Source organism: Aegilops tauschii, chromosome 6 (genome assembly GCF_002575655.3).
Source record: "Aegilops tauschii subsp. strangulata cultivar AL8/78 chromosome 6, Aet v6.0, whole genome shotgun sequence".
Classification (NCBI taxonomy): Eukaryota; Viridiplantae; Streptophyta; class Magnoliopsida; order Poales; family Poaceae; genus Aegilops; species Aegilops tauschii.
In genome coordinates, this window is record NC_053040.3 from 483553408 (window position 1) to 483623660 (window position 70253).

Consider the following 70253-nt stretch of genomic DNA (forward strand, 5'->3'; position numbering starts at 1 on the left):
TTCTTGATCCTATCTTGTAAGTCTATAGTCACCTATTATGTGTTATGATCCGACAACCCCGAAGTGACAATAATCGGGATACTTCTCGGTGATGACCGTAATTTGAGGAGTTCATGTATTCACTATGTGTTAATGCTTTGTTCCGGTTCTCTATTAAAAGGAGGCCTTAATATCCCTTAGTTTCCGCTAGGACCCCGCTGCCACGGGAGGGTAGGACAAAAGATGTCATGCAAGTTTTTTTTCCATAAGCATGTATGACTATTTACGGAATACATGCCTACATTACATTGATGAACTGGAGCTAGTTCTGTATCACCCTATGTTATAGCTATTACATGAGGAATCGCATCCGGCATAATTATCCATCACTGATCCAGTGCCTACGAGCTTTTCACATATTGTTCTTCACTTATTTACTTTTCCGTTGCTACTGTTACAATCATTACAAAACCCAAAAATATTACTTTTGCTATCGTTACCTTTATTTCCATATTACTTTGCTACTAAATACTTTGCTGCAGATACTAAGTTATCTAGGTGTGGTTGAATTAACAACTCAACTGCTAATACTCAAGAATATTCTTTGGCTCCCCTTGTGTCGAATCAATAAATTTGGGTTGAATACTTTACCCTCGAAAGCTGTTGCGATCCCCTACACTTGTGGGGTATCAATCACGCTCCCCGAGCTTCTTTGTCTCCGGGCATCTCAACGGCACGTCCTGGAACCTATCTACACACCACTGCTTCCCCAGAGCTTCTTCCCGCAGGCCATCGGAGACGAGGAGGAGCGGCAAGGTTGGTAGCGCAAGGACAGGAAATTTGGCGCTCCTCCTATTTTGCCCCCCCCCCACATTCTGCAAAGGGTTCGAGCGGAGAAGAGAAAAGGCACTTGTCAATGTGATATAGACATCTCCGTCAGACCATTTTATTTTATATTTTAATTTATATGTATATTTATTTAGTTTGTTATTCTTAATACGAGTCATACCAATTATTCATTCTTTTCTCATTAGTAACTCCATCATATTAAATTATTTATTAATTATTTTAGTTACTCCCTTCGGTCTAGAACATCGACGCCTGTTCTGGATCGAAGGGAGTAAAAATTGTATTCATATTGTACATATTACATAATTTTTAATTAAATTCATTTTACGTTTTTAGGTCATGGTCCATTTATCGGTCTTTTTTCACCGAGAAAATCTAGAAAATGCAATACTTGTCGAAAACCAAAACAACTTTGCATGATGGCATGAATTGGTGATGCAAGGTAATGAAAAAAAACGAGGTCATTTCACATATGTCAATAGAACAACATGCTCACAGACGGACCCTTCTAGCCTAGCCGAACACGCTCTATTGAACAAGGTCTTTTTTTTGACATGTGAGGAATGATATGAACTTTTGCCACAGGGCATATTCCCATGGTAGGCATCTATGTCTGGTTTGAATGACTTTCGACACCGTTTGCACGTTACGACACGTTCAACCATTTATCGGTCTTTTCCACCAATTAAATTCCATAAAATGCAAAACTTGTTGAAAAATAAATAAACTTTGCATGGTAGCATGAATTGGTGATACAAGGTGATGGAAAAAAATTGGGTCCATTTCACGGATGTCGAAAAATCTCGTGCTCACAAACGGACCCTTCTGGCCTACCCAAACACTCTCTCTTGAACAAGGTCATTTTTTCAACATGTGAGGAATGATCCCAACTTTTGCAACCAAGGGGCCATGCCCATGGTAGGCATCCATGTCTAGTTTGAACGATTTTCGACACCGTTTACACGTTGCGACACGTCTGTCCAGTTATTGCCCTTTTACACATATGATCTCGAGATAGACCAATCTGTATTCTGTCCCCCCTCCATGTACAACAAAGCAGGACGTAGGGTTACAATGCCTCTCTACCGCGTCAAGGCTAGCCACCATATCCAAAGGCCAGAAAAAATACAGATGGGCAGGTCACCTGGAGTTGAAGGACCCCCACCCCCACAGTGGCGTATGCGAGCCACAACAACCATCGTCTGTGAAGAGCCGGATTTTATCCCAAACCTTCTATTGGTCAGAGGCAACAACCATAGAGGTCACGCTCCCCGAGCTTCTCCGTCTCCGGGCCTAGGGACAACACCACTCCGCCTCGTTGAAGACGGTCAGGCCCTTCTGCCGCAAGCTAGTAGATGCGCGGCCAGCCATGGAACCTATCTACACACCAGTGCTTCCCAGGAGCTTTTTCCCGCAGCCCGAAGCCAAGGAGAATGTATCCTGTGCACCGATCCAATTTGTGCACCCAATGCACCAATAAATTCATGACCCTTAGATGAAAAAGAAGTGGATCAGATTTTGGTCAAAAGTTGGACTATACCCTTTTTGCAGAGACAGCCTCGCACAAACTAATCCGCACTCCACAGAACACACTCCCATAAAAAGTATGTACGTATATTTTTTTGCCCAAACACAAAATGGTTCATATATTTTGAACCAGATGTTTGATTCAAGATCCGTTTTGACTGTAATTTTTGTCTCGACAAGATCTTTGAAATAAGATCAATGTTGAATATGTTTCCAAAATTTATTATTTTTTGCTTCTTTGAAGCTTGACTCGGAATTTGATGTACTAGAAGAATGTGCACGTAGGACACACATGTGAGAAAGATGCAGATATTCCTCACAAAAAATTACAAAACATGTAAATGTTCTAGTCAAGTTCCGAGTTAAATTTCAAAGCAAAAAAAAGTATTGATTGTAAAAAATATACTCAATATTTTGACTCAAAGATCTCATCAAGTAAAGAAGGCAGTCAAAATGGTTCCAAACTCACACATTTAGTTTATAATATATGACCCCTTTTTGTTTGAATCAAAAAAAGTAAAACACGCAGATTTTTTTTATCGAAGTGTGTGCTGTGGAGTGCGGGTTATTTTGTACACACTGCAAGGTTGTCTCTGCCAAAAAGGTACAGCACTACTTTTGACCAAAATCGGGTCCATTACTTTTTCATCTAAGGGTCCTGAATCTACCGTTGCTTTGGGTGCACAGATTGGATCGGTGCACAGGATACATTCTCTGAGGCCAAGCAAGGCACCGGAGATGAGGAGGAGGAGCAAGGTCGGCGGCAGAAGGACATGAAATTTGGTGATTCTCCTATTTGCCCCTCGCATTCTGTAGAGGGTTCGAGAGGAGAAGAGAAAAAGGCAATTGTCAATTGGATATAGATATCTCCATGTGACGTTTTATTTTATATTTATATTTATATGTATTGATTATAGTTTGTTATTCTAAATACGACACCTTTAGTTACTCCTTTGTATCCAAAATAGGTATTCAAAACTGCGACACCTGTTTTGGATCGAAGGGAGTAAAACTTATATATAGATTGTAAATATTACATATTTTTTATTAAATTCAATTTATAGTTTTTGATCATGGTCTATTCATCGGTATTTTTTCACCGAGAAAACTCCAAAAAATGCAATACTTGTAGAAAATCAAAAAAAACATTGCATGATGGATAAATTGGCGATACAAGGTAATGGAAAATTTTGAGTCCATTTCACAGATGTAAAAAAACATGCTCACAAACTTTTTTAACATGAACACGCTCTATTGAACAAGGTCTTTTTGGACATGTGAGGAATGACCCCAACTTTTGCCACAAGGTTGGCATCCATGTCTGGTTTACGACTTTCGACGCCATTTGCTTGTTCCGACACATCCAGCCATTTATCGGCCTTTTCCACCGAGAAAACTCCAGAAAATGCAAAACTTGTCAAAAACTAAGTAAACCTGGCATGGTAGAATGAATTGGTGATACAAGCTGATGGAAAAAATGGGTCCATTTCATAGATGTCGAAAAATGACGTGCTCACAAACAGAACCTTCTGGCCTACCCTAATATCTGTTGAACAAGGTCTTTTTTTGGACATGTGAGGAATGACCCCAACTTTTGCAACCAAGGGGCCATGCCCATGGTAGGCACCCATGTCTGGTTTGAACAATTCTCAACACCACTTACAGGTTGTGACATGCTTAGCCATTTATTGCCCTTTTACCCGAGAAATCTCCAGAAAATGCAAAACTTGTTGAAAACCAAAACAACCTAGTATGGTGCCATGAATTGTTCATGGTAGCCCATGAAAAAAATTGTGGACATTTCATGGACGTCAAATAATTTAGTCTTTGTGACAATAGCTTAAAACAGTTATTTTAAAAGTTATTAACACAAATAATGAAGACAGTTATTTCAAAAGGAATATTTTAAGGAAAAAGTATTACAAACCATAATTTAAAACAGAAACTTAAAACTGCAATTTTAATTTATTAACATAAATTATAAAGAGAGAATCAAAATAAATAAAACAGTAAGTGAATTTTGTTTCGAAACCGAAATATGCCAACGGCCTCGTGACCAACCTCAGCATAGGCCACCGCACTGTAGTTTTCAGAACCATCGGATTGTCGCAGCATATTCTCTCTGTTCGTCGCGACCACCTTGTTGCACATTTTTTTGGGGGATAAACTTCCGATCTATTCATCTTCAAACATGGTAGTACAACGAACAAAAGAGATAATAACAATTACATCCAGATCCGTAGTCCACCTAGCGACGACTAAAAGCACTGAAGCGAGCCAAAGGCGCGCCGCTGTCATCGCCCCTCCCTCACCGGAGCCAGGCAAACTTTGATGTAGTAGACAGTCGGGAAGTCGTCGTGCTAAGACCCCATAGAACCAACGCACTAGAACAGGAACCGCCGCTGATGAAGAGTGTAGATAAGAAGGATCCAACCTGAAGACACACGAAGAAAGACGAACGACGAACAGATCCGAGCAAATCCATCAAAGGTAGATCCACCGGAGACACACCTCCACACGCCCATCGACGATGCTAGACGCATCACCGGAACGGGGGCTAGGCGAGGAGACCTTTATTCCATCTTCAGGGAGTTGCCGCCGTCTCGCCTTCCTGAGTAGGATACAAACCCTAACAAACCTCCAAAAAAGATCTAAAAACGGAGCCCTCCTACCGGCAAGGGCCGGGATCCACTCCACCCCCATGGCCCTAAGGCCACGGGAGGCGGGGCGGACCTGCGCCGGCGGAAGGCAGAGGAACCCTAGCTTTTTGTTTTTTGGGTAGGCGGCACCTTGTTGCACATATGATTAGAAAAATTTCACTAGTTCACTCTCGTTTGGTGTCGTGTAATGAGACCTGATTAAAAAAAATCGTAGTACGGAGGTGTATGCAGAGATTGTTTGCTCGATCGAAAACTGGTGCAGTCTTGTTTGGCAAATTTACAGCTTGACAGCATTTACGACTTTATGGTACGAATTTGCAGGTTATGTTGCAAATTCCTCCAATGAAGATGCGTCAAAACTTACTGTAATTTATTATCAAAGCATATAATGAAAGTAATAGGAGATTTGTTGTGCAATCCAGCAATGGTGACATCTCTGTTTGTCCTGAGGATGTTGGTGTCATGTCTACACTAGCAACCGTTGGAAATGACACAAAAAAATTATACCAACTCGTTTTCTCAATAAAAAATCTGGTCAAATACCATTAGATGGTTTGATCAAAAACATTATTGAAACTGGAACCTATGATGACGACTTTGTACGAAGGGGAGAGTATGCTGTGATACCGGAGTATAGGTGCTCCCATGATACGGACTTCTGGGCCATCGAATCTCAGATCCAATGGCATATGAGGAGCTGTTGTACCTGCTGTACTTGTGTGCATTTTTTAGATTCTACTACGAGGGCTATTTTACTAGTGATATATAACTTGCTTGTTTTATTTGTTCTCTTCAGTCGCGGGAATCCTCTGGATTTGGGAAGGTTCTGGAAACCGGTTATTTCCCGGTTCGTGGTCATTTCCGGGGCGGTTTTAATTTGGGCTTTCTCTTTTCTTTTTGTTCTTTTTCAAATTTCATTTTTGAATCATTTTTATATTTTACAAAAAAATTAAAGATTTTTTTAAAATTTATGAAGTTTTTTCATATTTGATGAAGTTTTTTCCAATTTGATAAACTTTTTATCAAATTTGATGCTTTTTTTTCTAATCTGATGAACTCTTTTTATAATTCGATGACTTTTTTCAAATTAGATGATCTTTTTTCAATTTTGATGAACTTTCTTCAGGTTTGATGATCTTTTTTTTCAAAATTGATTAACTTTTTTCAAATGGGATGAATTGTTTTTCATATCCAATTATCTTTTTCAGTTTCAATGAATTTTTCCAATTTTTTGAACTGTTTCAAATCCAATGACATTTTTTTTCAAATTTCATCGATTTGATAAAAGTTCATCGAAAAATGAAAAAAAGTTCATCGATTTGAAAAGAGTTCATGAATTAAAAAAAATCATATAAGGAAGAAAAAATGGAAGACAAAAATGGAAAAAAAAGAAAAAGGAAAGAAGAACTAAGAAAACAATGGAATGGTCGAGTCGTTAGCGCAGTGTAACACGACACAGGAGGTCACTGGTTCGATTCTCCTCATGTGTGCCATTTTTTTCTCTTATTTTCCTCTTGGGCCGGCCCAATAGCACGGCAGCGTGGGTGCCGAAACCCCTAGTTGGCGGCAAAGGCGCTGACTAGGGGGCCTCCTATATGCCACTTATTGCGGCACACAGTCGACGGTTCGCACAAGGGAAAGCTGATTGGTCCCGCCCATTGCGGTTGCGCGCGATGAAAAAACAACTAAAAGCGCAGTAGGTTAGAATCGAACCAACGCCCTGCAGCAGCCACGCTTAGGGCTGGGCGTTCGGTTTATATGGTTAATATGGTTCGGTTTATTCAGTTTTTTAAAATTTCGGTTTTAAAGAAATGGAAACCGAAACAAGCACACAAAGTTAAGAAACCGAACCATATTAACCATAATATATCGGTTTGGTTTTTTCGGTTAACCGAAAAACCGAAATACATACACTCGTCAGTGTAAGTGTAATGATTCATGAGCACTGATTTGCATTGTATAGAATGCATAAAATAGTTACAAGAGCTAGCAAACATCAGGCAATGCTTTATTCGGCCAAGCAAACTAGTGAACATAATTAAGTGGAAAATCACATGAAACGTTCCATGTATTATGTACGGAAGAACACGTGTGATGCCTCAAAACTGAGCAGCTCATGCACTAAATGATACACTAGTAGTTACTTGCACGGCCAAGAGGCATGCATACATACTTGATATACATGGACATTATTAGTTAGATTGGGAGATTAGAAACTCGTAAAAGTACATGTGATCTAGCCGCTAGCCGGATGTCCGCCACAACCAACAAGGATTTGCCGGTGATTGCTAGCTCGCCTGAGTCAGGGCGGATGTTTAGTTGTTTGCCAATGGCTGAACAGGCCGCCGTCTAATTTACTTTTTGGTGAGACTTTCGCCTGATGGAGTGAACATGGTATTTGCACGGCGCATCCTACATATCGGTTTGTTCAGTCTATTCGGTTTCTTGACACTGAAAACCGAACACAAACCAAACACCAAACAACCTTAAAATTTTCCACCAAACCACCAAATTAACCGACATATCGGTTAATATGGTTCGGTTCGGTTTGGTTTTTCGGTTTTCGGTTTAACCGTGCCCACCCCTAGCCACGCTACAACTCTTAGCCAATGCGACAGGGTTACTTTCGTGGAACTTTAACAGTGCGACTCTTAAAGAAAGAAACATTAGCGGAATACTTAAATAACAGCTCGCAAAAAAGTGTGCGCGAGTAGGACTGAACACACGACATAACAAGAGTGAACCACGTCCCTATGAACTGTAGTTCATGAATTTTGTTGACTAAATCTGGCAGCTCAGCTTATATAACCTATAGGCAGCGAAAGATTTGTAACCACGCACACTTTTTTGAATTTTCGAACTGAATTTTTCTTTTTAACAAGTCAATACTTTTTGAAAACCGAACAATATTTGTAAACACTCGAAGATTCTTTGGGAATGTCAAAAAAAGGAACAAACATGAAACCGAGTATATTTTTGGAAACTACGAACAATTATTTGAAAACACGAACATTTTCCCAAAAACAGGAACAAAATTGGAAAATGCGAACATTTTCCGAAATTATGAACAAGTTTTCAAAACGCAAACATTTTATGAAATTCCCGAAACGATTTCTAAATTCTTGAACATATTATGGGAACATGATCATTTTCGAATTTGTGAACAAATTTTGAAAGCAGAAACTTAAAAAATGGAAGCTTCTTTGGAATATTGTAAATTTTTGTAATTTTTCGGACATTTTTTGAGAATAAGTGAACATATTTGGGAATAATATTTTTTTTGAAATTTATGAACAAAATTTGATAACAGAAACATTTTTTTTGGAAAAATGAACAATTTTTTAATATTGCAAACGGTTTTAAAATTTCTGGCTATTTCTTGATAAAAGACAAATAAACTTGAAAAATAAAATGAAAGAAAAAAGGGGGAAAACAAAACCGAAAATATAAAAAAGGAGAGAAAATAAACAGGAAAAGAGAAAAAACAGGGGAACACAGCTTGGGAACCGCCTCGAAAGTTCCAAAACTGGAGAAAACTAACTGGGAACGACCCCAAAACCATCGCTCAAACCTTTAACGGGCCGGCCCATCCCGAACGATCGTCGATCTCCCTGTGCGTCGCAAGGAATCGTCGATCCACCCCAAAATTGAACTCCATCTTACTCTAAGTTCTAGCGAGAGGGGAGCTCCTATTGTGCGCTGCAAGCGCCGGCCAGCGCTCGTGGCGCTTGCACGCGGCGCGTAGTGGGCCGGCCCAATGAATATTTTTCCATATATATATATATATATATATATATATATATATATATATATATATATATATATATATATATATAATAAAGCACGGGTTGACTCTGTAGGTTCACCGTCACAATACGTTTTTTCCCGTGATTTTACGCTTTTTGTTTGAATTTAAAACATATTCGAGGTGGTACTAAATTTGTTTCGAGATAAAGGATTCGGCTGTTACACGCGTCACCCGTCTGGGCCTGGGCAGCGTCAATGCTAATGGGTAATGGGCCTTTAGAAACCTCCTCTCACGCCTTTTGTCCTTTTTCTCTTCCACGCGAGCAAGGAGCAACAACACTCGGGCTTCGGGGACGGCGCGAGAACTCGCGAGCGAGGAGGCTCCCGACGGAGCATGGCGGCGACTCCTGTAGAAGAACGCGGCAGCGGTCGGCGAGGTGGTTCAGGGCTCGGGCATCCATGGCGTTGGGGCTCCTGTAGAGAAGAAACGAGGGGGAGGGAGATGAGCAGAGAGGGGAGGAGGAAAAATAGAGAAGGGTCGGTACTCATCTGCTTACTCCAACGAACTGCGACTGGGGTCCATCCGTCCACGCGAGGAGCTCGGGCTCCTCCGTGGCTGCCTACTGCGTGCACCGGTTGGGCCACACCGTGCTGAGGCCGGCCTTCGTTGGGGGAGTGGAGGAAAAGAGGCAATGGAGGCGTCGGAGTTGGAGGCGGGGCAGAGAGCCAGCGGATGACAGAGGCACCATGGTCCACCGGCTGCAGGCAGGTGAGCGGGAGACGGGAGGCTCACTGGTGGACGCGCACGGCGGCGCGCGGTTGCGTGTGAGGCAGCCGGCTACAGGGGCATGCAGGCGGCGGTCGGGCACAGTGGTTCGGCGAGGCGTCGGGCAACATGATGGGCGTGGGCGGGGCACGCTGTCCGGGCGAGAGGATGGGCAGGAGGGAGGCGTGGAGGTGGAGGAGGTGGTCGTCGCCGGCGGCAGCGCCGCCCGTGGTCGACGCAGACGCAGCGGCCGTCCATGGCGGCTTAAGTCGATGTAGGAGGACGACGAGGAGCTTTGCGAGGGCCAGCGGTGCCGGCAGGTTCAAGCTCTTTGTATAGAGGAAAAGAGAGCGAGACGTGAGAGGGAGAAGAGGAGAGGAAGAAGAGTATGCACACTACATATCGTACGTGGATTTCATACATAGCTAGCAAACTCACGTATATGTATGCATGGTAAGTACGCACTCATGCAGTGATAAGAATTGTACTCCCTCTGTTTTTTTAGTCTGCATATAAGATTTGGTCAAAGTCAAACTTTGTAAAGTTTGACCAACTTTATTGAAAAAAATATCAACATCTACAATGCTAAAATTATATGGTATGAAAGTTAATTTCATGATGCATCTACCAATATTGATTTCATATTGTGAGTCTTTATATTTTTTTTATAAACTAGTTAAAGTTGGCAAAGTTTGACTTTGACCAAATCTTATATGCAGACGAAAAAAAACGAGAAAGTATATGACCGCCATCGAAGAGGAGCTGGTTCCGCCGGCCGCGGCAATGTCTTGACGCACGGCCGCTGTTGAAGAGTAGTCCTTTTTGAATGTCCGCGTGTTGGTGAGGAGCTGCCCCATTCTGAATTTTGCATGACAATTTCTGCAGCAACATGGGATTTCCTCATGACCATCAGAATACATGTTCAGGTACGGATTTCTACCGGACCATCAACACTCAAAACAATATATATGCATGCATGCAGAGAACAATTATACAAGGATGTATATTTGTTTATGGGTCATTTACAGTTCACAGGTTATTATGGTTTCTAGGTAAGCTTAATGTAATTTCACATGAGACAATCATCATGTACATACCAAAAGAATACTCCCTCCGTCCGAAAATACTTGTCATCAAAATGAATAGAAGGGGATGTATCTAGATGTATATTAGTTCAAGATACATCCCTTTTTATTTATTTTGATGACAAGTATTTTCGGACGGAGGGAGTATTTGTTTGCATGGGGATGAGATGACTGAATGCTTGTCACTGTATCAATTGTGAGATAAGATAAGCTATCTAAGAAACTTTCTGCATGGTCTGCTTGGAATATAGGAAGTGTGTATACCTTCTGTCTTATAAACCTACATTTATGAACCAAATATGTTCATTTCATTTTTTTGCTGCATATATGCTTAGGAAGACACAATATACATAGTTTAGTCTTGTTGTTGTTCGGTTCTATTTAACATATGTAGACCAACTCACAAGTTCAAATTATTTCACTGACACTTTTCTATTAAGAATTGTTTGCCATTAATTTTCTCATGTTGATTTAATTTCTCCTTATCATCCATCACCCATCATTGTCCCGTGATGTGACTCTCTTTCCCAAATGCACAAACAAAGAAATGCCTTGCATGCACTGCAAAATTTAGTTCCGTTCAATGCCAGCACATGATCTTCTTACAGTATGTGAACAACAACTAGAATTTTATTCCTTGGGTTCAGATGTGGCATTTGCTCATTTTATTTTGGGTTAAATTTGCGAGCGAGCTACTTTAGTTAGAATGCCAAGAGGTTAGTGTGGAATGAAATTTACTAAGGAATGTAGTGCAAAAGAATTTGTCGAATTTTTTTCTATAGGATTAATTCACTCATACAATAAAGCGCCTAGAAAAAAATCATATGGATTCAACCCTTGAATTTTCAATGAAAAGATTTTGGATCAAAAATACCCTAAGGTGGAATAGAAAGACCACCATGGCCACAATTATTACCGAAAATGGTTGATGTTTGTTATGACAATTTTGACTACAAATAATAGAAAATATGCCAAATATTTACTAGATTCCCTAATGGGGCACACAATGGCGTTGTAGTAGGCAAACGCCAGAGTAGATGGGACACATTGACCCGCTTATATATATTGTTTTTCTCCCGTTGCAACGCACGGGCATATTTGTTAGTCAGTGTAAAAAATGCAAAACGCACAGGGAAAAAAGCTGACGCTAATTCGGCCACATCATGAATCAATCTCTGCACGTGAAAGCTAACTGCTTCAAGCATTTACCACTATACAAGGCTAAGTTTGTTGCCTATTATCAGGAAATAAATCTATTTGAGCTCTCCCTTAGTACAGACATTAACATATATGTTCACGTTGATTAATATAAAAAACAAATAATTCGCCAAAAACAGAAACGTTTACGAATTAAAAAATGTCATGGATTTTGAACAAAAAATTACGAAATTTTCAAAAAAAGGTTCACCGAAGTTGAAAATAGTTCATAAAATTTGAAAAAAATTCATCGATTCTTAAAAAAGTTCATTGGGTTTGAAAAGAGTTCATCAATTTTTTGGAAAAAGTTCACCAAACTTTAAGAAAGTTCATCAAATCTTAAAAAAGTTCATCGAATTTAAAAAAAATTCATCAATTTTCAAAAATAGTTTATCCAAAAATGGGAAAAAGTTCATTGATTTTAGAAAAGAGTTCATCGAAATTTCGAAAAAGTTCATCGAAAAATGAAAAATTTCACGAATTGAAAAACTGCGCATTTAAAAAAATAAATAATGGAAAAGAAAAAGAACAAAAAAACTGACAAACGAATAAAAGAGTAAAACGAAGATACATGCATAAGTTGGTTGGTGGCGTGTTGTTTGTGCCTTGTTTTTTTTTGAAGGAGGTCCTGGGTTCGATTCCTTGGTATTGCTATTAATTTTTTTGGATTAAAACACAGGAAGGAAAAACACTGGACGGGCCGGCCCAGCAAGGGAGCGCTGCAGGCGCCAGTTAACAAAATGCACGTTAACGGGCGCCTGCAGCGCCAAATAGGATTTTCCTCTAGCGAGGCTTCTCGCCAAAAAAAAAAACGTTCTAGCGAGGCTAGCCATCCAAGCTAGCGACTACGAACAGCCACAACGCAGCGCTAAATTTAAAGTATAAAATACAGCGGCAGATACTTTTTTTCAGAAAATAAACATTTCTTGGAAAAATGTGAAAAGTTCTTCAATAGTGCGAATAATATTTGAAAATCGTGAGAAAATTTCGAATCTGGTTTTTGGAAACATGAATTTTTTAAAAATTGAACAAAATTTGAAAACGTAAACAATGTTTTTCAATATAGTGAACAAATTTCGAAATCTGAATTTTTTCGAACTGTGAACATTTTTTTAAAAAGTGAAGTTAAAAAACACTTAGTGTTTGGTGAACATTATTTAAATACATACATAACATTTTAAAAAATATACGACGAACTTTTTTCAATGCACGCTGAACAAAATTTCTACACACAAATGAACATTTTTTTGTACATAGTGAACATTTTTGAATGTGCGCTGAACATTTTTCTTCAACACAATGAACTTTTTTTTAAAACGTGAACAATTTTTGAAAAATGAAGAAAATTATAATTTTGGACTTCTTTGGAATTTGAAACTCTGATGTTTTTGAAAATTTTAAAACATTTACACAATTTGGAATTTCTGGAATTTCCGGTTTCCTTCATGAAAATTTTAAAACATTTGTACACAATTTTAAAACATTAAAATTTCAAAAACCATTAAAATTTAATAAAATATTTGTACACAATTTGGAATTTCGGAAATTTCCGGTTTTCTTCATGAAAAATTTAGAAACATAAAAATTTCTGAAAATGTGTACACAATTTTGAATTTGAAACATTCTTTTAAGATTTAAACAAACTTTAAATAACATGAACAATTTTTAAAATTATGAGCAGAAAATAAAAAGAAAACATAAGAAAAGCAAAAAGTGAACAACGAAAAGAAGCAGAAAAAGAAATCAAGAAACATGAAGATAACCGGGAAATCGGTTAAAAGAAATAAACATGAACCGGTTGCTCCTCGAGGTGGGCCGGCCCCTGTGTTGTCTATTGTTGGCTTCGCTTTAGCGAAGCAGCGACTCGTTGACGCACACGCGTGTCAAATAGGATTCACCCGAAATCACTAACTAAGGAGTACTCCTTCCAAAGATCAGTCTCACCTTCCCAGGTTGCGATCACAACCTGGGAGTTTTTCCATTTTTCATAGATTCGTTTGTTCAAAACATTTAATCTCATAAAACGTGCGTCCAAATCTCGAACCATTTTTAACGTTATATTGCTCGCGTTGAGATCTTCAAAACTAGATCCCATATTGATAGGCTTTAACACATTTTTTTCGCAAAAAAACTATACGGGAGCACTATTTCCCCTTTCCGAAAGCTATTTCTGAGAGGCACATTTGTGACTCTCGCAGAAGCAAAACCGTGCCTCTCACAGAAGAAATAAAAATGATTTTTTTTCCGTTTCCAAGATGCACGGCCGTGCCTCTCATGGAAGCAAAGCGGTGCCTCTCACGGAAGGGAAAAGAAAAGAAAACATATTTTTTATCCTTTTCCTAGAGGCATGGCCGTGCCTCTCGGGGAATCAAAATCATGCCTCTCGAGGAAGCAAAACCGTGCCTTTTTTTGACTTTTTTTTTTGAAAAGCTAAGAAAGACCGATGAAAAACCGAGAAGCCAAAAAAGAGGAAAAACCATCTAAAAAGTCAAAAACGCGTGCGAAAAAAAACAAAATCAGGAGGAAGCACGACACGTGACAGCGGCGTGCTCTTAGCCCGCACACAAGTGATCGTTGGGAGGGTACCGAAGAGCCCTCGATAAGTTGCTCTCGGATCCATCCCATTCTATTGTTCACCGCATTGTAGAAGGGATGCTTCCCCTCAAAAAAAAAAGAAAGAAGGGATGCTCCCGAAGAGCCCTCGGATCCACCCCATTCTATTGTTGAAATAAAGGGATCCGAGAGCAAACAATAATAGAAGGGATACTGTGAAGGACCAAGTTACCCTACTTGTTGTAGTCATGGATCTCCTCCCTGCCCGGCCTGACCCAGCCCAGCCCAGCCCACGACGGCACGCGTTCTGCGGAGTAAACCGCGGTGCTGGGAAGCCTCATCGCCAGAGAAAAGACAAGAGACGCCTAACCCAAACCCTAGCCGCATCCCACCCACGACCGGCCGGCAATCCATGGCGCTGCGCAACCTGGCCAAGAAGTTGCGGATCCCCACCTCTGCTGCTGCCCGGCTCCCGTCCGCCCCCAACCCTGCTGATTTCCGGTTCCCATCGGACCCTGGCGCTTGGCGGGCGTCCGTTTCTCGGCTCGAGGTATGCCCCTTCTCCTGCCCACCGCGCTCTCTGAAGTAAATCACTAGTTGGAGTTGGAGTCGCTAGTGCAAATCGACCAATAGACCGGTGATCTCTTGGATTCCCCCAACTCCGGATCTAGAGTAGACCCTTCGCTGTCGCTGAGACATCAAGTTTCGCCCTTCCTTTTGCCATATTCAAGTCCTGCCGTTGTGCTGTTGCCTGATTCCTCGACCAATTCAGAAACTCTTACCAACGACTGATAAGTGGCTTATTTCATGGTTTCTCCCTGGTGTATGTTCATCTGCAATGGGAGATTACTGATGCGCCTTCTATTGTTCACCGCATCCTTTTATCTCAAGAAAGGATCTGGAGTAAAAGCACAAACATATACCATACGCACCCTAGACTTCTCTGCGTATGCGATGCATTAGTGGCTGCCATGCCTTCGCTGTAACAAATTACGCTCTGATGCATATGTGAGATCTTTACTGTTGGCAGCATTTTAACGAGATGTGGCTCGTACAGATCATTATAAACATTTTCTACTGTCATGAAAACTTCCCCTTTTGCCTTTGACGTGGCTGGCTCACTGTTACAGACAATTCTAACTTGACAACCATTTGCATTGTCATGAAAACTTTTCTCGTTTCTACCTTTGCATGAGGCCGGTTGTCAGAATTTGTAAACTACAAGCTGGACTTTTCCATATCTTAGTCACTCAGTTCACAAATTCTCACTTATTAGTCAGAATTTGTAAACTACCAGCAGGACTTTTCCATTTCTTAGCTACTCAGTTGATCAGTTCACATATGTGAATGAGACACTTAGGTTCTGACTTATCAGTGTTAATTGAAGATTGACAACTTGATTTTGGGATGATAGCAAAACAAGAGGAGAGCCCTGCTGAGAAGCCTTCGTCGCCAGAGAGAAATCAAGACACGCCTAACCCAAACCCTAGCCGCGTCCTCGACCCCCTCCCCACACCCGGCCGCCAATCCATGGCACTGTGCAACCTGGTTGCGAAGTTGCGGATCCCCACCACTGCTGCTGCACAGCTCCCATCGGCCCCCACCCCTGCTGCTTTCCGGCTCCCATTATCCCCTAGCGTTTCGTCCACATCCGTTTCTCGGCCCCAGGCATGCTCCTTCTCCTCCACACCGCGCTCACTCAATTAAATCACTAGTTGGAGTCGGTAGTGCAAATCAACCGATTGATCGGTGTTCTCTTGAATTTCCCCAACTGTGGATCTAGACCCTTCGCTGTCGTTGAGACCTCGGGATTTGTAAAATACCAGCAGTACTTTTCCATATTTTAGTCACTCAGTTGATCAATTCACAGATTTCGAATGATTAGGTTCTGACTCATTAGTGTTAATTGGAAGATTGACAACTTGATTTTGGAATGACAACAAATCGTATGTCTTCTACGGTGTAAGTTTTGTAAGATCTGAAATTAGAGCACTAACAGTCAAAGATCTAACCTTGTAGCACCAACAGTCAGGAATGCTCCCTTAATGAATTTCTTTTTGCAGCTGTTAGTTGAAAAGTTTTGAACTTGGTGTAATATCTGAACTTATCAGGTGTATTTAGCGCTGCAAATACTGTCTTGTGATATTTTTGTTCTCCTGTATCCTACCTACATGACATGTAAGGATAATAACGCTAAATCTTGCACTGGTTACTACCTTCTCAACTTCTTTTACCTTGTTGAATTGTAGAGCGCTAGAGACTGGTATGAGTTTCAGCGAGCACGTTATGATGATGTGACAACAGAGTTAAAAAACTTCAGGTAAAATCTACAACAATTCCATTTTAGTGTTCATTACTACTCAAATGATTGAAAAAGATTTTTTGGCAGGCGTGAGGTTGTGTGGACTGAAAGGGCGGCTAACCTGTTTGATTTGGTTTATAAGGTGGGTTGTCCTATTGTCGTTGGTACTTTGGTCATAAAAGTGATTGTCTATCGGGCCATGTGATGGGTTAATGGCCATCTGCTGTGCGAACATGAAGTTTCTGCCCCCGAGCTCATATGCTCCCTTGTGAACGGTAAAATGAAATAAAAAAATCAGAAAAAATCAAACATTGACGAATACTCAACATGCGTGCAATTTTCCATGAAGAAATAACATTCCAAAATGCTTCTGTAAAATGAAATAGTCGATTTGGAGCATCGATTTTGTTTCTTATAGGAGCATCTTGGAAAAAAAATCTCAATGAACTTTGCACGCATGTAGAAAATTCGTCAATGTTTGTTGACAAAAAAATTCTGATTTTTTTTAATTTTGTTTACTACTGTCATTGAGGATGCATATAAGCTCGAGAGCAGAAGGCTCATTGGCACAGATGCATGTGCGCTCGTTGTGGCAAGTGGCAAGTGGCAAGAGCAGATAACCATGTAGAAATAATTGATTGTTGTATATATGTCTTGCTCTGTTGTGTCATGGACCAGTGGCTATGACTTTATGTAATTGTGTATAAGCATACTTTCTCGTAATGTTTGTTGCTTTTGTTGGATTGTTGAAGAATGCTGCGTTTGCTTTCAACTTTTGTTTGTGCTTGTGGAAGTAGCGATGGTGTGAGGATTCTCCTATTGCACTTTGTTCATGAGCCTGGTTTATGTACATTGGACTTGTCCACTTTGCCCTGTTTAGCAAAATTAAGTTTACAAGCTTTTGACAGTGAAGCGATAACCTTGAACCGCTGTGCATCCAACTTATCCATGCAATGTTGAGGATGTGTATATCAGAGTAGAAACTATTTTTAAACTAGCCATGGATGTTACAGATAATCACTTTTGTGTATGATTTCTTTGCGAGTAGCATATGGTTACTTTGCTGGAAACTAGAGCTTATCTTCGGAATGTCTTCAGTGCTATTTATGCGTCAACATTTTTATTTATATATCAAACAACTAAGCAAGATGCTTGGGACCAAATTATCTTGCATGGGCCAAATTGCTGGTCAAATGCTAATCATATGCTCCTATAACAAGCTAGTAGGACCTGCAGCCTGGCTAAAAGAAAAGGAAAAAGAAATTCTTAACAAAATACACGCCTGATCTGGGATACTTGGTCAGAGGGAGGGAGGAATTTACAACTTAATCCTAGACACGGCACTTAATAAAAAAACTCAAAGATCGAAGGGCATCACAAGATTGGAGGAGGGAGACGATGGCTGCCAGGTCCACTGCTTGCGGATCGCTTCGCTTACCGCTACCGAGCCAGAGTGTCCTCCTCGCATCTTCATCAAGTAGGCTGCCGAGCCGCTCGACGGCGACGTTGGCCGTCACTCGGTCCACACGTCGCCGTCATCGCGGCCATGCTACCCGCGCCGGGTGGCTGTGTCCATCCTCGGCTCAGGTGGACACACACCAGTACAGTTCCAACGTCCAAACACACGCGCGCACGCTCAAGTGTCGCCCCAGGAGGAGACGACTAGAAGAAGCAGGCATGGCACGATATGATCTGGCACTCGCAGAGGCCCCTCGTGGCTCTAGACGAAGAAAAACAACGTATCCACCACAAGAGATGTCCATGAAAAAGCTGGTACAGCAACCCTACGTCTGCTTCAGTGACCTGATAGAGGCTTTGGCAATGTTTGGGTGGGCACAGGTCACAACTCTGTTAAACATATTCTTGTACCTTGTTTACAAGTGCTAAATAACTGCACATGGCACACATCTCAAGAGAAGATCGAACAGCAATGATAGGTGGAGCCCAGGTACCCTGGTTCTACCCAACATTTCTACCCGGCGGCACATGGATGGTTACAGTCATCAAGCACATCTCTATCAATCTCTGACCTAGCATTTCTACTCCACGTTTTTTTTACACTGTCATAGTGTCAAAAAAACTTCTTATATTTTGATACGAAACAGTGTTAGAACCTGAACCTGTTTTGGTACTGAAGTATGTTTACTCTGGTTTCATTATGATAACCCCGCAAAAAAAAAGGGTTTCATTATGATAACGGAACCAGGGAGGCCTTTGGCCCGCCCCCTGCTGATCTAAAACCTAACATTCGATTAGCATGGCATGTGAAATCTCGATCCCTAAGATCCTAGCTCGGCACTACAACATGAGTCGGATGGTCCCTGCATATGTATCCACATTCTGCCAGAACCACATTATGACCAAAGTAAGTATGTCGTATATGCCACTCACTATATGTAATATATCTAGCATAAATCCACCAATCAAGCTGATCAATCTCAGATCTGCAGCTCCATGAAATTCAGTTCAGTTCCCTGTGTCTGTCAGCAACTGCTCATGTCATACCAATCGACTCACACGGCATGTCGAGCGACAAGCAAGGCCCGGTAGGTGGCGGAGATGTAGGCATACGCGACGATGAACACCAGGATGTCATCCAGCAGGCCACGGTACCCTAGGGAAGCTGGAACCAAAACAGCATGATCATATACATAAGCTCTTGGAATTCATGTTGATAGTTTGTCAGATGGAGATGGTTGAATCAACTGGCCGCCTTACCTTCAGGGAAAAGGTCCATAGGGCTCACGAGTCACGAGGTACAGCAGAGCAAGGGTTGCCTGCAAGCCACACAACAGGGTTCATTTAGAATAGGAAGATTCTGAACCATCAGAATGATGTTAGATTGTACAGTACATGCTTGACAAATGTGTAGTACAAGGGCTGCTAGCTATTGGTGAGACTGAAACATTGCTAACCATAAACTCAGTGGCCGAAACTACACAAGTACAAGGTTCATATAGATAAGTGAGGGAAATCACATCATATGGAAATACTATCTAATCTGGCCGATGCCCAGACATAGTTACAAATGATGACAGAATAAACCAACACCCTGCACTAGCCTAAACAGACCAACACCAACGAGAAAATCTGGCAATTTTTGTTTGTGTGATTCTTCAAGACTTCATCGAAATACATCTCATCTTCGACAAGTCTAATTCTAAGCTTTGCATGGTGGGTTCTCAGCAGAGCATATGATATTATCCAACCAGGATAATTCACAACGCAATAGAAAGGTTGCAGGGCTTCAATATGCAGTGACTGATGGAGATATGCCGAATGAAGTAGTCTGTCCGAACTCTGAACTCTGAACTAATCCAGATTTTCCTAGTTCCCATCAAGTAAATCCTAAACCACAGCATGACGAGAATCGATTAGCATCCTGAAAACTAAATTCAGCTGGGCAACTAATAGTTCTTCCAATAAAAAACACCTTTCTCTTGAGATGAAATTGCTCCTGCATTACTCAAAACAGAATTTTCAGTGAGATATTAGTTGTTATCAACTTATTACTTGAGCGATGTGAAAAATTATTTTAAAACAACCCACTGATACCTGAGGAATTATGAAAGCTCACAATAAAGAACAATGATGTATAGTAACCTCGCAGTTTGTAACATTTTACTTATGAATTTGAGCTATGAAATTGGTTGTCTGACACTGGCAGGCTCTGTAATTCCTTTTACAACTTAGCAACCTAAGGATCGACTTTCAGTTGGTACACTGCTAATCTATTAGTGATCACTCAGAATATTATGGACGTAATTAACTGGAATTTTTAGAGAACTGATATCAGTTTACGGGTCATGCAGAATCTAGTAAATAGCACATTGCAGCACTAGACCATGGTATCTGTTGTCTAAGTGTCATTGACCGATTAGTGTCAGGCCCACTGACATCACATGATAAATGAAGATGACAGAAGTAGACCAATGGATGGACTTAACTGCCAATGCGAATTGGGTTTTGAAGAACAAGGGAGGTCCTTGTCGTCTGCCTCTGAATTCTATCAGCATCCTCCTGATGTAAAAGGGCTGGAGGTCTTTCAACAAGGGCTGTTACCCTGCGCCTCCCAGCATCAATCCATTCCTTGCTTCGAGCTGAAGCATTTGGAACCGCCTCCGAGTCGATGTGGCAGTGCTCCGAAAAATTGCAGTGTCTAGCGATTGTTGAGCACGCTCAGTTCCAGATAGAAAACTAGTTACGTGTTTGACTTTGCTATTTTGTAGTGTATAACAACCGGTTAAAGTTCAAGAGCATGAATTTGGCAGTATGACGAGGGTTACACGTACTTGTACTTCTATCAAGTTAATGATATACTAACATGGATGGGTGCAAACTTTCTAGCTGGACAGAACCTTTGTTGTTACAGTGAAGACTATTTAATATATGAACATATGGTAACATTGTAACATAATCTCTCAACTCAACTAATGTTGCAGAAGCCAACTCACCAAGAACGGCCTCTGATAATTTATATGGCTCAATTAGTTAGGTGTGACTACAGTATATCATCAACTGAGTTCCAATTGTACAGTCTGGCAGACATTCAATGGATTTATTTCTAAGCAGATTCGAAGGGTTGCTGTTGCAACTTTTAAGACATTGGACTGAACAGGCATGTGGAGCTAATAGAACTGCTTCTATAGACTGAACTAGATAAATTAATAGGAGTTCATCAAACAAATCTAAAACAGTACAACTCTGTTTAGTTCTATTTTCAGAGGTGAAGTAACATTTCATCTGAAAATACGCCACCAATCTAAACATGACAAGAAGCCAAGAGAAAAAGGCTAAGTACGGGCACTTAGGCCTTTTCCACTGATGTAATCGAGACAGCAACGGGACTCGGTATATGTAGAAGAGTTTTATCCAGAAGACATGGCAGGTTTACCTGAATCATACTGTGAGGAACTCCAGCAAAACAGCCATTGTACTGCTCAATTCGGTTCATGATAGGAGCGTTTCTGGTTCATCACGCAGCAGGACACCAGCAGAGTTATAGGGCTATGACAAACAGCACAACTGGATGACCAAAGAACAGATCCATGTAGCCAGACACCCACGATGCAGTGCCCTGTATCTGTATACAAACAATACCATGTGACACATGTCAGCTGAGGGGACTTTTGTTCATCAAGAGTCCAGCAGAAAAATGTTAACTGGCAGTCTAACTAAACATCAACACAGACACAACGCGAAGTCTAGCATCCAACCGAAATTAACCAAAGCAAGTGTATAATCATGTGAGGTTGAGCATTCATATTTTACATAAAAGCATTCGGAGTTGAGCATATGAAACGAGGCAGATCCAGTACCGGCAATTGACATGGTCATGGACTCAAACACTGCACGAATCAATGCACTAACTTACATGGACAAGCATCTGAAGTTCCACAAGCGCACATGGCCCGTACATATAACAGAATGTCCATGAGCGATTAAATAAGCCACATGAAAATTTATGAACAAATGTGATCCGAACAGAAAACCATGATAATATTTCATTATTACAGATGCACGCCACGATGAAATACATGTCCCCGAACAAACTGGCATCAAATCATCCCCAAAACCAACGAAATAGAACAAGGCAGCTAAGCAACTATCGGAACTAAGCATCAATCCATGTAAAATCGGCTCATTACAAGCCATGGAGGCGCTAGTAGAACAGAGCCACCGCCTATCCATAGTTCCGTACCCGCGTCCACCAAAACTCTGCGAAACATTTCAACTAACCCCAACCCGAACGCAGGCCCCACATAGTGACGAAGCTAGCTGCAATGTCACGGGAACAATTACACCGTGACTGCCAAAGCCCAACCGGAACGGCCCAGGAGGGGTGCCAAGCCCAATGTGCGTGTCATCGGCCTGGAGTGGAGGCAGTGAGTGGTACTTAATAGCTGCGAGTGCTGTGTAGTGGGTATCGATAGATCACCGGACAGAACGGACCGTCTTTGGGTGTGTATCTTCTCTCCCACCTCCGGCCGGCTCCTTCTCCCGATCCCCTTTTCTTGCTGAAACCCTAGCTTGTATCTGTACCCAATCGAGAGACCTAAGCATAATAGATCAAGAGATCCACCGTAGACTCGTGTCATTTGGTACTCATTCGGAATATCCTACACAAAGGGTAGATAACCACTTACCAGTCTGCAGTAAACCCATGCCTGTTGCTAGGAACAATCTCGGAAGCTAGAGAGTCAGCTATGCCATGGCTGCAGTGCTAGATGAACATGGTTATTAGTTTTACACTTCTCAAAATGACCTTATCAGTACCCTGGACATCGCTGCAGAAAGCAAGTGGCAGTTATAGTGCCATATGCCTCAGGAAAACAAGGTCAGATAATCACTTGCAGATCGATATCCCGATCAGTCGAGCATAAGAATATCTGCTGTAACTACCTCTGAGTTGCTACAGTGCTGCCCATGTGTGCAACTTATACAGAGTTGCCCCAGCCTTGCCATCTTAGCAAGTATGTATATGGCTGTGCTTTCACCTCCTCCAGTGCAAAAAACATTTCTGAGTTACACATTTATGATACAAGAAATGCACTCTGAGCAAATCTGCAATAAAATAGATGCATAGAAAGCTAAACATCCTTTTCAGGTGATACACTCTTTTCAGACAGTTGCACAAGACTGCTAAAAAATCCTTTTTCTTGCAAAGCTAGGGATGCAAACGCAGGCACGACTGAACACTTAAATGCATAGCTGGCAAGCTTCTATAATTGCAAAGACCAGAACGAATATGTGAGTCCACCCACAGAGTTTGACCTCACATTTTTAAGAAACAAGGACAAGGCCCCTTTGTACATCAAGTCAGCATCCAATGATGTTCTTCCGAAACCCAAAAGAAAAGAATTTTTTTTCTTTTTAATGAGCTGATCTGTCCATGTTTTTAACCCATCCAGTTATAGTTTACATGATCAAACAATAGCTGATGCAAGTCCAATGGGAAGACCATGGAATTTCCTGCACCACTGATGTTAACATTTACCTGCAATTTCATATGTATACGGTCAACAGATAGATTTGTTCCAAGAAAAACATCTAAGGTTACATACCAAAACCGGAACAAGAGGTTTGTTCTGTTCCTAAACATATGCAATCCAACTAAAATAGTACCAGCAGCCAGCACACTCAAACAAGGAAACCTAGCAGTCACACCTCAAAGAAAAAGTAAATGTCTATTCTAATTTGCTGAGAAGGCTAGTCCAACATTTTCAAACTTCCTAGTAAATATCTCTTATTGACTCCTTCCAAGGTTCCCACTTCCCATTAGCTTCCTGTGGGAAAAGCACCACAATAAAATGCTTGACAGGCTCTGCCTCTCCCAGGAGTTCTGATTTGCAATGTCCAAAAATAACTCATCCACTGCTTTGCTTCCATTATCTCAGTTCCTCCACAGTTCGCTACAGCAATGGATCCCCTTCCCATACACACAATCATCTGCCTTGTTTGTTGGTCATTTTGTTTATTGCCATTTTATGCATCATCCAGCAGCCGCCTTCTTCCCGACAAGCCGCTTTCCGCTGGTAGCACCATCACCTCCGACGACGGCACTTTTGCCCTGGGATTCTTCTCCCCATCCAGCTCCAGCACAAAATATTACTACGTCGGCATATGGTACAGGAACATACCTGAAGACAACGTTGTGTGGGTTGCCAACCGTGCTATGCCGATAACCGATCCTTCTTCTGCAACACTCGCCTTCACAAGCGGATCTAATCTTGCCTTGTCAGACACCAGTGGCCAGCTTCTCTGGACGACAAACATCAGCGCTGCAAGGAATTCATCGTCAGAGGCAACTGGTGGAGAAGCCACGCTTGATAACAATGGGAATTTTATTCTTCGGTCATCACATGGCACAATTTTATGGCAAAGCTTCGATTACCCGACCGACACTCACCTTCCAGGTATGAACCTCAGGATCACCCACAAGATGCATGCGCTACAACAGCTCATCTCTTGGAGAAACCCCCAAGACCCATCCCCGGGCAACTTCTCATATAGTGCAGACCCTGATGAGTTTCGGCAGCGTATTACATGGAACGGCTCAACACCATACCGGCGAAGTCTGGTATGGAACAACAATTTGGTAGTTGGGAAGTATATTGAGAGTATCAAGTCCACAATTTACTATACACTGCAAATTATTGGTGATGAGGTCTACGCTTCTTTTGGACTACCAGTACCTAGTGTCTCAGTAGTGCTAATGAAGATTGACTACTTAGGCAAGATGAAGACACAAATCTGGAATAGCAACAGCTCCAAATGGACTGACCTGTATTCAGGACCTAACCAGGAATGCAACAAATTTGGTTACTGTGGTCCATCTGGTTACTGTGACAACACGCAGCCTATTGTGACATGCAAGTGTTTTGATGGCTTTGAGCCAAACAACAAACAAGACTGGATGGCCCGCAGGTTTTCACAGGGATGCCACCGGATGGAAGCACTTAGATGTGGTCAAGGGGATGGCTTCTTAAATATGTCAACCATGAAGATTCCTGACCAGTTTTTGTATGTCAAGAATAGAAGCTTAGATGAATGCATAGCAGAATGCACAAGCAACTGCTCGTGCATGGCGTATGCTTACAGCACTATGAGAACTAATGCTATCGATGAGGATGATACAAGGTGCCTATTATGGATCGGAGATTTGATTGACACGGAGAAGTTCATTGGACAAGGGGAAAACCTCTATATCCGAGTTAATGGACTGAGTGGTACAGTTTACTGTTTCTGTTTCTCTGCTTGCTTTATTAGATATACTCCTCTATTTGTGTGTCCAGTGGAGCTCCAATAATCACCTCCTTAGTTCTATGTTCAATGTGAGTACAAGAAAGGTTTAAATCAGTAGTGACGGACAAATATTAGAGGGTAAACTTGATAATGCCATTATGATGGAACTGTTTGGTGCAACATATGTGCAGTCTGTAAATCACTACAATCTTTTCCATACAAAAAGATAATAGCTTATCCAATTAGAGGGTGCTGATTAAGAGCCACTGGATGCAGAATGAAAATACGAGCATGCAGGGGTTGGCAATATCCCAGATCATGTAAAGCATTTCTATCTGAATAATTATCAAGGAACAGCCTCTAATACATGTTACAGACATCTGAGGTGTCAGCAAACATTTGGCCAGCCACCAACACAGTTGGTCCAAAGTCTATAATTCTATATATGTCTGATCTCAGTCAATGCATAGGATGTGAGCCTAACTCACATGGGCGGAAGAGCGAATGTCAATCATACCACCTTGGTTCGAGCCATATTTCATTGAACTTGAATTTGAGTTACTGTCTATTTCCTATTAATAGAAAATGTAGTTGCTCCTACAAGTTCGTACAATCCATGTCAATCTACAAGATATACATCCCTATAGAAGGAAACCTTCAAGTTCAGGCATAAGTCGTTTATGCCATCTGATTATATTACATAAAAAACTTGGGCGTGACAACCATTCCATCCAGTTCAACAAAACATGTTGTGCCGGATTTTAGTTTGAAGTATCAAGCCGAAGTTTTGTATTTCCCAAATGTTACCATACTCGTGATGCAATTGTTCATGTGAGAAATAGATTGCTTGAGAGTCGAGACTATGTGCATGTAGTTCATACTTGTAAGAAATATTTGGTTTGTGAAACTAACTATTTAGCAAATGTGTAATCGTGATTGCTTACAGACTGAATTTTGGCAGATAAAAACCGGAAGAGCAATGTTTTAAAAATTACACTGCCAGTCGTTTCAAGTTTGCTCATAATCATATGCGTGTGCCTTGCTTGGATCTGCAGCTTTGGAGGTAAAACACAGTGCCATACATTCTCGGTGTATTTCCCTCAAGCATGTTTGCGAAGGCCAATGCTATTCCATATTTCTATGTGATATGTTCCTCTACTATAACGTTTGCATCAATGTTCCTGACAGGCAAACAAAGAAACAAGAAAATTTGGAAGAAGCTGATGTCAGGAACTTCAAGCACTTCTATTGAACTTCGTGATGGAAACTTGAAGTATCCTTTTATTAACTTCCAAGAAATTGTACTTGCAACAAACAATTTCTCTAACTCCAACATGCTTGGACATGGAGGTTTTGGCAATGTTTACAAGGTAACGTGGAATTTTCTCTTATAGAGCAACATAACTGTATTTCCGTCTTGTTTGACTTAAAAGTATGCAAGTGTCCAGGCGACATTAGAAGATGGTACAGAATTTGCTGTGAAAAGGCTTAGTAAGGGTTCTGGACAGGGGGAACTGGAGTTCAGAAATGAAGTAATACTCATTGCGAAGTTGCAGCACAAAAACTTGGTTAGACTTCTCGGTTTCTGCATCCACGGAGATGAGAAACTATTGATATATGAATACTTACCTAACAAAAGTCTGGATGCCATGCTTTTTGGTATGTTCTGCTTACGTCTTGCCAAATTTCAGTAAGTAATGAAATCAACTAAAATAACTGATTATCCTTCAATTGATGCTGTTGGTAGCAGATGCCACAAGAAAATCAATGCTTGATTGGCCAATAAGATTCGAGATAACCAAAGGGGTAGCTAGAGGACTTCTTTATCTTCATCAAGATTCAAGATTGAAGATAATTCACATGGATCTCAAAGCAAGCAACATATTATTAGATGCCGAAATGAGCCCTAAGATATCTGACTTTGGTATGGCAAGGATATTTGGCAGCAATCAGCAGCAAGAAAATACCAACCGCGTTGTTGGCACATAGTAGGTGGTATACTGCATAAATTATGTTTATGCATTGTTCCTGTGCTTGACTAAAATTATGTTCTGTGTTCAAACAGCGGTTACATGCCGCCTGAATATGTTTTGAAAGGAGTGTTTTCTGTCAAGTCTGATGTATAAAGCTTTGGAGTTTTACTACTGGAGATTGTGAGTGGCTCAAAGATCAGCTCTGTGCACCTAAAAGCAGACTTCCCCAGCATTATAGCCTACGTAAGTACAATGACATGTTCGAATTTCTGCAAGTACAGTAAATATATGCATCTTGAAAGGGATAAGATTGGATGCAGGCATGGAGCTTATGGAAGGATGGGAACACAAAGGATTTTGTCGACTCGTCAATTGTGGACAGCTGCTCACTTAATGAAACTATACGGTGTGTCCATATCGGTCTCTTGTGTGTTCAAGGCAGCCCAAATGCGCGGCCACTCGTGTCGTCAATCATGTCCTTTCTGGAGAATGGAGATATATCACTTCCACCTCCAAAAGAGCCTGTGTATTTTGCAGAAGATAACCATGGTACTGATGGAGCAGCAGAAAATATTGTGAATTCTAAAAATAACATGAGCATTACAGCACTAGAGGGACGCTAGTACCTAGCAGTGCCGTGTGTACTTTGTACAACTGTATACTGGATAAGAAACTGGGATTTCTCTTGAAGAGCAAGAAGCTTTGTGTTAATATAAATAATGTATTTCAACCCCAGGAGCCCACAGCAAATGGGAGAGGTCTCAGTGTTCTCATTAAAGACCCTTCTCAGCAAGAATTTTGGATGCATAAGAGAAAGCAAGTTAACCAACCAATTGAAATTTTGTACGCTTACAGAAAAGGATAGTTGAATTGTATATTTTGACATTTTGCATGCAGTATGTCTGTTAGTCAGAGCACCATAGAGGTTCCTTTCAAGGGATAAAAGACAACTGCCGATTTGCGGAAAATGGAAAAAACATGCCAGTAGCTGGTTTCTTCTTTCAGGCATTTCCACAAACACCTTGTACTCACAACTCTGAGCTCTCTGCTCACGGGCATCATTCATCGAAGACAACCTCGGCGCGAGATTTCTTCCATTAATTCGCATCAAATAGGGTGCAAGAAACAACTAGAGAGTGGCATGGCTTAGAGCACGCACCTTTGAGAAGCTCTCGCTCCACCCGGACGGACGGCCTCGCGCGCTAAGCCGTCGGCGTGGCGTGGCGGCGCGTCTTGGCCTGCTCCCCGTCCATATCTGCCGCCTGAGCCGTACTGGCTGCCAAATGTGAGGCCGGGAGGAGGAAGAAGGTTGCGCCACCATCATTTGCTCCTCCTCCCGCCGGAGATGCGGCGTCTCCGCCCCAGCCGCTCTGCTCCCGTCGACCAGACCAGCTCCTTCCCCTCGCGCACCTGGACCTTTCGGCTTTCTTTGGTGATGATTCGGCCCTGCCCAGCCCAGCCCAGCCAGGGTTATGGGACTGGCACTGCACGCAGTTCTCTATCTGTTTAACCATTCACCCCTCAAAAAAAATCCGTTTAAACCATTTGCCCCTTAAAAAGAAACTGTTTAAAACATTTTTTTCTCAGAATAGCACATTTTAAATGTTGGAAAAATTCTGAAAATAAATGAGAAATTCAACACTGAACAGTACATAACATAAGTTGGGCTTTAGATTTGGCCCATTAGTACATTGATATCAAATTTGTCATTTTTGTATCTCAAGATATATTTCAAATTTTTAGATACGAAATTCGGTGACAACATACATAGATGTTGTATCAATGTGTTAGATTTTTTTCAGATTTTTTAAAATGTTCTACGACATCCGGTGTACCGGTCGCACCACAAATGTGGATGCACCAGATACATGGGGGGGGGGGGGGGGGGGGGCATTTTTCTTTAACACAATTGGTACTACAGACCAGATCCCCCGACGTTGGTAGTGCACGTAGCAGGTAATGCCAGAGTGTTGTGTTCATTTCTGTGTGGACTTTGTTGTATGTAGACTATAGCCATGCACATGATTTTAAAAGTGCATATGTATATAGAGTTTTGCAATTAATAATATTTGTATAACACATAAAGAGAAGCTCGCTCTCATGATCTTGAAGCAACTAATGGCTTGAAGGACGAAGGAAGCTCGCGCACACCGGCCCATATGGTCACTTTAGGCAGCTCGTCGTTATTCTTACTGGTTACCTCCCAAGACTCCCTTCTTCTCTGAAGCTGAGCGCTTCTTCTTCCTGCTCTTTGAGTTGTCATCGTCGTCATGGTCAGAGTCGTGGTCGGAGTGGGAATCATGGTCGGAGTCTGAATCAGAATCGTGGTCGGTGTCGGATCGTCCAGACTAAGATGTACTCACCCGTTGCAATTTTCCACCTACAGTGTATGCAATTAACCGCTCCTGCCAGGGTTACCCGTGCACATGCTACATAGCCATTCTTCCTCTTCTTGCTTCTTTGGCCAAATATGTTCTCTGCTCCAGTAACACCCAGGCGTGCACCTTGTACAGGGTTGCTCCAGCCTTGCCATCTTAACGAGTATATATGGTCGTGCCTTCCCCTCCTCCGATCCAGTGGAAAAATCATTTCTGAGTAATACATTTGCGACGGAAGAAGTGGACTGTGAACATCTGCAATAGCATGATGACTAGCATAAGACACTGAATACTTTTCAGATACATAGTTGCACATGGCAGCTAAAATTTTCGTTTTTGTTGCAAAGCTTAGGGACGCAAACTCGGGCACGACTACACACTCGAACGCGTGGCTGGCGAACTTCTATAATTACAGAGGCCATGGATAAATAATGTGTCACTCCACTACATCTACAGTTGAAGCAAGTACAAAGGGAAACTGAATTTCCTGTTCCACTGATGTTCACATCCACCTGCAATCTCATGTATATACGCACAAAACATAGGTTGTTTTCAGAAAACCAGCAAAACTGAAGCAAGGGGTCTGTTCTGTTCATAAAACATATTTTTCACAAGATATTGAAACGACACATGAAACACCGATGCAGCAGAGATATATCCGGGCAGGAAAAAACGTTACACTTCTACAAGAAAGAAGAAAAACATCTTCCTAAATCGCTACAAGATGAACCGACTACAAGACGTATGTAGTACAGAATTACCAGGGGCGACAAAACAAAGTCTCCTTAGGCTAGAATAACAAGATGCCAACAACCATGAACCCCCAGCCTGCACAAGAAAAACAAACATTAACGGGCCTGATCAGTTAAGTTACTGCAAGAGAGACCAAGCAAGAATTATGTCAGTACAAGATGCTTCGGACCATGAGCCAGTTAAATGACTGTGTGTGCGCTAAAAACCTGTAATCATGAATAGATGACTGTGTGTGCTCTGGCTAGCCAGAAATGGGACCTGGCACTATATGTACACAAAGCTACCCTATGTGAACAAAAGAAGCTTATGTTTTTTTTAGCCAGAGTAGGCCTACTTGGCTAAAGTATCCAAATACTCTTCTCATGATAGCATGAAGTGTCCTTAATTTAGCACAATATCCAAAAGAATTGCTGTAGGCCAACTGTCTTCCGCTAAACGTTGAAATTGTAGGTCAACTGAATATACCCGCCACTGTGTTTGTTTTAGGGGAATAAGTATGTTTCCTACTCATCATGTTGTTTTAGGAAATGGGCGATCTCTGAATTTCCGCCCAAAATATAATAGCGTCAAACACGTGCATAATTTGGAAGATCCTACACAAAGGGTACATAACCACTTACCAGTCAGCAGTAAACCCATGCCTGTTGCCAAAAACGATCCCTGAAGCTAGAGAGTCAGCTATGCCATAGCTGCAGTACTAGATAAGCATGCTTATTACATTCACTGTAAAAAGCAAGTGGTAGTTCTAGTGCCATATGACTCAGCAAAACAAGGCCAGATGATCACTTGCACATAGATGTCCCGATTAGTCAAGCATAAGAATATCTGCTGAAACTACCTCTGATTTGCTACAGTGCTACCCATGTGTGCAAATTATACAGAGTTGCTCCAGCCTTGTAATCTCTGAGCTTTCACCTGAATAGAGTTGCTCCAGCATAGCTGACTCTCTAGCTTCCAAGATCGTTTTCAGGTAAATCATTTTTGCAAGAAAAAAAATGCCTGTTGCAAAAAATCATTTCCGAGTCATAAATTTTGATGGAAGAAATGCACTGTGAGCATCTGCAATAACATAAATACGTCGACATCTAAAAAAAAAATCCTTTTTCAGGTGATACGATCTTTTCAGGTAAATGAGGAGACACTAAACAGGTGATACACTCTATTCAGACAGTTGCACAAGACAGCAGAAAAAATGCTCTTTCTTGCAAAGCTAGGGGCGCAAATGTGGGCAAGACTGCACACTCAAATGCGTAGCTGGCAAACTTCTATAATTGCAAATACCAGAACGAATGTGTGAGTCCACCCACGGAGTTTGACCTTTAAGAAACAAGCGCAAGGTCCCTTTGTACATCCAGTCAGGGCTTAATGACGTTCTTCTGAAACCCAAAGGAAAATAAATTGTGTCCTTAATGAGCTGATCTGTCCGTGTTTTTAACTTATCCAGTTATAGTTTACATGGTCAAACAATAGATGATGCAAGCCCAAAGGGAAGACCATGGAAATTCCTGCACCACTGATGTTCACATTTACCTGCAACCTATACGCACAAAGATAGGTTCGGTTTTTTTTTAAACAAGATAACATACTAAAACCGGAAAAAGGGGTTTGTTCTGTTCATAAAGTATGCAATCCAACTAACATTGTACCAGCAACCAGCACATTCAAACAAGAAAACCCAGCAGTCACACCTAAAAGACCAGTAAATGCTATTCTATTTGCTGAGAAAGGCTAGTCCATCATAGTTCAGATGATAACAACCACAACCCAACATTTTCAAACTTCCTAGTAAATATATCTCCTTGACTACTTCCAAGGTTCCCACTTTCCCAGTAGCTTCCTGTGGGAAAATGGCCACAAATAATATGCTTGACTGACTCTGCCTCTCCCGGGAGGTCTGATTTGCATTGTCCAAAGGCAACCCATCCACTGCTTTGCTTCCATTATCCCAGCTCCATAGTTCGCTATAGCAATGGATCCCCTTCCCATACACACAATCATCTGCCTTGTTTGTTGGTCATTTTGGTTATTCCCATTGTGTGCATCATCCGGCAGCCGCCTTCTTCCCGACAAGCCGCTTTCTGCTGGAAGCACCATCACCTCCGACGACGGCACTTTTGCCCTGGGATTCTTCTCCCCGTCCAGCTCCGGCAAAAAACATTACTACGTCGGAATATGGTACAAGAACATACCCAAAGACAATGTTGTGTGGGTTGCCAACCGTGCTATGCCAATCGCTGATCCTTCTTCTGCAACACTGGCCTTCACAAACGGATCCAATCTGGCCCTGTCAGACACCAACGGCCAGCTTCTCTGGATGACAGATATCAGCGCCGCAGGAAATTCATCGTCAGAGGCAACTGGTGGAGAAGCCACGCTTGATAACAATGGGAATTTTATCCTTCGGTCATCACAGGGCATCATCTTATGGCAAAGCTTCGATTACCCGACCGACACTCTCCTTCCAGGTATGAACCTCAGGATCACCCACAAGACGCATGCACTACAACGGCTCGTCTCTTGGAGAAACACCCAAGACCCATCCCCGGGCAACTTCTCATATGGTGCACACCCTGATGAGTTTCTGAGGCGTTTTTCATGGAATGGTTCGACACCATACTGGCGAAGTCCAGCGTGGAATAACTATTTGCTAGTAGGGCGGTACGTCGAGAGTGTCAAGTCCACAATTCACTTCACACTGAATACTATTGATGATGAGGTGTACATTTCCTTTGGACTACCAGAACCAAGTGTCTCCTTAGTGCTACTGAAGATGGACTACTCAGGCAAGATGAAGTTACGAACCTGGAATAGCAACATGTCCAAATGGACTGACCTGCGATCAGAACCTAAACATGAATGCAACAAATTTGGTTACTGTGGTCCATTTGGTTACTGCGACAACACGCAGCCTATTGTGACATGCAAGTGTATTGATGGCTTTGAGCCAAACAACAAGCAAGACTGGACGGCCCACAGATTTTCGCAGGGATGCCACCGGATGGAAGCACTAAGATGTGGTCAAGGGGATGGCTTCTTAAATTTGCCAAGCATGAAGGTTCCCGACGAGTCCTTGCATGTCAAGAATATAAGCTTAGATGAATGCATAGCAGAATGCACCAGCAACTGCTCCTGCACGGCGTATGCTTTCGCCAATACGAGCACCAAGGATATCAATGGGGATGAAACTAGGTGCCTATTATGGAACGGAGATTTGATTGACACAGAGAAGCTCATTGGGCAAGGGCAGAACCTCTATATCCGGGTTAATGGATTGAGTGGTACAGTTTACTGTCTCTGTTTCTCTGCTTGCGTTGGTAGATATACCCTCTATTTTATGGGTCCAGTGGAGCTCCAATAATATCTCCCTTTGTACTATTTAGAATGTCAGTACAAGAAAGGTTTAAATTAGTAGTAGCAGGCAAATATTAGATGGTAAAGAGTTGATAATGTCAATATGATGGAACAGTTTGGCACAGCATATATGCTGTCTGTGAATCACTACAATATTTTTAATACGAAAACATAACAGTTTATCCAATTGGAGGGTGCAGATTAGCAGCAACTGGATGCAGAATGAAAATGTGAGCATGCAGGAGTTGGCAATACTGCAGTTAAGTTTACGAAGTTAGTTAGTATGTAAAACACTTCCATCTGAATAATTTATCAAGGAACAACTTCTAATACATGTTTCAGACATCTGAGGTGGCTGGAAACATTTGACCAGCAGCTGACATAGTAGTTCCAAAGTCTATATATATCCACTCTCAGTCAATGTATAGGAAGTGAGCCTAGCTCATATGGGCGGGAGAGTGAATGTACAGTCCCACCGCCCTCGTTCGAGTCCTATTTTATTGGACTTGAATTTGGGTTATTATCTGTTTCCTATTAATAGAAAATGTAGTTGCACCTACAAGTTCAGACAATCCAAGTCCATATACAAGATATACATACCTATAGAAGGAAACCTTCAAGTTTTGGCATAAGTTGTCTATGCCATCTGATTATATTGTATACAAAAATTGGGAATGACAACCACTCCATCCAGTTCAACAAACCATGTTGTGTGAGATTTTAATTTTAAGTGTCAAGCAAAAGTTTTGTATGTCCAAAATGTTACCATACTCGTGATGCAAATGTTCATGTGAAACAAATAGATTGCTTGAAAGTGAGACAATGTGCAGGTAGTTCTACTTGCAAGAAGTATTTGGCTTGTGAAACTGACTATTTAGAATATCTTTAAATCATCATTGCTCACAGACTGAATTTTGGCAGATAAAAAGCGGAAGAGCACTGTTTTAAAAATTACACTACCAGTCGTGTCAAGCTTGCTCATAATCATATGGGTGTGCCTTGTTTGGATCTGCTGCTTGGGAGGTAGAACACAGTTCCATACTTTTCTCCGTGTATTTCCCTCAAGCATGATTGTGCAGGCCAATGCTATTCCATATTTCTATGTGCTATGTTCCTTTATTATAATGTTTGCATCAATGTTCCTGATAGGCAAACAAAGAAACAAGAAAATTTGGAAGAAGCTGATGTCAGGAACTTCGAGCACTTCAGTTGAACTTTGCGACGGAAACTTAAAGTATCCTTCTATTAGCTTCAAAGAAATTGTACTTGCAACAAACAATTTCTCTAACTCCAACAAGCTTGGACATGGAGGTTTTGGCAATGTTTACAAGGTAACGTGAATTTTTATCTTATCGAGCAACATAACTGTATTTCCATCTTGTTTGACCTAAAAATGGATGTGTCCAGGGAACGTTAGAAGATGGTACAGAAATTGCTGTGAAAAGGCTTAGGAAGGGTTCTGGCCAGGGGGTACTGGAGTTCAGAAATGAAGTACTACTCATTGCGAAGTTGCAGCATAAAAACTTGGTTAGACTTCTCGGCTTCTGCATCCATGGAGATGAGAAACTATTAATATATGAATACTTACCTAACAAAAGTCTGGACGCCATGCTTTTCGGTATGTTCTGCTTACGTATTGCCAATTTCAGTAAGTCATGAAATCAACCAGAATAACTGATGCCATCCCTCAATTGATGCTATTGGTAGCAGATGCCACAAGAAAATCAATGCTTAATTGGCCAACAAGATTCGAGATAATCAAAGGTGTAGCTAGAGGACTTCTTTATCTTCATCAAGATTCAAGGTTGAAGATAATTCACAGGGATCTCAAAGCAAGCAATATATTATTAGATGCTGAAATAAGCCCTAAGATATCTGATTTTGGTATAGCAAGGATATTTGGTGGCGATCAGCAGCAAGAAAATACCAACCGCGTTGTTGGCACATAGTGAGTGATATACTGCATGAGTGATCTTTATACATTATTCTTGTGCTTGACCAAAATTATGTTATGTGCTCCTAACTGGGACATGCTTCAAACAGCGGTTACATGTCGCCTGAATATGCTTTGAACGGAGTGTTCTCTGTCAAGTCTGATGTATACAGCTTTGGAGTTTTACTACTAGAGATTGTGAGTGGCTCAAAGACCAGCTCTGTGCACCTAAAAGCAGACTTCCCCAGCATTATAGCCTCTGTAAGTACAATGACATGTCCGAATTTCTGCAAGTATAGTAAATATATGCATCTTTGAAGGGATGAGATATGATGAATGCAGGCATGGAGCTTATGGAAGGATGGGAACATAAAGGATTTTGTTGACTCGTCAATTGTGGGGAGTTGTTCACCTGATGAAACTGTACGGTGCATCCATATTGGACTTTTGTGTGTTCAAGACAGCCCAAATGAGCGGCCACTCGTGTCATCAATCATGTCCTTTCTGGAGAATGGAGATATATCACTTCCACCTCCAAAAGAGTCTGTGTATTTTGCTGAAAACAACAATGGAAATGATGGAGCAGCAGAAAATACTGTAAATTCAGCAAATAACATGAGCATTACAGAAGTAGAGGGACGCTAGTACTTAGCAGTCTAATCTCTGTATATGCCGTGGGTACTTTTTACAACTGTATACTGGATAAGAAACTGGTATTTTGCCTTGAAGAACAAGAATCTTTGTTTTAATATAGATAATGTATTTCATGTACGGTAGCTCCAGCAAATGGGAGAGATGTAAATGTTCGTATTAAAGACACTTCTCACCAAGAACTTTGGATGCATAAAATAAGGCAAGTTAACCAGCTAAATTTTGTATGCTTAAAAAAACAGGTAGTATAACTGTATAAGTGTATAACCAAATTTCGTTATACTTAAAGAACGGGTACCACGCACGGCCTCCCGGTCTGCCAAACTATTTGTTATATGAGCTAACAATTATCTACTATCTAACTCCAAGCCAATTGTTTCTTAATCTAGGCCAATTGTCATTTCGATTGTGTAGAATATATATATATCTTAATTTTGCACGCAATATGTCTCTTAGTTACTATGGAGTTTTTTATAAGCGCAAGCATAATAGTCAGAGTTATCGGATAGGTCGCTTTATTGTGCCAGACTAAGCAACATTTGTGAAGTTTGACAGAAATCATTTAGAAAAGCAAGTTCAAATCACATTAGAAAATATACACAACGCTTAACTAGAAAGAAAAAAAGGCATCCTGTCACATTGACTGAAAGTGCTTAAAGTATACTGTAATATAACCCTTAACTAAACAGGTGCCATCGGTCCAGAAATAGGAAACTTATGTAGGAGAATGTGAACCCTGAAGAACATTTGTTAACAGAAATATGCGTCACCTCTTTATTGGGTTAAGCACTCTGCCATCCCTCATGCCCCCATGCTTCAGCGTGCAACACATTTGTTAACAGAAATACGAAAGAGAGAGGGGGAGCTCTCTCTCTCTCCCCCCTCTCCCTCTCTCTCTCTCTCCCTCTCTTCCTCTCCCTCTTCTTTCAAGGGATTGAAAATTGAAAAATAGGTAGGTCAGCAGCTGGTTTCTTCTTGCAGGTATTTTCACAAACACCTTGCGCCCACTCTAGTCGCTGCTCACGGTCACCACCATCCAGGGCACCTCGACTCGAGATCTCGTAGCAAAGTTCCAACCAAAGGGCACATAGGTTCCGCTAATCCACGTCGCATAGGTTGTGAGAAACAACTAGGTCCGTTCACAATTAGAGCACGCACCTCTGAAGCTCTCGCGCCCCACCCGGACGGCCTCGCGCGGCCGCCAGGCCGTACGTCGGCGTGGCGTGGCGTGGCGCCTTGGCCTGCTGTGCTCGCCGTCGGCCTCCTCCTTCCTGTGCTGGCAGAAATGTGGCCCGGAACAAGGTGCGCCATCTCCGCCAGCATTTTGTCCTCCTCCCGCCGGCGATGTCGGTCGGCTCCTTTTCCTCTCACGCAGCTGGACCGAGGGCTTTCTTTGGTGATTCGGCCCAGCCCAGCCCAGCCCAGCCAGGGTTATGGGCCTGGCATTTATTCACGCGGTTCTCAAAAAAACAAACGCAGCTTTGTACTGCATGCTCACTCGCTCTGTTTCATGCTGCTCCATCTGTTTAAACCTTTTTTTTAAAACAGCACAACTGTTTAGAGCTTTTTTTTTGTTCCCAAGACCAGTCTTGACAAAACACTCCCTGTTTCTAATCTAAAATAAAAAATGTAACATGATTGCCATTTTCCTTTATTGGCATATTCCTTTAACACGGTTGCCGCTACAGTCCGGATCCCCTGATGTTGGCAGTGCACATAGTAGGTAATACCTCTGTTCCTAAGTGTAAGATGTTTGATTGAACTGCCAAAACGTCTTATGTTTATAAACAGAGGGCATAATACCGAGTGATGCGTTTATTTGTATGCAGAGACTTCATTGTCCGTAGGCTGTAGCGAGATACATAACTTTAAAGTGCATGCGCGTACAGAGTTTTACGGCTAATACATGTTTAAAGATAAGCTCGCTCTCATGATCTTGAAGCAAGTAATGACTTGAACGGCGATGGAAGCTCGCACGCCCATATATATGGTCACTTTAGGCAGCTTGTCGTTCTTCTTACCGGTTACCTCCTAGGACTCCCTTCTTCTCTGGAGCTGAGGGCTTCTTCTTCCTGCCCTTTGAGTTGTCGTCATCACCATCACAATCAGAGCCTGAGTCACAGTCGTGGCCCGAGTGGTGTCGGCCATTGTCGTCATCGTCGTCGCCACCATCATCATTATCATCGTCGTCACCATCATCATCGTCGTCGTCATCATCGTCGTCGCCATCATCATCACCACCACCACCACCACCACCACCATCGTCGTCGTCGTCGTCGTCGCCATCATGATCATCATCATCACCACCACCACCACCACCACCATCATCGTCATCATCGTCGTCGTCGTGGTGGATCTTCTTTTTGTTACTCCGGTGAGAGCTAGGCTTCTGGCCTTGCTCCTCCGCTGATGCCAAGTCCGCTAGATCGCCAACAATAAGCTGGGCAGGCTTGGCCACCACTTCCTCCTCCTGTTTGCAGCAGTGCACCGGCGGGGAGGACCCGCTCTTAGTCACCGCCTGGTCCGTCTGCACGGCCTTGAGCGACTCCGTGGCGGCGGAGGGAAGCAGAAAGGTGACGGCGAGCAGCAAGGCGGCCAGGCAGGTGGTGGCGCGCCCCATTTGAGTGTTCGGTGAGTGTGAGCTCACGCGCGTTGGCGATATCTAACATACACAGTGATGTGCGTGAATCCTTGTGGCATCGAGTGCAAGGTATATATATGTTTGTTGGCTTGGGAATGTGGAGGACATTATGGAGTTGGAAGCTAAGCTCTATAGTGCGTTGGTTTGGTTTTCATTGGAAGGGTGAGTCACACCTCACGTGGTACATTATCTCCCTTTTTTTACATCATGCGTACATTATCTCCTCATTGTTTTTATCCTCCACGAAATATCTCCTTGTTTGTGTCGAGCTAAGATTTAGTGCGCCGAGACTAGGAAGGAACGTGTGCACTCGCCCGTTGCGATTTTCCACCTATATATAGTGTAGGCATTAACCGCTTCTACCATGATGTTTATATAGTATAAACTATGATTTTTTGATAAAAGGGCATTTTCTTTTTTTCTTCATTCAAATGTTAGATCAAAGTGCTACAACTGCAACGAGTGAATATTTGGCCTTTACATAACCAAATGCACATAGCCAACAAGTCCTAGAAAAAGCATAAGAGATGCCATTTTATATAAATACTCCCTCCATCCGAAATTAGTTGACACTTCGGTGGGAGGAAGTCGTAAATAACGCGGATGCCTACGACGTACTCCTAAGTGGCCCAATTTGAAGACTACACTGCCATCAATTCACTGACTTGCTAGCTAGACAGAAAATTCTAGAAAAAAAGCTAGTTTTTTTAGACATAAAAAAAAACTAGCTAGACAGAACTGTTGCTGTTGGTCGATGCATGGCTCTCGCATGACAAACTCACGGGTTCCGAATGACCGAGCAACCAACTCATGGTGACGCCCCCTATTTTTATCATTTTATTTTTTTTCTCATTTCTATTTTTGTTTTCCATTCTTTAAATGAATTTGGGATTTCCAAAAATTCAAAAAAATTAAAAGTTGTGAGTTTTGAAAAAAATATTTGAGAATTCATAAAATGTTCGTAAATTCAAAAAATATTCAGGAAATCATAAAATGCGGATTCAAAAAATTCTGGTGATTTTAAAAAATGGTTCACATATTATAAGAAAATTAACAATTTTGACAACAACGTTTGGGAAATAAGAAAATGTTGATTTAAATAAATAATCTCGTATAAAAAACATATTGATGAATTTTAAAAAGTATCCAAGAAATTATAATAAATGTTTGCAAAAAAAAAAATTCATGAGTTTCAGAATTTGTTCCCCAATTTCAAAAAAATGTTCGCTGAGTCAAAAAATGTTCATGAACTCAAAAACTATTTATGCATTTCAAAAAATGTCGTCTAAACAAAACAAATGTTTGTGAATTCAAAAGGCAAGTTCATAGCCTTGGGATTTACCATGTCGAATGCGTTGTGATCACATGGACACCGCGGCCATCATCAGCGAGAGTGGGAAGAAAAATAAGTGGCAACATGGTGGGACCCTGTGTTAAAATAGAAGACACTCATATGTTGGGGTATTGAGCCATACTTATTTGGTATGGCGCAATATTTTTGGCTCCTGTTACACTTGGGCATGTTTCCTAGTAGTAGTGCATTTCGAACAACCGAGCAATAATTCATGTGGATGGCAACGACATGACATGATTCGTGCAACGGAAACCACGTATGCAACGCTTTTTCCAGTGCACTCTCCGTCTGTTTGCACCTTTCTCTTAGACAGCAAGGCCCAGGGCATAACAGAAAAATGACATGGAGTCGGATCTTTGACTGTTCACCCCATTTTTTATCCTCGGTTTGTTAATCATCAAGCACCTGAGATTTTTTTTTTTTTTTGCTTTAGTCATCTTTTCCGCTTCGCGCGAGGCCAAAGGCGGTGTGGACGAGCAGGAGACGGCAATAAATGTGGGTCGAGACCGGGGGGGCACAGGAATGGGGGGAGGGTGGTGCCGCGAGGCATGCGCAGAGCGCCGCCGGCCGCAGGTGGTGGTGCCAAGCAGATGGGCCGGAGCAGGCAGGCGGTTGTATGGGAGGAAGAAGGTGAGGTTGAAGATGAGTAGTGCCCTGATGTGTTTTTGGCCGTTGGATCAAGATCAAGTGGTCCTGGGAAAAATGACCGACGCACAAGACATTTTCAGTTGCTTAATCAGTAGGCGCTCCTTTTTCTTCAAACCAGCCTTGTAAAAACACCATTTGTTTCTACACACGAAAAGAAACATTACACAGTTGACATTTCCTTTATTGACGTATTTTTATTCGGCCAATCAATACATTCACGGAACTCTACGGATATGTGATACACAAGTTTACAAAAGTGAAACACAAGGAGAGAACATTACATTACACCTCGCTTCAGTCCACTAGCCTCAGGAGAAAATTGCACCAATTAAAAAGGAGACCAATGAACACTAAAACCAACCTTCTACCAACCACATAACCACATAGGGGGAAAAAACAGTCGCATAACTTCTTTACATCCTAGCAATCTTTGAGCGCAATCAGCTGGTCGACGACGCCGGGGTCAGCGAGAGTGCTTATGTCGCCGAGCTCATCCAGCTGCTTCGCGGCGATCTTGCGCAGGATCCTGCGCATGATCTTGCCGCTGCGGGTCTTGGGGAGCCCCGGCGCCCAGTGGATCCTGTCTGGAGCTGCAAATGCCCCGATCTAGCACACAGGGAGAAAAAAAACATGTGAATGACAGGCAACAGATAGCATTGAAGGAGCTCAGTTGATAAGGATGTTTTTTTTTAACTCTGGATTTGCCTGCATGTTTTGATTCTTTGCTATGTCTTCCTAGCCAACATAAGATTGACGCTAGCCTGGAGCATGTTCATCTGACTAATTAACAAAGAGTGTTAACTAGTTTTTTCTGAACTACAGGCCTCGTGATAATAGCTGGTGAAGTGGTGATTGTAGAATTGGTCAGAACTCACTTTGTTCTAAACAATTTTGGCATGCTGAATAGACAAATTTTAAGCATCGGGTCGCACACGTAAAGGCAGAATTTTATTTTCTGATGGTGTAACTCGCTTTAGAATGGAAGATGTGAAACATCCAGAAGCATCACGAAAATACCTGAGTGCGGACTTTTGATATGAGGCTCTTTCGTAGTTCTTCACTGTAAGGAACGCCATCCACCAAAGTTACAAAAGCATATATTCCCTGACCTTTGACCTGACGGACTTCTTTTATTAGAAATTTGAAGCAGATAATATGACAACAAGTACTGTACATGATGGGATTGAAAATACAGGAGTACAGGGGAGGATAGATAAAGTATCAGTGGGACATACCTCATGCTCAACACCAACAACAGCGGCCTCTGCACACTGTGGATGCGAAACCAAAGCAGACTCAACCTCTGCTGTGCCAATTCGATGCCCACTACACATTCAAATGTGCAAGATAACTCAGTTGTAGTATAACAATTTGCAACAGAAACATACTGAACTTAAACTCTAGCAAACAGCAAACAAACCAAATAAGCAGCTTACCTAACGTTGATAACATCATCTACTCTTCCAGTAAGCCAGTGGTAACCATCCTTGTCCCTGAGATAAACATATAATTTGCTAAACTGTTTAGAGAAAGAGAAGTAGCTGTATTGCGGAAAACTGAAATGCACTTGGATCTCATAACATGTTTGGTGGAAATACTTCAACAAGTTACCTGCTGCAACCATCACCAGTGAAATAGTAGCCAGCAAATGGCTTGAAGTATGTCGTCTCATATCTGTCATGATCTCCATAGAGGGTCCGGAAAGCCCCAGGCCATGATTTTTTAATGCAAAGATATCCACTACATTCTCCTTCAATCTCCTGTCCTTTCTCATCAACAATGACCGGCTGTAAACCATACAAATAGCAAAGAGTGTTAGAGAAAATGCATGGTCATATGTCTGTATTTCACAGATAAATTGTGTTTACCTGCACACCAAAGAAAGGAAATGTTGCAGAGCCCGGTTTCTGAGGCCAGGCACCAGGTAAAGGAGTCATCTGCAGAGAGCATTTACAACAGTTTAAATATTAATTTCAAGATCAGTCACTTTATCTCCCATGAAAAAGAAATTGCGAAGAAGTGTCAGCTTTTAAGAGGCACTTACCATGAAGCCACCAGTTTCAGTCTGCCACCAAGTATCTGATATGGGGCACTTTGAATCCCCAACAACATTGTAGAACCATCTAAAATGAAGTAAAACACGCATGAGAACAACCTCTTATAAGTGTCCCTGGATAGTATTACTCTTTTAACACTTGATCTTATCCATGTACCTCCATGCACTAGGATTAATTGGCTCACCAACGCTTCCCAGGACTCGGAGAGATTTTCGAGAGTAGCGTGTAACATACTGCAAAAGCATATCAGGCAATAAGTAAAAAAAAGCAACATCCACACCAAACATACATATAAAAAAGGTTTACAGAGTGACCACTATGATTTTTTTTAATGCTATCCAAATCATATTACAGCCAGTGTGTTTTATTTTCAGTGTTTCATATTTGTAGTCTCCTCGTTGGATTCTTTCCAACCATCATTGGCAATAAATAGCTCGCTGTAGTTGTTCCGTACAAAAACATATCATGGAATCCGATAGTTAATAGCTCAAACTTGGAGAACAAGTGTTTATCGATTAATCACTAAATCTAACAGTTCTGCACAGTAGGAACAGCTCGAGACTCTTCTGGTTGTTAAGTCATACGAGCTTCTTAGCAACTTAAGTAACTACATATGTAATAAGCAGTGAGTGAATTATTGGTATGTTATGTTAGGTTGACTGGGTTGTCAGATGCAGATATATCGATATAAAAGCAGACAAGCTCCAAAGCACACGCTTCCAACAACCAACAGACAGTTCAATTCGTGTTCACTAGAACCAGCTGTTCGGCAAATGTTGAGATCTAGTGAACAATAAAAATTGAGAGAATATTGAACTTGATGGTTGATTTGCAATCATTTAAGATTTTTAATTAGACGACTTAGAATAGTGAATAGTTCTTCCCTCCATTCAAGACAACCAGATTGACAGACTTGAGCATAGTAGGGGTCTTAAACACAATGCCATCCAGCATCAATGGCTTGTTCACATTACTGGGAGCTGGCTTAAAGAACATCATGCATACCTCATTACCATCGCGCATGAGTGAACGGACGAGTGTTGGCGCGGTATAAAATATCGACACCTTGTACTTGTCCACAATGTCCCAGCACCTACCGGCATCAGGGTAGTTTGGAGTCTACATGTACATGATTCAAAGGCATAATTAGGCATAGTACAATTAAAATCAAGCCCCACAAAAATTATCAAAGCAAACAAATTGAGTTTTAAGAAATACATACAACAAGTACAATTTCTAAACATAAAAGTCTAGTGGATTGTTATGAATTGTCAGACAAAAAGACACGTCAAACATAATGACAACCCCGAAAACTTAAAACCACTGAATTTTCTTCCATTCATCAAATTTGGATTGAGCTGTCATGATTTCACAAAATCCTAAATAGAAAAGCTTTTAGAAATATATACCCCTTCAAAAACAAGAACTGCAGCTCCATTCAGGAGTGGGCCATATGTCACATAGCTATGTCCAGTAATCCAGCCACAGTCCGCAGTGCACCTGATGCCAACACACAATGGAAGGTATAAGGGAAAAACAGCAGTTTCTATTAGTAGTTCCCCAAACAAAGGACATGCTTTATATTCATACAAGTCAAAAACAAAATGTTCTGTTTACCAGTATATGTCTGTTGGCTTGTAATCAAATGCATACTTAAATGTTGTTGCAGTATACACCATATAGCCCCCAGAAGTATGCATAACACCCTACAAATTTATTAACAGAGATTAATACTCGAGTAACGTGACAACAGGATAATCTAGTGTAGCTTAAAGTACCTTTGGTTTTCCGGTGCTGCCACTCGTGTACAAAAGAAACAATGGATCCTCCGCATCCACCCATTCCACATCACACTTGGTAGGAAAATTGGTCACAACATCCTAAAAGATATGTCCAAGGAATAATGGTTAATTGATATTTTCTGTTATCTGAGGATGCAGGCCTGCTCTGAAATACAGGATGCATATTGGAAATATTGACAAGTTGCTGTTGAAGGGGAAAAAAATGCACCTGCCACCAAACATCCCTTCCCGCTTGCCATTTTGTGTCTTGCCTCTTCATTACTGACTGGTTTTCGTATGTCAAACAAATACCTGCTCAGCACAACAGTAGTCATTAGTCAGCATCAGCAAACTATATATTGGACAGTGTTCAGTTATATATGGATCTGTCAATGATTTAGTAAGTCATCATAACTACTGATCCCATTGTCAACCACTGACAATATATGGATCTGAACCTAATTTTCACAACAACACAAAATTAACCCCAGTAATGGCAAGCGTGAGAGTGTTGCCACAGAAGCCCAACGACAGCTCCGATTGTTTATGCAGTACAGAAGTCGATCCTAGTACATACCTACAGAGAATCCATTCTTCTCACTTTCCACCAGAGCAGCATCCACTATATCTTTGAGAAGAATGGGCTTGGGCCCCCTTTTCACGGCATTGCAAGTGAGCACAAGCTTAGGCTTGCAATCAACGATCCTTTGGGCCAGCGAATCCGCAGAGAAGCCAGCAAACACAACCTGAAGGGAAATTTGGGGTGCATCACATCATAAACGCAAACAGGACCAACCAGGATAACAAATGGAGCTTGCAGTTGCAGTGCTTACCGAATGGACAGCACCGATACGCGCACACGCAAGCATGGCAATGGGAAGCTCCAGCAGCATCGGTAGGTAGATCACCACGGCATCCCCCTTGCCGACACCAACACTTTTCAAGTAATTGGCAAGCTAGAAGAAAGCAAAAAACAACAAATTCAGATTCAGCACCTTCCCCAAACCTCCAAGACGCAGAGCATTGACGTCCCATAGCACATTTACTGTCCATTCACAAAACAATCAGATATAGGTATATGCATCATTACCTGGCAAACCTTCTCCCGGAGCTCAGAATAGGTGAGCTTCCCATCCTGACCGGGCTCATTGCCCTCCCAGTACATTGCAATCTTGTCCCCATTCCCAGCCTCGATGTTGCGGTCGACGGCATTGTAGCATATGTTGGTTTTGCCCCCTTTGAACCACTGGCCAACACCAAGAACCATCACATGATTCACAGTCTCCAGAAATACTAAAATTCAGTCAACAGCCGTCACCAGAAGACACCTACACTGATGTGGACAGGGCCCTTGCTGACGTCGAGGTTCTCGGAGCAGACCTCGCTGGGGTTCCACTTCTCCTTCCAGTAGAAGGCGTCGGCGATCTCTGACCAGAACCCGGCCGGGTCCTTGATGGACCTCTCGTACATCTCCTTGTACTGCGCCACACACCAGGAGAGATCACAACTTTAAGGCATCACAATCATGAGACCGAACGCAGCAAGAAAAGAAAGGAAGCACTGAAATCAAGATGAAAAATGCATCCTAACTCCCAGTCCCTGTTGCTATCTCTGTGTACGATCTGTCGGTAGAACACAAAATCGGCAATGCCCCTGTCTTACTGACTTGTATCCGCCACCAGCCATGTCTTGATCATGATCAGGACAAGACATTCGTGGGCTAAAGCAAGCACCGCAGTTGACAGCAAGAGCAGTATCTAGCGATCGAGGAGCAGAGTGGGTGCGTGCGTGTATATGTATGTACCTGCTTGGGGGAGGAGACGAGGGCGGAGGCGGAGAACTCGGCGCTGGGGAAGACGAGGTCGTGCTCCTCGTCGGCGAGCGACTCGCCGAGCACGACGGCGCTGATCCCGGAGATGGTCCCGGCGCCGGAGGGCAGCTCGGACATGGACTCGACGTGCCGGAGCTTGTCCGGGGTCCCGCCCGCCTGCTGGCCCGCGGTTGCGGCGCCCATGGCTGGCCCAGGCGGCGGCGACGGCGACGGGGAGGCAGAGGAAGGGGCGGGGCGGGTGGAGGTGGGAGATGCAGTGAGATCCAGATCCGGGCGGGGGCGGGGGGCGGCAGCAGCGATGGCTATATGCTATATAAATAAACGATCTTTGAGCGAGGGCGAGAGCGATCTCTCGGCGATCTCCGAGCGCGAGCGGCGACTGCCCGCCCACCACCCTCCCTTCTCCGACTCCTCCGACTCCTCTGCTGGCTGCTGGCTACCGGCCAAGTCGTGTGTTGACTTCCCTCCTCTCCTCGCCACTGCCAGCCACGGAGGGGATAGCGACCGGCGGAACCGCGACTAGTAAAATATTGGCAGGTACGGGGTGGCGCAGCTGGACGGGCCGGCGGCTTAGCTAAGCCGCCGGTCAGCGGCAGCGGCGGCACCCGCTCCACGTGAACCCGGAGCCGCGGCGGGTGGCGCGGGGCGAGATCGTGTAGGTTGGTGTGATGGGCGGCTTGGGTTGGCTTGGGTTGCAACTAGGCGCGACCACGACATGACGGCTTCAGGCGTGTTTGGAATTGATTCAGCAACTCAGGAGAAAATTCCTTTTCAGGGCGTGATGTGACTTGCCACCGAATAATAGTCGATTCTTCTTTGATAATATTGGTTCACGACCCAATTTCATCCCGCGCAGTGGCGAATCCAGGAATGAAAATTTATCAAGGCGACCAACGGAGGCGGAGCCTGGGATGCTACGCCCGCCGTTGGTCGCTGGGTAAGGGGGTCACCCTGCTCCGTCGTTGGAGACCCGAAATGGAAGTTTATCTCGGCGACCGACAAAATACGACAGAGCTCGATGATGGCATGTTGTTGGCTAGTAGGTAAGGGGATTGCCCTCGTCTGTCGTTGGAGATCCGAGGCGGCCGCCCTGGCTTGCCCCAATGCCGGGATCACCACTGCTCTCACTTATCATGCTCGGCCTAGCCGTTGGATATGAAATTCAAAATGTGCCATTGAAAGAAAAGTGTCGTTGGTCTGAAAAACGCGCGGTTTTATTTATTTAAAATTGAAGAGCTACACAACAATTGTACGTAAGAACGGCAGAGAGAGAAACATGGCGTGGCCCACTTGTGAGCTGTGCAACGACCACACGACGAGCGTCCGTTGTTCCTTTGTTTAGCTGGGGCTTATTTGATTCAAAAGTTTTTCATGAAAATTATATAGGGCTTGGAAATTCCAGTTGTATTGGTCTTTTGATTTGTAGGATTAAATATATATATTTTTGTTTGTTTTGTAGGATTAAAAAAATCCCTAAGGATTCCTTTTAAATACAATTCATAAGAAATGTAGCTTCCACTCAAACACCTTGAAAATATCACTTGGTTTTCTATGGCACGATCAAATCGATCAAAATCCTATTGAATCGAATGGCTAAGTTTTCGATAGATCTTCTTTTTTTTGCAGGAGCAAAGAAAAACAAGTAAGCATGATGTGTTTTATATAGAGGTTTGGTTCATTCGATGTGACGGCAACGCAAGCAACAACAACAACATGGGGCAGAAGTACCAACAACAATGCCAAGGCTGTGACCCTCTTGTTAATTCGGACTAACCATACAATGTTTGGTGAGATCTAGCTACCGCTCTGTTTGTAAGCGTCTCTTTCATGTACTTGACAGCCCAATGATAAGATAATAATGTCATCAGACCATTCACGTATACAAAAAGGTTGTGAGTGTAGTCTAAGCATTGATCGGATCTACCTAACGGTCCCACAGTTTTTTTTTAAGTAAATTTTTAAAGCTACCAGTACTTTTTATAAACTGTAAAATGACACTAATTTCGTACAGCAATATCTTCCTCAAGAAGGACACACCTATTTTTGTGACGTTGTTAAAAGGCTCAAGACAAGTCCGCCTTTAAATTAAGAAAGTTGTCAATTGGCCATGAATTATAGCAACCGACAACCTAACAACTTACCAAAGAAAGAATAGCAGCTACTACAACTTACCAAAGAAAGTAAACAGCTAACACACAATGCTTACAAATAGCATGTTCTTTGACAAAACAAATACCAAAATTAGAAATAAAATGTAGCTTGCAAAGTCGATGCCGTCACACACCACAATAATAACAACTGAAATACTGTACTTTTAGTAGTATGACTTCACATGAGTCATTTAGCAGTGCAATTTCCTCGCCGAGGAATGACCAACGGATTAAGGACGAGGATTGGAATTGAGACGTGGAGAGAAGGAAGAAGAACATGAGGAAGGGAGTTACGTTTTATCTTGTTAATTCATTCACAAGTTTAATAGTTGTCGTTTGAGCTTACAACTGGACGCGGGCCATCTGCTCCCAAGCTCAAATGCCCCTAATGAAATAGTAAAATTATAAAACGATTTTTTTCTGTCAAACTTTAACAAATGTTTTGTTTGCTTGCAAACATTTTTCATGAAATGACATTCGTGGAAGTCGTGATAAAAAAAAGATTGATACTTCAAAAATGCTATTTTTAAAAATTTTCGAGTGCTGGTTTTTTTTGCCATGACTCTTTCAAAAATGTCATTTCATGATGAAATTTGAGTTTGCTAGAGAAAAAATGAGGACTTTTTGAAGTTTTTTTTAACTGTTTATGAGCTACTAGGAGAAGAGGACTTCCGCTTACAGCTGCGCTCCCACACCACTTGTGAGCTCAAATAGACTCGACCCATCACGGCCCAGGGCCTCAAAAAAATAACCATCCCGGCCCAAGGCCCATGGAAGGCAACGACAGAGCTTTTTCAACGGAAATCCCGTACGCAACGATTTATTCATCGCCGGTGCACTTCACTAGCTGGCATGCTCGCTCTGGATCGAGGAGGCTTCTCTTCTTTGCTGGGTCCGGCGATAACGATGGCGACGTACCACGTACGTTTGCCTTTTATCCAGCCGTTGGAATCATCTGCCGTTGCGACGCAAAGCAAGCAACTGACCGACGACGACGACGACGACGACGATCATGCAGTGCAGGTTTCAGCTCTCGTCAGCCAGCCATGATTAGCCGCTAGCTAGCTGCTTCCTTCTGTTGGCCCGCGAACCACTGGCCACCTGTGCTGTACTGGCTAGCTAGCTGTTCCATGGAAGGAGACGCCGAGCACGACCGTGTCAAGTGCCCGTGCCAAGTGTGGCCACACATGACACCATGCACGATCTATGTCCTTCTTGGTTGCCAATCGCATGCAGTCCGCGTGCCTGTCGTCTCCGCCAAACTGAAAGCGCTTGGTCATTGTCGTGTACGTATGCATCAACTAGTTCGTGTGCGCCGCAAACCTTTCCTACGTTCGGAGCATCCGCAACCCAGGATTGTCAAATGTGACACCCTATGCGTCCACGGACAACGACCGATCACCTCTTATTTCTCCGTGTTCGCGGCTGTGCTTCTTAAATGTCACCCACCCAAATCCATATACAATTCATGCAACTACCTAGATGACACAACAACGTAGACCAACATACTACATATATATATATATATATATATATATATATATATATATATATATATATATATATATATATATATAGCACAATCCGAACCCCAAAGAGCAAGTTATTGTACAATTGAACCCCGAAGAGCAAGTTCATCACCGGGCAGATAAACTAGACACATTAGATAAACTAGATAAAGGGAGAGGGCCGCCGGACATCACCATTTCCTCGCCAGCCCCCTTCCCCTTGCGGTCACCTAGAGCAACGGCAGTAGTCGTCCGCATAGGCATCGACGGCCGGAGAGTCGTCGTCGTGTCGGTGCTCCTCGTGCCGCCGCCGTCTGACAGTGAGATGATGCCCGCGATATGACGGGCAACGCGAGGTCCTTCTTGAGACGGGCCGCTTCCCCCCCCCCCCCCCCCCCCCCCAGCAACAACCTTCTCTTTTGCCCCATGCTCGAGCATCGCGTGGGTACGACAAGACCTCACGCCTGTGTGGGAGGAACTAGCCTCTGTCGCCCTTTGCACGTTGCTGCCTCTCGTGGCGTGTGGCTTTCGCTTCCCATTCCGGCGTACTCGTCCGCTAGCTCGGCGCGGGCACGAGCACCCAACACTGCCCGAGAGGAGATGGGTCCGGAGAGGTAGGCGAGGGGCATGGCCAGTGACGGATCTGCAGTGGCGCGGAGCGCGACGGGTTGCTGAGCCACTACGAGAGACATGGAGCTCGATTTCCCGCCCCTGTCCATCTGCAATCGCTAGAGGGCAATGCAGAGCGCGAGCTCCTCGTCGTCCGGTGCCTCACTGTCAGAATCCTCCTCCTTCAAGAGCTCATCCCAGTCGATGGGATCAGACTCATTGCCGGATGCGCTGCCGGATTGGCTGTCCGAGCTGGCCATAGTGGAGGGGGGGAGGAGACATGTAGTGGAAACAGAGCAAAGTGATTTTGGTGGGATTGCAGAGCAGAGTAATTTTGGAGCGAAGCGACGTTGCCCGCAAATCGCCCCTAGTTTGGTTCCGGTTTATGGGATTTCGGACTTTCGGGTTGGTCTGGACAATTTTAGTGCCGTCGTTGGATGACAAAAAATGTCTGGACTATTCAGCCTAGACATTTGCAGGCGGCTTGGTGATCCGCGTTGGAGTTGCCCTAATTTGTGCTAACGCTAGTCATAGTGGGAGTAACATAGATGCCACATAAACAAAAATGATGATGTGGCAAGTAGTTAATGAGGAGAGTGGCAAATAGAGTAACATAATATGTTACCACCACATAGCGTTTTCCAATGCAAAATGACTCTACAAAGTAATAAATAAGACAACTATGTTACCACACCTATAACACTACCCACTAAGGTAGTAACATGCATTCTCCACTATGACTAGCCTAACTCTCACTTACTTTATTCCCGTCTTGTTGATTGTGCGACTGCACCTTGATCATTATTGACATTCCATTGATCTGTGTGTTCTGTGTTATTTAAGAGAGAGAGAGAGAGAGAGAGAGAGAGAGAGAGAGAGAGGAGTTATTTTCTAAGTCTTCATGGGAGCAATATATTTGGAACTATGAACATATCATTTCGGATATAGTTCTGAGATTAGTCATTAATCTGCTTAGTCATCTCGCTTTATTTGAACTAGTGTCACGACCACAAGCATATTCTATCAGTTAGAGTTCAGATATCGCATTGTCTGAGTTCTTCGGTAGGGACGATGCTTGTTTCGAATAGGGTAGGGGAGATGGATCATATAGGTGGCTTTGCTCCCTGCTCTTCTGGAACCCGTCCCATGTGGTTTTGGCAGAGGTTGTCCACATTGGAGTACCCCCTCCCCCCTAAGAGTGTAAAAGTGTGAAATTTTCCCCTTATGACTCCTGGGGTGGGAAGCGCATGTTGGTCATGTCTCATGTGTCAAGCCAATGATTTCTTTGTCCATTTCTATTGTATCTGTTTTTGTGTTCCTTTTTTCATTTTCGATGAATTCAGTCCTGCCAATTATTTATGTTCTTTATCCTTTGAATCCATTTTATCCGTTGATACACACCATCATACTGAAGGAAATAGGCCCTAGAGGCAATAATAAAGTTATTATTTATTTCCTTATTTCATGATAAATGTTTATTATTCATGCTAGAATTGTATTAACCGGAAACATAATACTTGTGTGAATACATAGACAAACAGAGTGTCACTAGTATGCCTCTACTTGACTAGCTCGTTGATCAAAGATGGTTATGTTTCCTAGCCATAGACATGAGTTGTCATTTGATTAACGGGATCACATCATTAGGAGAATGATGTGATTGACTTGACCCATTCCGTTAGCTTAGCACTCGATCATTTAGTATGTTGCTATTGCTTTCTTCATGACTTATACATGTTCCTATGACTATGAGATTATGCAACTCCCGTTTACCGGAGGAACACTTTGTGTCTACCAAACGTCAGAACGTAACTGGGTGATTATAAAGGTGCTCTACAGGTGTCTCCGAAGGTACTTGTTGGGTTGGCGTATTTCGAGATTGGGATTTGTCACTCCGATTGTCGGAGAGGTATCTCTGGGCCCTCTCGGTAATGCACATCACCTAAGCCTTGCAAGCATTGCAACTAAAGAGTTTGTTGCAAGATGATGTATTACGGAACGAGTAAAGAGACATGCCGGTAACGAGATTGAACTAGGTATTGAGATACCGACGATCGAATCTCGGGCAAGTAACATACCGATGACAAAGGGAACAACGTATGTTGTTATGCGGTCTGACCGATAAAGATCTTCGTAGAATATGTGGGAGCCAATATGAGCATCCAGGTTCCGCTATTGGTTATTGACCGGAGACGTGTCTCGGTCATGTCTACATAGTTCTCGAACCCGTAGGGTCCGCACGCTTAACGTTACGATGACAGTTATATTATGAGTTTATATGTTTTGATGTACCGAAGGTTGTTCGGAGTCCCGGATATGATCACGGACATGACGAGGAGTCTCGAAATGGTCGAGACATAAAGATTGATATATTGGACGACTATATTCGGACACCGGAAGTGTTCCGGGTGATTTCGGAGAAAACCGGAGTGCCGGAGGGTTACCGGAACTCCCCCGGGAGAAGTAATTGTTGGGAATCGTAGCATAATTTAAAATTTTCCTACGCTCACCAAAATGCATCTATGGAGTGTACTAGCAACGAGGGGAAAGGAGTGCATCTACATACCCTTGTAGATCGCGAGCGGAAGCGTTCCAATGAACGTGAATGACGGAGTCGTACTCGCCGTGATCCAAATCACCGATGACCGAGTGCCGAACGGACGGCACCTCCGCGTTCAACACACGTACGGTGCAGCGACGTCTCCTTCTTCTTGATCCAGCAAGGGGGAAGGAGAGGTTGATGGAGATCCAACAGCACGACGGCGTGGTGGTGGATGTAGCGGGTCTCCGGCAGGGCTTCGCCGAGTTTCTGCGAGAGAGAGAGGTGTTGCAGGGGAGGAGGGAGGCGCCCAAGGCTGTCGGTTGCTGCCCTCCCTCCCCCCCCTTTATATAGGCCCCCCTGGGGGGGCGCCGGCCCAGGGAGATGGGATCTCCAGGGGGGGCGGCGGCCAAAGGGGGGAAAGGGGTGCCTTGCCCCCCAAGGCAAGGGGGAAGCTCCCCCCCTAGGGTTCCCAACCCTAGGCGCATGGGGGGAGGCCCAAGGAGGGCGCCCCAGCCCACTAAGGGCTGGTTCCCTTCCACTTTCAGCCCACGGGGCCCTCCAGGATAGGTGGCCCCACCCGGTGGACCCCCGGGACCCTTCCGGTGGTCCCGGTACAATACCGGTAACCCCCGAAACTTTTCCGGTGGCCGAAACTTGACTTCCTATATATAATTCTTCACCTCCGGACCATTCCGGAACCTCTCGTGACGTCCGGGATCTCATCCGGGACTCCGAACAACTTTCGGGTTTCCGCATACATATATCTCTACAACCCTAGCGTCACCGGACCTTAAGTGTGTAGACCCTACGGGTTCGGGAGACATGCAGACATGACCGAGACGCCTCTCCGGTCAATAACCAACAGCGGGATCTGGATACCCATGTTGGCTCCCACACGTTCCACGATGATCTCATCGGATGAACCACGGTGTCGAGGATTCAATCAATCCGTATGCAATTCCCTTTGTCAATCGGTATGTTACTTGCCCGAGATTCGATCGTCGGTATCCCAATACCTTGTTCAATCTTATTACCGGCAAGTCTCTTTACTCGTACCGCAAGCATGATCCCGTGACTAACGCCTTAGTCACATTGAGCTCATTATGATGATGCATTACCGAGTGGGCCCAGAGATACCTCTCCGTCACACGGAGTGACAAATCCCAGTCTCGATCCGTGCCAACCCAACAGACACTTTCGGAGATACCCGTAGTGCACCTTTATAGTCACCCAGTTACGTTGTGACGTTTGGCACACCCAAAGCACTCCTACGGTATCCGGGAGTTGCACGATCTCATGGTCTAAGGAAAAGATATTTGACATTGGAAAAGCTCTAGCAAACGAAACTACACGATCTTTTATGCTATGCTTAGGATTGGGTCTTGTCCATCACATCATTCTCCTAATGATGTGATCCCATTATCAATGACATCCAATGTCCATAGTCAGGAAACCATGACTATCTGTTGATCAACGAGCTAGTCAACTAGAGGCTTTACTAGGGACACTTTGTGGTCTATGTATTCACACATGTATTACGATTTCCGGACAATACAATTATAGCATGAATAATAGACAATTACCATGAACAAAGAAATATAATAATAACCATTTATTATTGACATTAATGGGAAAAAATTGATACTCCAAGAATGCTATTTAAAAAAAACATTTTTTGAGTGCTAATTTTGTTTTGCCATGACTTCCACGAATGTCATTTCATGATGAAAATTTTCAAAAACTCAACATTTCTCAAAGTTTGGTACATGAAAAAAATCAGGATTTTTTGGATTTGTTTTTTTACTGTTCATGAGCTCACGAACAGAAGAGGACTGCCACACCACTTGTTTTTTTTTTGAGAAACACTGCCACACCACTTGTAAGCTTAAATAGACTCAACCCATCACGGCCCAGTGCTTAAAAAAAACCATCCCGGCCCAAGGCCCATGGAAGGCAACGACATAGTTTTTTTCAACGGAAATCACGTACGCAACGATTAGTTTCATGCATCTTTTGCAACCCCATGATGCTTCATGTATCCCACATACTGTGGTATTTGATGATGAATAATAAAGTTATTTATCACCCCTCAAATAAAAAACGTACGCAACGTAGTTTCTCCAAAAAAAAAAAACGTACGCAACGATTTATTCATCCCCGGTGCACTGCACTAGCTGGATGCTCGCTCTGGATCGAGGAGGCTGCTCTTCTGTGCCGCGCCATTGCAGGGTCCGGCGACGTCGACGTCTGCCTTTTGTGTATCCAGCCGCCGGAATCATCTGCCGTTGCGACGCGAAGCAAGCAACTGATCGACTACGGCGACGACGAGGAGGAGGATGTGGCCATGAGGGGTAGGCGGATCGATCATGCAGGTTTCAGCTGTCGTCAGCCAGCCATGGCTGGCCGCTAGCTGCTTCCTTCTTCTGTTGGCCCGCGAACCACTGACCACCTGTGCTGTTATAGTGAAAGAGATGGCGAGGAAATCGGTTCGGTTGTTGGCTGGCAGACTGTTCATTGATGTTGTACTTGTCAAGTGTGGCTACGCATGGCACTATGCAGGATCAGTATGTCGTTTCTTTTTTGGTTGGCAATCGCAATCCGCCTGTCGTCTCCGCCGAACTGGAATATGGAAAGTGGTTGGTCATCGTCGTGTATGCATCAACTAGAACGCGTGTGCTGTGTGTGCATTTCCAAAGCTAAACCAGTGACACAAACCTGTCCTACGTTCTCATGGAGCATCTGCAACCACGATTGCCAAATGCGACACTCTATGCGTCCTTAGACAGCGACCGGTCGTCGTGCTCCTCAAATGTCTGCCCCACAAATCTACACAATCCGTGCAACTACTGCGTAGATCGACATTCATATGTAGCATAATAATGCGAGTACAATTGAACCGAACAGTGCAAGTTCATCAGGCGACAAATAAACTAGATACGTTAAATAAACCAGACAGCTAGATAAAGGGAGAGGTGCGCCGGACATCACCATTCCTTGCCGGTCCCTTCCCCTTGCGCTCACCGGAGCAGCGGCAATAGCCCTCCACATAGGCATTGTCGGCCGAAGGGGCGTCGTCGGCGGTGGTAGTGCTAGTCGTGCCGTTGTCGGACAACAGCGGAATGATGCCCAAAAACGACGGGCGGCGCGTGCCTGATCCTTCGCGAGGCTGGCCGCTTCGCCTTCTCCTTCTGCGGCGCACTCGGACTCTTCGATGCCGAGTCGGAACGCCTTCGTGTTCTTGTGACGGAGGTGCCTCGCGTCCGTCTCTGCCGTGGTCAGCGCCGGCGGAGGACCTTGCAAAGAAGCTGCTCCTCTAGTTCGACCAGTGTGGACATTGCGTAGGTGTGATAAGACCTCACGCGCCTGTGCAGGAGGAACCGGCCTGTGCCGCCCTCTGTGCGGCCCATTGCCTCTCGCAGCGTGCGGCTTTTGCTTTTGATTCCGGCATCTCGACCGCTGACTCGGCGCAACAACGAGAAACCAGTGCTGCCCGAGAGGAGCTGGGGCTAGAGGGGTGGGCGAGGGGCGTGGCCAGCGGCGGGCTGGCGCAAACGAACGTGTGTTGCGTCGCCGGGGACGACGCGAAGTTCAAGCTCCTTGTCCATCTGCGACCGCTAAAGGGCATTGCGGAACGTGAGCTCTTTGTTGTTCGGTGCCTCGTTGTCGAGTCCTCCTTGAAGAGCCCGTCTCAGTCGATGGGATCAGACTCATCGCCGGATGGCACTGCCGGATTGGATGTCCGATCTGGCCATGATGGAGAGGAGGGGACAGGACGGGAAGGGGAGGGGATGAGACATGCAGTGGAAACGGAGCGAAGCGATTTTGCTGGGATTGCGGAACAGAGTAATTTTGGAGCGGAGCAACTTTGCTCACAAATCGCCGCAATTTGGTTCCGGTTTGGGGAGTGTTCTAAGTCTGACAGTAGAATGGGGGTAGGAATGTAAAGGCAAGGTCCTAGCTATGGAGAAGCTGTACGCACGAGTTTTACGAGTTCAGGCCCTTCTCGGAGGAAGTAACAGTCCTACGTCTCGGAGCCCGGAGGCGGTCGACTGGATTATACGCGTGTGTGTTACAGGGGGTGCGAACCCTTGTGCCAGTGGAGGGGGCTGGCTTATATAGAGTGCGCCAGGACCCCGGCCAGCCCACGTTACAAGGAGTTCAATGTTCATAAAGCAGAAGCGTTACAGGTAACGTCTGTAGTAAAGTAATATAAATGACTATTAAGTCTAAGAGTAAATGCCCGACCGTTGCTGCGCGGAGTGGCTTTAGGTCTTCTGCACGTCGAGTGGTTTAGTGGTCGAGTGACAGAAACAAAGGGGGGTCTCCGAGTGAATGGTAGGTCGAGTGGATTACACTCGACACCTTTGTTGGGTCCCCTCTATTTACTCTTGAACCTCTTTGCTTCTAGGACAAGGACCTTAGGTAGGAGGTATAGGTCAGGCCTATTGCCCTACCCCAGGTCTATGTCCTCATCATTAGCCCCTGAATGAATTGAGGTCCGAGTGAAAAGAAGGTTGAAGTTGACTTTGCTCTGGCTCTTGCTTTCATCTCCAAATGGATGCCAGTTGTTGGAACTTCGGCTTCGTTTCAGTCGCCTTGATCGATTCAGAAATGACCGACTGGTTTTATAACGTCATCCGTCGAGTGTTATCTTTGACATGAAATCTTTGGCGTGATCGGTTGTAGAGGATCCCAGATTTTGTGGGATTCAAAATTTTGGTGGAAGCGCGCCAGGCGGAGCGCGCCGTGGTAAGCGGAGTGGATAAGCAGGGCATTTCGATTTCTGCGCCACCTTTTTGCCACGTATCCCGTGTGCGACTGTTAAGGGATTTGACAGGATCGCCCGGACTCACGCGTCAGCCACTCAGAAGTAGGCCCTTAAAAGCGGCGAGGCCGAGGCGTCCGCACTGTGCGTGCCCATTCTCCCTCTTCTTCCTCTTGCTCCTTTACCTCGTTCGGCTTCTCCACCCTCGACGCCGCCGCTCCGCCGCCATGGGGAAGGAGAGAACGGCGGCGCTGGAACGCGCGAAGAAGGCGACGGGGGCGGCGAAAAGCAAGAAGACGAATCGTGGATCTTCATCGCGCTCGGGGCTGCCGTCGGGTTGGATCCAGGGAGATTGGATCCGATCCTCACTTCAGCAAGAAGACCTGGACGATATGGCCGAGCTAGGGCTGATCATCCACGAGTCTGCGCGGCTGCCGGAGGGGGAAACGGAGCCACAGCCGCGACCGGGTGAGTGTGTTCTGCTCACCACCCATGTCGACCGCGGCTTCTCGCTTCCTCCACACCCCTTCTTTCGAGGTTTCTTGAATTTCTTCGGGGCTCAACTCCATCATTTTACTCCCAACACCATCACATATCTTGCCGCATTCGTGTCCATGTGCGAGAATTTCCTGGGGTGTCGACCGCACTGGGGTCTTTTCAGGCACATTTTCACTATCCGCTCCCAATCAGTGAAGAAAGCAAACTCGAACGAAGAGAAAACCCATGTTATCCAGATGTGTGGGGGTCTGGGTATTCAGAAGAGGAAGAGGAGTTCCTTCCCTCCGATGACTCTCCCTGAGTCGGTCAGGGGCTGGCAGTCGACCTGGTTCTATTGCCAGGATATCGCGACCCCAGGCCACTCGACTGGACTTCCCCCTTTCTCTTTTGATCGTGTTCTGACTCCATCTTCGTTGAAAGTGACCGCCGCGGAGAAGGCGGAGACGGGCATGTTGGTCGAGAGGGTAGTTCGACTGATCAACCAAGGTGTCACCGGCATGGATCTGCTGGAGGTGTTTCTCAGTCGGCGCATTCAACCACTCCAAGCTCGTGACCACTCCATGTGGATGTACTCCGGGGCTGGTGATACCGCTCGGGTTCATCTGGAGGAGGTGACGGCCAAAACGGTGGCCGAGTGGCTGAGCGGCATCATCGGGAACAAGGACAACCCCAGGGGCGCCGGGAGAGTCAAACCTTTCAGCGACAGCAACCAGCCAGACAAGGTTTGGCCATTACAACTGATTGGATTTGGATGTGTTTTCTGACTGTTTGTTGATCCGACTGATTTCCACTCGGCTACTTGTTTTGTAGATTTATACAGAGATGTACTCAATGCCCAATGGCGAACAAGCTCTGGAGCAGTACCATGAAGGCGAGGACAGCGCTGAGGAGAGCGGCGAGTGGGAGTCACCAGCCGACGATGATGAAGATGAGAGCGATGAGTCGGACGACGAGGTGGTAGCCGACTCACCACCTCGTGTTGAACGTCGATCCAAGCAGCGCCATGATCCCGCGGGCAGGCGCGGCAAGGCTGTGGCCTCGAGCGCTTCATCTCAAAAGCGCGCTCGGTCTTCGACTCCAGAATTGGCTGAGAAGGTCACCAAGCAGCCCAAGATCAATCCTTCGAAGGCTCGGAAGACCTTGCCTAGGATCAAGATGGACGTTCCTGTTGCTTCTAGGTAAATGTTCTCTCCGTATTTTCTTGTTCTGACCGATTCTCTTGTACTGACCGAGTGGATGATGAACCTTTGCAGCCCGGCCTCGGCTGCGACTGATATGGATATCGACAAGACCCCAGACAACGAGGAAATCGACGACGTAGCTACCTCCAAAGCCAGTAAGTTTGCCCGACTCGAGTTTATTTGGACGACTGGATTGTTTGTCAGCTATCTCCTTGACTTTCTCTGTTTGGTGCAGCGCCATGGGACGTTGTTGTGCTCCCGGACGATGAAGAAGAAGTGTCGCTGAGGGGAAGGAGGAGGAGGGACAAGGAACTGAGCGGGAAAGCGCCTGAGGCCCAGGTTCCTCAGTCGACTGATATGCCTGGGACGGTCGTCGAGCGATCGTCAGATCCGGCACGTACCAACGTCACTTTCGCTATCCCGCTGTCGACTGGTTGCCCATCAGGATCAGCTGCTCAGAATTCTGCTGTACCAATACAACCCCACGCATCAGACCCAGCGGTTGCTCCGACTGCTCTGCCATCATCGCTTTTTACTGCGTACCAAACCCCGGACGACCCACCGTCTGCCGCCAAGGAAGCTCTTCTTCAGTTGAACCTTGTGATGGGGCAGATGAAAGTGGTGCATGAGGCCAGTCAGGTGGCCTTCAACGCCGGAGCTGCTCTGCAGACCAATGTCCAGGTTAGTTGATTTCCGATTGATCATATTTCTCGTCCGATCACCCACTTGGGTGTGACTATTTTGAAGTTGCACGAGTCAATTTGAGTCGTCTTGGATTGAATTTTTGAACTAGTGGGGGCACTCTTAGTGCACCCACTGGGTGTAGTCCCCGAGACCATAGTTGACTGCGGGCAGTCAACTGTGGTCTGAGAATCTGAATTTTGTCACTCGGTCTGGACTGGCCAAGTCGAATGACACCAGAACTAGTGGGGGCACGCGGAGTGCACCCACTGGGTGTAGTCCCCGAGACCGTGGTTGACTGCGGGCAGTCGACTATGGTCTGAGAACTGTTTTTTTTTACTCTCACACTGGGCAGACCATGTCGAGTGTTTATTCAAACCAGTGGGGGCACGCCAAGTGCACCCACTGGGTGTAGTCCCCGAGACTGCCGTTGAATGTTTGATTCGGCGGTAGTCTTAGAGTAGCTATCACTGTGATGTCTTTTTATCCTGGTCAATTGATATGGCTTAAACTGCAGAAATCTTGTGATCTTGGGGCTCAGCTTTCCGCAATGAACAAGGAGCAAATCAGCCTCAACCTTGATCTGGAATTGGCCCAGAAGAATCTCAAGAGTGCTCGTGATGAAGTAGCTGCCATGGGAGGTAACCAATCGACAACTGTCTTTCTCACTGCCGGCCCTTCTCCTTTCCATTTTTTGAACCGAGTGACTCCACTCGAGCAGATGTATGTAGTGAAAACCGTCAACTCCAAGCCCGTCTGAAGAATGTTATTTCTTTAGAGAAAATGAAGCAGGCTTTGGAGAAGAAGGATCTGGATCTTGCTGCTGCACAGAAGGAAGCGCGAGAGAAAACGGCGCTTGCTAACAAGAAGCTTGCTTCAGTCGGTAAGTTAGAAGAGGAGAACTCCAAACTGAAGGCTGCTGTCTCTGACACCAATCGGGAGGTCGAGCGACTGAAGAAAGGCAAGGACAAGCTGACTGACGAGCTTGGGAGTCTCAAGGCCAAGAAGGGCGAGTTGGAGTCTTATCTGGGCCAGCTTGCTGCAAAGCTGGTCCTAAAACTTGAAGGTACTGATGATTGACTGACTTATTACGGTCGGCTGTCCAGCTTGATTATATCGTCGACTCATCGTTTACTCGACTGTGCAGAGCTTTGCCAAGACTTTGAAGCGGAAACTGGGTGGGTCGAGACGGGTCTCGATCCCATAAATTGTCCAGTCAAGGATGATGTTTGCGATGAATGTGCTGCGGTTGGAATCTCGCATGGACAGCGCGGTTGCTTATCTTGCTTGCCTGAAGGCAGCGATGACTCGGGTTGATGCTGAACTCTGGCCTCAGGCGGAACTGTCTCAAGATCTCGAGTCTCTGATGGCTCGACTGAATCAAATACCTGACCGAGTGCAAGAGTGGAAGAAGTTATCTGCTCGCTGTGGCACTGATGTCGTGTTGTCCTTGGTCCGAGTGCACTGCAAAGACATCAAAGAAGACAAGCTGGCGGAGCTCAAGGTTGCTAACATAAAGAGGCACACCTTCCAATCCTTCATGGACACTTTTCTTGACGCTGCCACTCGCATTGCAGACAGCATAGACCTTGACAGTTTCTGCGACCCAGCCAGTCCTTCTCCTGACGCGTGATCGAAAAACATTATGCTCCACTTTTATTTGCCTCGGAATGCCGAGTGATTGTGTAATCGTTAAACTTCTTCGGGCTTGGTGCTCGAATACTTTTGATCCGTCGTCCGGAACTTTAGGATTTATCTGAACTTGGTTTATCTCTGAATATGCTTGTGTTTGCCTTCGAGTGGATTTGGCTCTTCACTCGGAATAATCTTTGTACTTGAGATGCGGCTCTGAGGAGGAGATCCCAGTCGACCTGTACCTCGTCGTCCTTGCGGACGAGGATGGATCGTACGTTGTACTTGTGGCGCAGCTCTGAAGGAGAAGGTTACAGTCGACTTGTACCTCGTCGTCCTTGCAGATAGGGCAGGAGCACACGTTGTACTTGTGGCGCAGCTCCGAAGGAGAAGATTGCAGTCGACCTGCACTTCGTCGTCCTTGCGGATAGGGATGGACTTCGAACTTAGGCGAGTACTAGACTGCAGCTAAGCCCCCGAGTGAGAGGGTTGCTCACCACTCGGTAGGGTTTTACAAACTTAGGCGAGTACTGGACTGCAGCTAAGCCCCCGAGTGGGAGGGTTGCTCACTACTCGGTAGGATTTTTCAAACTTAGGCGAGTACTGGGCTGCAGCTAAGCCCCCGAGTGGGAGGGTTGCTCACCACTCGGTAGGATTTTTCAAACTTAGGCGAGTTCTGGACTGCAGCTAAGCCCCCGAGTGAGAGGCTTGCTCATCACTCGGTGGGATTTTTCAAACTTAGGCGAGTACTGGACTGCCGCTAAGCCCCCGAGTGAGAGGCTTGCTCATCACTCGGTGGGATTTTTCAAACTTAGGCGAGTACTGGACTGCAGCTAAGCCCCCGAGTGAGAGGCTTGCTTATCACTCGGTGGGATTTTTCAAAGTTAGGCGAGTACTGGACTGCAGCTAAGCTCCCGAGTGAGAGGCTTGCTCATCACTCGGTGGGATTTTTCAAACTTAGGCGAGTACTGGACTGCAGCTAAGCCCCCGAGTGAGAGGCTTGCTCATCACTCGGTGGGATTTTTCAAACTTAGGCAAGTACCGGACTGCAGCTAAGCCCCCGAGTGAGAGGCTTGCTCATCACTCGGTGGGATTTTTCAAACTTAGGTGAGTACTGTACTGCAGCTAAGCCCCCGAGTGGGAGGGTTGCTCTCCACTCGGTAGGATTTTACAAACTTAGGCGAAACGGATTTGCGGCTAAGTCCCCGAGTGAGAGGCTTGCTCACCACTCGGTAGGATTTTTCAAACTTAGGCGAAACGGATTCGCGGCAAAGTCACCCACTGGGGGATTTCAGACGTAAACAAAAGTAACAACAACCATTTAGGAAGACTGTAAAGCTCTTGTCTTTGATAAGCAAACTACAAAGGTACTTCTTATTACATCACATCCGAATGAGCACTTAAGTATAAAAGGGGCGGAGCAGCTCCGCGTTCCAAGCCCGTCGCTCGTCTTTCTGATGCTCGACATTGTAAAGATGGTATGCTCCATTGTGGAGAACTCTGGTGACAATGAAGGGACCTTCCCAACCAGGGGCGAGCTTGTGTGGTTTCTGCTGATCCACTCGAAGAACCAAGTCTCCCTCTTGAAAGGCTCGGCCCCTCACGTTTCTGGCGTGGAATCGACGCAAGTCTTGCTGATAAATGGTCGACCGGATTAAGGCCATCTCTCTTTCCTCCTCTAGGAGATCAACTGTGTCCTGCCGGGCCTATTCTGCTTCATCTTCAGAGAAGAGCTCGACTCGGGGTGCATTGTGAAGCAAGTCACTCGGTAGAACAGCTTCAGCTCCATAAACCAAGAAGAATGGAGTTCGGCCAGTCGACCGATTGGGAGTTGTCCTCAATCCCCAAAGAACTGATGGAAGTTCATCGACCCAGGCGCCTGCTGCGTGTTTGAGATCACGCATCAGTCGGGGTTTCAGTCCTTTGAGAATCAAGCCATTTGCTCTTTCTGCTTGTCCATTCGACTGGGGGTGGGCGACTGAAGCATAGTCGACTCGCGTGCCTTGGGAAGCACAGAAGGCTCTGAACTCATCAGAATCGAAGTTCGACCCGTTTTCAGTGATGATGCTATGCGGAACTCCATATCTGAATGTCAATTCTCTGATGAAGCTCACGGCAGTACTGGCTTCAAGATTCTTGATAGGCTTGGCTTCAATCCACTTGGTAAACTTGTCGACTGCTACAAGCACATGAGTGAAGCCGCTCCTACCAGTCCTCAGGGGTCCAACCATATCCAACCCCCAAACGGCAAAGGGCTAGATGAGTGGAATAGTCTTCAGGGCTGACGCAGGCTTGTGGGACATATTGGAGTAAAACTGGTAGCCTTCACATTTGTCGACTATATCTTTCGCCATTTCATTTGCTCGTGGCCAATAAAATCCGGCTCGGTATGCTTTGGCCACAATGGTCTGAGAGGACGCATGATGACCACAGGTCCTCGAGTGGATGTCGTTGAGGATCACTCGACCTTCTTCTGGTGTGATGCATTTCTGGCTGACTCCAGTTACACTTTCCCTAAACAGTTGTCCTTTTATCACAGTAAAGGCTTTGGATCGACGGACGATCTATTGAGCCTCTTCTTCATCCTCTGGGAGTTCTTTCCTAAGGATATACGCAATGTATGGCACTGTCCAGTCAGGAGTGATGACCAAAACCTCCATGATCAGGTCGACCACGGCTGGGACTTCGACTTCAGTCGGATCTGTGGCGCTCTTAGGCTGCGGGGGCTCTTCAGTGAAAGGATCTTCTTGAACTGAAGGTGTATGAATGTGTTCCAAAAACACGTTGCTGGGAATGGCTTCCCTCTTGGAACCTATCTTTGCCAAATCATCGGCTGCTTGATTTTCCAGTCGGGGTATATGATGGAGCTCTAACCCCTCAAACTTCTTTTCCAACTTCCTCACCGCATTGCAGTAACCAGTCATAGCTGGGCTTCTGACGTCCCACTCCTTCATCACTTGATTGACTACCAAATCTGAGTCGCCGTAGACCATGAGGTGACGGACGCCGAGTGAGATGGCCATACGTAACCCATATAAGAGTGCTTCATATTCCGCTTCGTTATTGGAGGAATCAAAGTGAATCTGGAGAACATATCTGAGCTTGTCTCCTCGGGGGGATACCAGTACCACCCCAGCACCGGAACCATTTAGCATCTTGGAACCATCAAAGAACATGGTCCAGTGCTCCGAGTGGACTTGAGTCGGCAGTTGCTGTTTGATCCACTCGGCGAGGAAATCTGCTATTGCTTGGGACTTGATAGCTTTCTTTGCCTCAAACTTGATATCCAAGGGAAGAAGTTCAATCGCCCACTTTGCCACTCGACCAGTTGCATCTCTGTTGTTCAGAATCTCTGATAATGGAGCGTCGTTGGCGACTGTAATGGAGTGGTCAGAGAAATAATGTGCAACCTTCTTCGTGGTCATATAAATCCCATAAACAAGCTTCTGATAATGTGGATATCTTTGCTTTGATGGAGTCAAAACTTCAGAAACATAATATACTGGGCGCTAAACTTTATAGGCTTTTCCTTCTTCTTCCCGCTCGACCGTAAGTACTGTACTGACGACTTGTCCAGTGGCTGCAATGTAAAGCAGTAAAGGCTCTTTGCTGATTGAGGCAGCAAGCACCGGCTGGGTGGAAAGCAGGGCTTTGAGCTCTGCAAATGCTGCATCAGCTTCAGGAGTCCACTCGAACTTATCAGACTTCTTCATCAGTCGGTAAAGAGGCAATGCCTTTTCACCGAGGCGAGAAATGAATCGACTTAAGGCGGCCAAACAACCTGTAAGCTTCTGAACATCGTGCACACGCACAGGGTGTTTCATTCGGAGAATGGCACCAACTTCCTCTGGGTTAGCGTCGATCTCTCGTTCGGAAACGAGAAAACCAAGTAATTTTCCGCCCGGAACTCCGAATGTGCACTTTGATGGATTAAGCTTGATATCATACCTTCTGAGGTTGGCAAAAGTTTCAGCAAGGTCAGTCAGCAGGTCGGAACCTTTACGTGACTTGACCACAATGTCATCCATGTATGCTTCCACATTCTGACTGATTTGAGTGAGTAAACACTTCTGAATCATCCTCATGAATGTAGCTCCAGCATTCTTCAGGCCGAATGGCATGGTGACATAACAGAAGCACCCAAATGGAGTGATGAAAGCTGTTTTTATCTCATCGGGTCCATACAGTCGGATCTGATAATACCCGGAATAAGCATCCAAAAAGGACAAGCGCTCACACCCTGCAGTCGAGTCGACTATTTGATCGATCCGGGGGTAGAGGAAAGTGATCTTTCGGGCAGGCCCGATTGATATGCTTGAAGTCAATGCACATGCGAAGTGAGTCGTTCTTCTTGGGGACCATGGCAACATTGGCTAGCCACTCGGAGTGGTAAATCTCTCGGATAAACTCAGCTGCTAGGAGCCGAGCTACTTCTTCACCGATCACTTTTCTCTTCTGTACGGCGGACCGTCGAAGATGTTCTTTGACTGGTTTCACTTTTGGGTCGACTCGCAAACGGTGCTCAGCCAGCCCCCTGGGAACACCCGGCATGTCAGAAGGTTTCCATGCAAAGATGTCCCAGTTCTCACGGAGGAACTGGATGAGCGCTCCCTCCTATTTGGAGTCGAGCGTTGTCGAAATGTGAGTCGGAGCAGCATTGGGATCGGTCGGGTGAATATGAATCGGCTTCGTTTCACCAGACGACTGAAATGCTGAATCCGTGGCAGGCTTCTTTGCTCGCAACAAATCACTCGGATCTGCGTTCTTTTGATACTCTTGTAATTCCACTACTGCCATTTGTGCATCGGCGATCTTTGAGCCCTTCTGGAAGCACTCTTCTGCCTTCTTCCGATTGCCAGTGATAGTGATGACTCCTTTGGGACCAGGCATCTTCAATTTGAGGTACACGTAGCATGGTCGAGCCATAAAACGTGCATAAGCCGGCCTGCCCAGGATAGCATGATAAGCACTCTGGAAATCGACGACTTCAAACGTCAACTTTTCTTTGCGGTAATTCTTGGAATCACCAAAAACCACATCAAGGGCGATCTGGCCGAGTGATTCAGCCTTCTTGCCAGGAATAACTCCATGGAAACTCATATGGCTTTCACTGAGTCTGGACATCGGAATGCCCATTCCTTTCAAGGTCTCTGCATACAGTATATTCAGGCCGCTGCCACTATCCATCAGAACCTTAGTCAACCGAGTGCCTTCGACGACTGGGTCGACCACCAACGCTTGCCTCCCAGGGGTGGCTATGTGTTTTGGGTGATCAGACTGGTCGAATGTAATGGCAGCCTGAGACCACTTCAAATAACTGGGCGTCGCTGGGGCGACCATGTTCACTTCTCTGTTGATGACTTTCAGTCGACTTTTGCTCTCAACATCAGCAAAAATCATCAGAGTTGAATTGACGTGGGGGTAACCATCATCGTCCTCTTCCTTATCCTCAACCTTGTCTGATTCTTTCTCCTTCTCTTTGGGTTGTTTCTCTCGGAATTGCTGGATTAGGAGACGACATTGTCGAGTGGTATGCTTCGGGTAAATGAGATTACCCTCCTCATCTTTTTTGATGTGAATGTGGCACGGTAAATCCAACACATCATTTCCATCTTGATCTTTTACCTTCTTGGGGTTCCATGGCCCTTTGGGCTTCCCCTTGAACTTTCCTTGAGTCACAGCTAAGGCTTCCCCGGGAGCAGCTGGCTCGACTTTGCGCTTCTGCTTCCGACTGGAGTTCCCTCCCCCGGTTTCGTGGGCGACTGTTTTGTGCTTGCCACTCCGGAGCCGATCCTCCTCTTCACCATTAGCATACTTGGTGGCAATTTCCATCATTCGACTCAGAGACATATCTCCGGTCCGACAGAACTTGAGATTCAATTCCGGATACTTGACGCCTTCCTTGAAGGCACAAACTGCTTGGTGATCAGACACATTCTCCACCGTGTGGTTCAACGTGATCCATCTCTGGATATAATCTCTTAAAGTTTCATTCGACTTCTGCACACAAGACTGTAGCTCTGTCAGCCCTGCTGGCCGTTTGCATGTACCTTCAAATGTTCTGAAAAATACTCAGGCAAGCTCTTCCCAGCTATAAATACTGCTAGGTGCTAGCTGATTCAACCACGCTCTGGCCGAGCCCTCTAACATCAGAGGAAGGTGCTTCGTGGACACTTCATCATTACCACCACCAATCTGCACAACCACTCGGTAGTCTTCAAGCCAAGTGTCAGGCTTGGATTCACCAGTGAACTTGCTGACTCCAGTCGCCAACCTGAAGTTGGGAGGAATCACTGCTGCTCTGATGGCTCTGTTGAAACACTCGGGACCTGAAACATGCACCCTGCTGCCGGTCGGGTAATCTCTATCGTGGCCATCTCTGTGTGCTCTGTTCCTGTCAACCAGACCTTGAACGAGAATGGATCTCGCGTCAAAGCCCGGCTCCCGGGGGTCGACTGGAATCCTTCGCCCACCACTGTGAGGGCGTCTGTCATCGTGTTGCCGAGGCACGTATGACCCACTCCTTGGGGGAGGCGTGGGTACTCGACGACGATCGTACTGCTCACGGTTCCTGTACTGATCCTGTCGATCTCCACGTCCCTCACGCCTTGGAGGTGATCTCGGGCTGTGAGCCGACTGAACTGTATCTGCCATCACAGACCTACTATGAATCCTATTCCGAGACTGTGACACAGTTGTGTTCTGCTCCCTCGCCGCCCGGAGCAAAGCCCGGATCTGCATCAAACCCCTACCAGCCTCCGACTGGGAAGGCTGAATCGACTCTGCTATTCGGGCAGCAGCTGTGAGATTCTGGATCGGAGTTCGATATACCTGGGTTGGAGGCGGAAAGAGTTGACGTCGACTGGATTCAGGAACTCGCTGCCGAGCACGCTCGTCGAGTGCGTGCTGGAGATTCTTCAGTCAAGTGCGCTCAGCCAAGTTGGCTAGGCGCACCTCCTCCAAGGCCCGGGCCTCGTGGGTTTCTCCAACGATAGGAGTGTGAAGTGCATCCATGTTACGGCGGCGAAGCTCTTCCCTCTGCTGCGAAGAGAGGGGCTCGGGGCGGTACTCCTCGTGGGCACGCGACGGATCGCCTCCGCCATCACCACCGTCGACGCGGGGGAAGCCAGGAGGACTGCGCGGTCCGTTGACCATCAGGACTTCCGCCGCAGGGTCACTGCTGTCGCACTCGGATGCGGTCTCAACGGAGCCAGTCGACAGGTCAAACAGGCCGTAGAGAGTTTCGTCGGGCTCGATTGCCGCGACTTGAGGGGTGGCCGACTGGCGAGCCACCGCGTGCCTCGCCCACCGCTGGAGCCTCGACCGACCGACGCCTGTGCCGGTGGGCTGCAAGGAGTGAAGACGCCACAGGAGCCGACCGATACTGGGTCGACGGCTGCCGCAGGATGACGCCGCGGACGCACGCGCGAAAGTGCATTGCCCCGTGGACGGGGAGCGCCTCGACGTCGAGTGGAGCCTCTTGGAGCCAAGCGGAGTCGTCTGCGACGAACACGAGCGCGCCGAGACGGATCTCGCGGCCCTCGGTCAATCCTCCGCCTGAAACCATGCTGATGGGGATCGGAAAAATTGCAACTTCTCCAACAAGTCGCTAAAACACCTGCCCCACGGTGAGCGCCAACTGTCGTGGTTCTAAGTCTGACAGTAGAAAGGGGGGTAGGGATGTAAAGGCAAGGTCCTAGCTATGGAGAAGCTGTACGCACGAGTTTTACGAGTTCAGGCCCTTCTCGGAGGAAGTAACAACCCTACGTCTCGGAGCCCGGAGGCGGTCGACTGGATTATATGCATGTTGTTACAGGGGGTGCGAACCCTTGTGTCAGTGGAGGGGGGTGGCTTATATAGAGTGCGCCAGGACCCCGGCCAACCCATGTTACAAGGAGTTCAATGTTCATAAAGCAGGAGCGTTAC

The 70253-nt window shown here is 44.9% G+C and overlaps 4 protein-coding genes, 1 long non-coding RNA gene and 1 pseudogene across 17 annotated transcripts; 3 read left to right on the forward strand and 3 right to left on the reverse strand.

Annotated features, from left to right (window-relative positions):
- Window positions 1-14686: 14686 nt before the first annotated feature.
- Window positions 14687-17419, forward strand: LOC109740027 (uncharacterized). 2 transcript variants are annotated; one of them, XM_040393105.3, is made up of 3 exons: window positions 14687-14913; window positions 16613-16683; window positions 16741-17419. In XM_040393105.3, exons 1-3 carry the CDS (start codon window positions 14776-14778, stop codon window positions 16868-16870), a joined length of 339 nt encoding a protein of 112 aa, XP_040249039.1. In that variant the 5' UTR covers window positions 14687-14775; the 3' UTR covers window positions 16871-17419. The 2 variants fall into 2 exon arrangements, with proteins under 2 accessions (XP_040249039.1, XP_020154661.1); XM_020299072.4 differs by having other exon boundaries at window positions 14688-14913; window positions 16753-17419.
- Window positions 17420-18694: 1275 nt separating this feature from the next.
- Window positions 18695-29210, reverse strand: LOC109740017 (uncharacterized). Of its 7 annotated transcripts, XR_006665705.2 has the most exons (7): window positions 28543-29199; window positions 22812-24446; window positions 22618-22720; window positions 21560-21748; window positions 20613-20824; window positions 19384-19442; window positions 18695-19288 (listed from the first exon to the last, which is right to left on the reverse strand). It is a non-coding gene; the product is annotated as an uncharacterized lncRNA (long non-coding RNA). The 7 variants fall into 7 exon arrangements; XR_012188251.1 differs by having other exon boundaries at window positions 21560-22720; window positions 28543-29209; XR_005760924.3 differs by lacking the exon at window positions 20613-20824 and having other exon boundaries at window positions 22604-22720; window positions 28543-29197.
- On the forward strand, window positions 24086-28529 carry LOC109740015 (G-type lectin S-receptor-like serine/threonine-protein kinase B120; annotated as a pseudogene).
- A 165-nt stretch (window positions 29211-29375) lies between the features above and the next one.
- LOC120966696 (uncharacterized) lies at window positions 29376-39143 on the reverse strand. 6 transcript variants are annotated; one of them, XM_073502618.1, is made up of 5 exons: window positions 37608-39143; window positions 36211-36354; window positions 31135-31513; window positions 30523-30589; window positions 29376-30016 (listed from the first exon to the last, which is right to left on the reverse strand). In XM_073502618.1, exon 1 carries the CDS (start codon window positions 39067-39069, stop codon window positions 38467-38469), a length of 603 nt encoding a protein of 200 aa, XP_073358719.1. In that variant the 5' UTR covers window positions 39070-39143; the 3' UTR covers window positions 29376-30016; window positions 30523-30589; window positions 31135-31513; window positions 36211-36354; window positions 37608-38466. The 6 variants fall into 6 exon arrangements, with proteins under 6 accessions (XP_073358719.1, XP_040249038.1, XP_045086102.1 ...); XM_040393104.3 differs by lacking the exon at window positions 31135-31513; XM_045230165.2 differs by lacking the exon at window positions 29376-30016 and having other exon boundaries at window positions 30308-30589.
- LOC109740016 (G-type lectin S-receptor-like serine/threonine-protein kinase B120) lies at window positions 31527-37599 on the forward strand. The gene is made up of 6 exons (XM_073502619.1): window positions 31527-33797; window positions 34795-35196; window positions 35273-35483; window positions 35576-35813; window positions 35909-36059; window positions 36141-37599. Exons 1-6 carry the CDS (start codon window positions 32484-32486, stop codon window positions 36441-36443), a joined length of 2619 nt encoding a protein of 872 aa, XP_073358720.1. The 5' UTR covers window positions 31527-32483; the 3' UTR covers window positions 36444-37599.
- Window positions 39144-41252: 2109 nt separating the features above from the next.
- LOC109740012 (acetyl-coenzyme A synthetase, chloroplastic/glyoxysomal) lies at window positions 41253-47491 on the reverse strand. The gene is made up of 18 exons (XM_020299059.4): window positions 46735-47491; window positions 46263-46409; window positions 46021-46176; window positions 45764-45886; window positions 45508-45676; window positions 45160-45242; window positions 44928-45029; window positions 44767-44855; window positions 44559-44649; window positions 44155-44268; window positions 43306-43382; window positions 43137-43215; window positions 42961-43029; window positions 42704-42879; window positions 42529-42585; window positions 42328-42418; window positions 42110-42208; window positions 41253-41698 (listed from the first exon to the last, which is right to left on the reverse strand). Exons 1-18 carry the CDS (start codon window positions 46942-46944, stop codon window positions 41513-41515), a joined length of 2118 nt encoding a protein of 705 aa, XP_020154648.1. The 5' UTR covers window positions 46945-47491; the 3' UTR covers window positions 41253-41512.
- Window positions 47492-70253: the final 22762 nt, after the last annotated feature.

Excerpts from the sequence above, each read along its gene's own strand:
- LOC120966696 (XM_045230167.2), bottom strand. The coding sequence starts at position 39,069 with ATGGGGCGCGCCACCACCTGCCTGGCCGCCTTGCTGCTCGCCGTCACC.
- LOC109740012 (XM_020299059.4), bottom strand. The coding sequence starts at position 46,944 with ATGGGCGCCGCAACCGCGGGCCAGCAGGCGGGCGGGACCCCGGACAAG. Across the intron at positions 45,030-45,159 it reads GAAGGGATGTTTGGTGGCAG|GATGTTGTGACCAATTTTCC; the intron begins GTGCATTTTTTT and ends CATATCTTTTAG. Across the intron at positions 42,586-42,703 it reads ACTGGTGATGGTTGCAGCAG|GGACAAGGATGGTTACCACT; the intron begins GTAACTTGTTGA and ends TGTTTATCTCAG.
- LOC109740027 (XM_040393105.3), top strand. The coding sequence starts at position 14,776 with ATGGCGCTGCGCAACCTGGCCAAGAAGTTGCGGATCCCCACCTCTGCT. Across the intron at positions 14,914-16,612 it reads CGTCCGTTTCTCGGCTCGAG|AGCGCTAGAGACTGGTATGA; the intron begins GTATGCCCCTTC and ends GTTGAATTGTAG. Across the intron at positions 16,684-16,740 it reads ACAGAGTTAAAAAACTTCAG|ATTTTTTGGCAGGCGTGAGG; the intron begins GTAAAATCTACA and ends TGATTGAAAAAG.
- LOC109740016 (XM_073502619.1), top strand. The coding sequence starts at position 32,484 with ATGGATCCCCTTCCCATACACACAATCATCTGCCTTGTTTGTTGGTCA. Across the intron at positions 35,197-35,272 it reads GTTTTGGCAATGTTTACAAG|GGAACGTTAGAAGATGGTAC; the intron begins GTAACGTGAATT and ends GGATGTGTCCAG. Across the intron at positions 35,814-35,908 it reads AACCGCGTTGTTGGCACATA|CGGTTACATGTCGCCTGAAT; the intron begins GTGAGTGATATA and ends TGCTTCAAACAG.